Source organism: Neofelis nebulosa, chromosome 3, assembly GCF_028018385.1.
Source record: "Neofelis nebulosa isolate mNeoNeb1 chromosome 3, mNeoNeb1.pri, whole genome shotgun sequence".
Classification (NCBI taxonomy): domain Eukaryota; kingdom Metazoa; phylum Chordata; class Mammalia; order Carnivora; family Felidae; genus Neofelis; species Neofelis nebulosa.
The window spans coordinates 33,822,778-33,894,866 of record NC_080784.1 but is presented as its reverse complement, the minus strand read 5'-3'; positions in this window follow the sequence as shown (position 1 = coordinate 33,894,866).

Here is a 72,089-nt window from a genome sequence, read left to right as displayed (position 1 = left end):
TTGTGGAGGGAAGGCTACTCAGCTGTGTGTAGTTGTTTGCCTTATCTTTGTTTTTGAGAGACGAGGCGGCCTTATTCCATAATACATGAAGGTTTTATTTGTGACAGTGTCACTTGTCCTTGCCAGCCCCGGCAGATAAAATTAAATAGAGGCTCATACTTGTATCTTCAGGGCGCTTGCTTCTTACTGTAATCCTACAAGTAATGAACATTTGACCACCTGCTCAGTGCTCACGGGCTCTGAACCCTTATAGCTCTGGCAGAAGGGGACTTATCTTCCTCAGTTTTACAGAGGGTCCCAAGGTCTGGATTTGGCCCAAACCTATTTGAAAATCTTTCTGTGATCTAGGAAAAGCATACTCGGGCACGGAGGCTAAGCGATCAAGACCGTTAGGAATTATTTATAATTCCAGGATTTCTAGATTAGGGAATCAGAGTGTTTAGGATAGAGGCGGTTAGAAAGAGTTACAGGGTCGTGGTTTAGAAGCAGAGACTGAGGGGCGCCTGGGTGGCTCAGTCGGTTAGGCGTCCGACTTCTACTCAGGTCACGATCTCACGGTCCATGAGTTCGAGCCCCGCGTCGGGCTCTGGGCTGATGGCTCCGAGCCTGGAGCCTGCTTCCGATTCTGTGTCTCCCTCTCTCTGCCCCTCCCCCGTCCATGCTCTGTCTCTCTCTGTCTCAAAAATAAATAAACGTTAAAAAAAATTTTTTAAAGAAGCATAGACTGAAATCTTATCGTCTAGGTCAGCGTCTGATTCTGCTGATTTACCACCCACTACAAACTACTTAACTTCCTCAGACTCTATTGCTTTGATCTAAAGATGAAGCATAGAAAAAATACACACCTTACAGGTTCACTGAGAGGATTACATGAGAGGTGTTTGCAATGTTTAGTGCAAGGGCAGACAGAAGGTGCTTAATTGATGTTAGTTCTTATAAGTATTAAGGTTAGTGGCTCGGTCTGTTAAGAGTCTGACTCTTGGGGGCGCCTGGGTGGCTCAGTCGGTTAAGCATCTGACTTGTCTCAGGTCATGATCTCGCGGGTTCATGAGTTTGAGCCCTGCATTGGGTGAGCTCAAGTCCCACTTCTGGTGAGTCCTGCTTTCTCTCTCTCTCTCTCTCTCTCTTTCTCCCAGCCCCCCCTCAGCCTCTCACTCATTTGCACTCTCTCTCACTGAAAAAAAAAAAAAAAAGTCCAATTCTTGGTTTTAGCCCAGGTCATAGTCTCACGCTTTTATGAGTTCAAGCCCAGCATCAGTGCAGAGCCTGCTTGAGATTCTCTCTCTCTCTCTCTCTCTCTCTCTGTCTCGCCCTCCCCCCACTCACACTGTCTCTGTCTCTGTCAAAATACATAAACAAACTTAAAAAAAATTTACTATTGAGGTTAAAGAAGGGTGAATGAAAATGTGGCCTCCCAAACCAACAACACTTCTACTCTTTCCATCCCTGGCTTGCCCTCTTGGAGGCAGATAGGCTAACTTCAGTCTAGGGAAAATCATACAGTGCATTATTTCCCTTCCCTCAACGTTTGTATGCAAGGAGAAGCGGCTTAAACCGAGGACAGATTTACCATAGTAAGTCACAAAACACGGAGCCGTAGGAATTGTGTATTTAGAAAGGGAGGGGCAAGGTCTGTTCTTTGGTGAGATTGTCTGGTATCTGCGAAAGCATTCCAAAGTCACGGACACCTGGCTTCCTTCCGGACTTCACCACGGTCTGCTGTGAGCTGGCACCAATTACTTATCTCTCGAAGCCTCCCACTTTTCATTTATTCAAAGTGGGGATAATAATACCACCTCTTTAAGGTGCAGTTAAGATGTAAATGATATTATATACATGAAAGTGCTCAGCAGAGTGCCTGACTCCTCACCGGCTCTCAATAGATTAAGGCTTGCTTTCCCTCTTTCCTTTGTCCTGATGAGAATTCACTGGGGTATCTTATTGATTATTCTGTACAGGAGCCTGTGGTCACCCACTCTTCTCCCATGCTTGGAAATGTGCACTTGTATTAATGTTAACACAAATTGATGTCGTAAAGTAGAACTCTAAGACCCCACAACCATGAAGGGCGGCTGGGGAGGAGCGGCAGTTTGTTCCGAATCATCCTAAAGAACAAAAGGGAGTGGGTGGGGCTAGTTACCAGAGTCCCAAAGGCAGTAGCCCTCCTGTCGCACTGGGAAGCCTGAGTTGGTTCATTTTGCAAATGGGCTGTGAACTGCAGATGTCCCTGAGAGAGAAAACAGAAACTTAGCAGCGGATCCCGAGGAGAACCTGGCTCCTTTTGGAAGAGGGGAAGATTTATGAAGCCGGGGGTTAGGGGAGGAATGAGAAATTGAGCCCCAGACTATGAAACATACCATCTGCCAAGAGGAAGATGAGGCTTGAAGAACTGGAGAGGTTTATACTCCCAGCTAGAAGGGACTAGTCCCCCCGCTGCAAACAGCCGTAAAACTGGGGAAAAATGCTTCAGGCAACCGCCTGCAGGCGGTGGATAACACAACACGCAGCCCAAGACTGCTTCCCTGAGAGAGAAAAACGTGAAGGTCCACCCACAGTCATCCAGGTAGCTGTCGGCCGGGGACAGTTCTCTCACTAGAGCGCTGAAGTCCAAGCAGGGTGGAAGTTAAGGTAGAGAGACGGAGAACAGAGAGCAGCAGAGCTGAGATAGCTGGAGTCTGCAGCGTAGGGCATTGGCAAGGGGGGAACTGTGCAGAGAGGGTTCCCCTGTAATCCAGATGGGGGTCTACCATGACACCATGCCTGAGACCTGGGCTGCAAATGAACAGGAAGGGACCACAGCTCACAGCTACGAAGGAGTTGATAATGAACAGACAGATGGTAGCAATTCTGGAAGAAGACCAGTGTCCAAAGACTTTGGACGTCGAGGCCCCCGGGAGTCCAGAGGTCTCAGTGACATTTTAGAAACACCCCTGGGGCACTGGCTAAGGCACCAAGGCAGGATTTGAAGTCCAGAGGTCTCAGTGACATTTTAGAAACACCCCTGGGGCACTGGCTAAGGCACCAAGGCAGGATTTGAACACTGAACCGCATCAAGGTAGAAGGGCTTCAGAAATACCTTGGACTTTCCACAGATCCTACAACAAAGTACCAAACTAAGCTTACGCAAGTTCAAGGTGATCAGCTGGCAACTGAACCACCTGCTAAAACAGGAAATAGCACTCTTCAGAGGAAGATAACAGGACTCGGAATCTTTGCAACATATAATTCAAAATATCCAGGGTTGCGTAAAAAAAAAAAAAAAATCACACACAAAAAAAATCACAAATGTAATTTATAGCCAAGAAAAATCACAGTCACTAGTAACCAACTTGAGGGGTGCCAGGGTGGCTCAGTCGGTTGAGCATCCAACTTCGGCTCAGGTCATGATCTCGTGAGTTCGAGCCCCGCGTCGGGCTCTCTGCTGACAGCTCGGAGCCTGGAGCCTGCTTCATATTCTGGGTCTCCCTCTCTCTCTGCCCCTCCGCTGCTCATGTTCTGTCTCTCTCTGTCTCTCAAAAATAAATAAACATTTAAAAAAATTTAAAAAAAAAGACTGAGCAGTGTCAGCATGATCTAGAAAGCTTCTGGATGTCATCTAGATATTATCTAGCAAAAGACCTAGAATCAATGATGAATTACTTATTCGTTGAGGAGAAGTTGGTATCATTATTCCCACTTTATAGATGAAGAAACTGAGGTTTTGAGAAATTAAGTAATAGCCTCATGGTCATACTTCTGGTAATATTAAAATCCAAGTGAGTCTGATTCCAAAGTATAGAACCACGAAATTATAAAATCATCCTAGGAAAAAATAAGCGGTTTTTAGATTTCTAAAAGTTATTTGCATTACTTGTGTTATTTATTCCTAACACGTATTGTCTTTTAATACTAACAATAAAAGTTTACTGTTAATGTATGATAAGGAAGTAACGACAATATCTTCTTATTTTAGAAGGAGATGGCCCCCATGGGGCGCCTGGGTGGCTCAGTCGGTTGAGCGTCCGACTTCGGCTCAGGTCATGATCTCGCGGTCCGTGAGTTCGAGCCCCGCGTCGGGCTTGCTGACCGCTCAGAGCCTGGAGCCTGTTTCATATTCTGTGTCTCCCTCTCTCTCTGCCCCTCCCCTGTTCATGCTCTGTCTCTCTCTGTCTCAAAAGTAAACGTTAAAAAAATTTTTTTTTAAAAAAAAGGAGATGGCCCCATAAATGTATAGTAGCAGCTCTAACTTTGAAAGGACTTTAGGCTAAATCCACTGGGGCCTGCGTGAAGGGAAAGAATCTCACTGAAATTGCCCCAAGAGCCTACAGAGTTCAAGTTAGAAGAGTCTCCTTGTCGGAACCTCTGGTCGTTTATAACACCAGCTATCCGAACCATGAGTTATGGTACCAAAATTCCCAGTGCAGACTTTCCACAGACACTTCTCTTACTGATTAGTGGGAAAGGGTTGGCTTCCGTCTGCTGACGAGGGTATCACGTTCTCCTCGGTTTGGAATCTTCTGTCCAGAGCGGAGGTGGAGGTCGGGAAGTTGGAGGACCATGGGGGGTGGGGGGGACACGTATCAGTGCCGCTTTCTAATGTTAAGGGAAAATGTTACATGTGTCAGAAATATATCATGGGGGAGGGGCAGGTTGGGGAAGTCACGTGTTGGGAAAGAGGCCTCTTTCCTACTCGTGCTCTGGAGATGCAAAATTGAAGGACACAATGTGCCAGCTCCTAAGGAGCCTATAGCCATTCAGGCAGACAAGACATCCGTGAATGAAGATACACTTTCTAAGACAAAGCAAAGGAGCCGTGCAGGTGTTCAGATGAAAACCACGAAAGACTTCACGAAAGAGACAGTGTAAGAGATAGAACCCAAGTGGAGAATGAGTGCAGGAGAGGACATTCTGAGTTGAGAGGCAGAGAGATGGGTAGGCTTCATGGGTGGTCTTCTGGAGATTTGTGGACCATCTAAGTTTGCTTACAAACTTCCGTGCATTTATACATTTTTCTGGGGAAAAGAGGGGCAAAGTTTGCATAGGGCTTTCCGAAGGGGTTTGTAACAGCCTAAACACTCCGAACCCTTACTGTAGGGGGTTGAGCATCGTCAACAACTCTTCCCATTGGCCTCACAGTGAGACACCGTCTGCCTTGAGTTCTTTTTTCTTGTTTTTGATTACCTGCAAGGAATTCAGATGCAGACAATTTCAACACCACAGGGAGGGTGCCAAGGTCAGCAGTGGGGGGAGACAGGGGACAGAAAGGTCTTTGATGTTTCCGGCACACCCACGCCAGCTGCGCTCACAGATTCTGGAATCGTGGCACCGAAAGTCTCCAGCAGGGAACCATGTCTCCTGATTTGGGAAACATCAGCTATGGTAGTTTCCTGGTGCGTGTACATGAATAATATCTGCGTAGAAAATAAAATGTTCTCACCTTGCCTTCTTCCTTCCACTCTGGAGGACTGTGGTCCCTCGCTCCTGGAGCTTCTGAAAAGCTTATATATTTACTGCTGTCGCCCTTCCTTCCTCCCGCCCACGGCAGCCCCCATCTACCACTCCAATTCCAAACCTCTCCTGTTCCGGGGAGCGCTGTGTGTTCATCTACCTTACAGCTTTCAAGAATGTCTTCATCTAAAACCTGAAAGCCTTTCTCTTTAAATTAAGCAAATAGAAACAGACTTGCAAATATCTTCACCAAACCTCACAAGTTATTTTGAGCTGGGAACGGATTGATTGGGACTGACTTTTGTCCTGAAAACGAGGCTGGAGTATTTGATAATTGTTCAAACTTTCGGGTTACACACTCAGGAGTGAATCATAACGCCCAAATCTCAGTGACTCATCACTTCAGGGAGAAAGACTACATTTTGATTCCATGGAAGTTTTGCTTCATTAGAAGTCTTATAGAAGAGGGGCGCCTGAGTGGCTCCGACGGTTAAGCGTCCGACTTCGGCTCAGGTCATGATCTTGTGGTTCACGAGTTCGAGCCCCGCGTCGGGCTCTGTGCTGACAGCTCAGAGCCTGGAACCTGCTTCGGATTCTGTGTCTCCCTCTCTATCTGCCCCTCCTCCACTCACACTCTGTCTCTCAAAAATAAATAAACATTAAAAAAAAATTTAATAAAAAAAAAAAAAAGAAATTTCTTAGAAGAGTGCTCTTTGTTCTGATTCGGGCACCAACATAGGCAACTGAAGATTTTGCACAGATATCGAATTTTCTTAAGTATAATCACACAAAGCCAAGTGTATTTTGATTTTTCAGGGCTGGATTTTTCCCCCCTTTCTCCTTTGCCTCTTTCTGAAAGAAAGTGTCTTCAAACAGGAAGCCTTGAGCTACTCGTAAATTCTCCCTAACACTGCAGAAACGTATTTCACTAGGAAACAGAGGGGATAGTAATAAGAGCCTCTTGGTGGAGGGACAAAGCCGAGACATCTTGAATGGTTTAGGAGTTTAATCTTCCACCCTGATACAATCCCAAGAATATTGTGCTCCTGGGGTTTTCTTTATTGCCAGCTCTTGTTTAATGCCAGGATGAAAGGCATAATTTGATGACAAGGGAGGGCAGCACAGTCTGTTCCTGCCACTATTCCGTTTCTTTTCGTCTTTCTTTTGTTTTCAAATTAGAGAATGAGAGCTCGAAACAGTATCTGGTGCAAAATGCAAGGTCTTGACTGCCTCAGGCTGTACAGCAGGCCCTGCAATATTTAAGGTCGTTTGGATGAAAGGAGCTCTCTGTGTCTTCTGTAGTTAGCAGAATGATAAAGGGATTCTGCCTGGGATATTTGATCGTTTCTCCCTCGGGAAGGGAACATAAATCATTCTTAATTGCTGAGTTCCGGGTCTGTTGTAATTAGTTGGTTACAAGGGAAAAAATGATGCCAAAGAAATACAGTGTGGACAGCCTGCCTAACATCGGACATGTCTTGATCTGATCTTGAGCCCCGTTGAGAAAGCGGTAAAACGTCACCTTTCTTCCCCCCGTCCGATGTTCTCCTTGCCATCATGAAATCTTATTGTCTCCGCTCTCGCCAGAAGCCTGCTCCTATCTCTCAAACTTCCAACCTGTGTCCAGGCCATAGGGAGGAAGCCTGAGTCTCTTCCCTTTTGGGTGGAACCTGAAATCTGAGAAGGGCAGAAAATTCCCCAAATATACCAGGAGCAAACTGACTTGATTTTCAAGCCATCATGCTCTCAAAAGAAAAAAAAAAAAAAAAAAAAATGGGGGAAGAAATTATGTAGTCGTTTTAGGTTTGTGGATGGGCCAGTGAAGGAATGTGTTTGGGTGATCTGGAAAAAAAAGTTGGAGCCCCTTGGTGGCCAGTGACCCAGCTAGTTGACCAAGTCTGAAGATAAAGCTACCCCTTCAGGTGCTGATAACACTGTACAGATCTCAGAGTTTCCTATGCTTGGAAAAGACCTTGGGATATTGTAGAGACCGCTCTTATGCTTTCCAGACATTTATGTATTCTCAGGCATCTAAGAACCACTCGGCTTCATGAAGACCTCTTGACAGAGAGGTTCTCCAGAAATTCTGTCGCCCTAACCAGAGTATAAATGTTTCACGAGAAGAAACCATATATCGGACATTGATTTTTATACCAATAGTGCATAGTAAAGTTCTGTGCGTTGTCGACTTTAATGTGCATGCAATGGCTAACTGAACATAGTTCTTAGAACTTCCTTCCAGTACCCACCGTCCCTTTGGCCCCAAGCTTGAGGGACAATTGGAGATGGGAGATGATCCAGATCTCCCACCTGCCTCTCACTTTGCATCAGGCTATGGTAAAGTTGTGGCATCGGAAATATTTATCCTTGACCCTCCAGCCTCCCTTTCATCAGTGTCACCTCTTACCGCCAAATCAATGATGAATGTAGCAGTGAGTACTAAACAGAATGCATGGGCCTAGCAGCAGCCTGGCTTAGCTGGGCTCCAGCCGAGAAGAGCCTTCGTTCCCTCAGATCCCATAATCACGTTAGGATGCAGTCCCTGAGAGTAACATTTCCCCCAGGTAAATGTGCGTGCACGGATGAAAAAATAATGGCGACATTTCGACACTCAGGCGACGATTTGGAGCAAGACTCTTCTGTTCCTTCTTGTAGTGGAACAGACTAAAAGCTTTTTCCCAGGTCTCAAAAATAAACTGAAATTCATGGGGGTTTTTTGTTGTTGTTGTTCCAAGGCCAGTATTTTAGTGCATCTTGCCCTATTAACTATTTTATTTTATTTTATTTTATTTTATTTTATTTTATTTTATTCTTAGAGAGAGAAAGCAAGCAAGGGAAGGGCAGAGAGAGAGAGAGAGAGAGATTCTTAAGCAGACTCCACACCTACCAGAGAGTCCGACGTGGGGCTTGATCTCGTGACCGTACTGTAAGACAAGGCTCCCTGAGGATTGAGGGAACAGTGAGTTGTCTCAATTCTGGATTTGATTGATCTTCCTTCTAGGACCTCCCCTCACCGACTTCCACAGTCTGGTCCCCTGGACGCATTCAACAGACAGGGCACAGCAGGGATATTCATACCGCAGGATGGAGACAACCGAACCCTTAGTAGTTCTGCTCTGAGATTCTTCACAAGGTGAAGGGAGGCAAATCATCAGACGCTCGCAGGTTATGCTTGGACAAAGAAGTTCCATGTGCTGCCCCCAAGACTGCTACATTATGAGTAAAGCAGTGTGTACCTCATAGCATGTCGATCGAAAAGTCCTTCAGATCCCAAGGTCTAGGGCATAGAAATTACGAGACTTTTCTCCTAGAGCAATAAAGGAGGACAGTGTTTGGACATGTGATCAGTGATCTCCAAAGGCCTACTGTAGCTGGTGCTAGAATGAGGAGATCTGTGTTGTCTATTGATCTCAGGGAGTTCCAGCAAACTCTGGTGAAGAAAGGAGCAGGGGCTTGTCCCCACACAAGGTCAACACCTCCTGCCTCCTCGAGAGATAGGTGCACCACAGGTAGACCCTTCTCTAAACAGGCCAAAAGGGAGAAAAGTCAGGGTGGCCTGGAAGAGAATCCAAAGTCAAGTAACACCAGAAAACAAGCAAATGGAATTTCCTGTGTGACCTTGAGAAAGCCCTTTCATATCCTGGCCTCAACTCTGTATCTTCAAGAAGATTATTTCCAAGATCTCACTACATCTATAATCTCATAAATCTACAGCTATGGGATTTTGATTCATAAACCTATGATGATATATGGTAGAAACATATGTCCTGTGGAAGGTGGAAAAGGCCTTAAGCTATAAATCACGGAAATGAATAAATATAGATAACCATAGGCATCGATTGCATTCTTCCACTGGGGTTGCCATAACAAAGCCCCCCAAACTAAGTGGCTTAAGCAACAGAAATGTATCATCTCACAGTTTTGGAGGCCAGAAGTCCAAGGTCAAGGTGTCAGCGGGGTTGGTTTCTTGTGAGGGATGTGAGGGAGAATCTGTTCCATGCCTCTACCCTAGCTTCTCGTTGGGGATGTTTAGCTTTCCTTGACTTGTAGAAACATCACTCCAATCTCTGCATTCATCTTCCCATGGCATTCTCCCTGCATGTGTGTCTGTGTTCAGATTTGTCCAAATACCCTCTCTTTATAAGGACAACAGCCATATTGGATTGGGAGCCCGTCCAATACCAGCTCGATCACATCTTAAGTAATTCCATCTGCAATGACCCTATTTCTAAATAAAGCCATATTTTGAGGTTCTAGAGGGTTAAGACTTCAACATATGAATTTGGGAGGACACAATTCAACCCATAATACCCATTCAGCATGAAAGTTAAGCACATGGGCTTTGAAGTCAAACAGCCAAGAGGTCCAAACTGCCTCAGGTACCTGAGCATGTGACACAGGACAAATCACTGAATCGCTCTGAGCCTTCGTGTTCTCTTCTATAAAATAAGATGAAATGAGGAAAAATATGCCAACAAATTAAAATGAGCACATCATGGGGATAGTAACTTGCAGATGTTCAGCAATGGGTAGCTATTGGTATTTTATTCAACCCAAACTATCTGGACAAGTGGTCCAGAGAGTTGAGGACCAAGTGGCTTTTAGAGCCTTACTAAGCCATCAAAGGTCCACATGCTCTGGTTCCCCTACCTGCCTCTGACCCCATTCCTCCCATCCATCCTATCACTCTCCAATCCAACCACATCGGGCACCTTGCCCGCATCAGGCACTCAAACATGCCCACTCACTCCCACCCCAAGACTTTTGTATATGCCATTCCTTCGGCCTAGAATTTTCTTCTCTTCGATAGTCACATGACTGGTTCTTCCATTGCCTTTAAATCAGCTCAAATACCATCTTATCAGGGACCACCTGACCACTCCTTAGAAACAACATGCCCCCCAACTTCTGTGCTCCCCAAACCCCTTCCCCTGCTTTCCTCTTCTCCTTAGTACTTAGGATCTACTATACTGTTATGAGTTGACTTATGTTCCCTTTCAAATTCATATGTTGAAGTCCTAACCCCATCTATGTCAGAATATGACCTTATTTGGAATAGAGTCATTGTAAGTATAAATAGTTAAGATGAAGTCATATTGGGGGAGGGTGGGTCCCTAATCCAATGTGACTAGTGTCCTTATAAAAAGGGAAACTTGGACACAGACATGTGTACAAGGAAAATGCACATGGGAATGAAGGCAGAGATCAGGGTGATGCTCTTACTTACAGGCCAAGGAACTCCAAAGATTGGCAGTAAGCCACCCAAGGCTAGGAGAGAAGCGTGGAACAGATCCTTCTCTCGGAGCCCTCAGAAAGAACTAACCGCACCCACACCTTGTTCTCAGCCTTCTGGCCTCCATAATTGCTAGACATCATATGCCTGTTGTTCAAGCGACCCAGTGTGTGGCACTTTGTTAAGGCAGCTGAAGCAAGCTAATGAATGCTTGTTTGTTGTCTTTTTCCCTTGACTACCATGGGAGACCTCTGAGGTCAGATCTCCGAGGAAGGAACAATACAAGACAGATGAGTTTCTAGAGTTGGTATTACATACCTGTAAGATTCCCCCTGCCTGGGCTTAAGAAATAGCTAATAACAGGGAAGGCACACTGGTGCAGCCACTCCGGAAAACAGTATGGACTTTCCTCAAAAAATTAAAAATAGAACTACCCTACAACCCAGTGATTACACGACTGGGTATTTATCCAAAGGATACAAAAATGCTGATGCAAAGGGGGCACATATACCTCAATGTTCATAGCAGCCAAAGTATGGAAAGACCCCAATGTCCATCGACGGACAAATGGATAAAGAAGATGTGATATATATATATATATATGTGTGTGTGTGTGTGTGTGTGTGTGTATAATGGAATATTACTCGGCAATCAAAAAGAATGAAATCTTGCCATCTGCAACAATGTGGATGGAACTGGAGGGTATTATGCTAAGCGAAATAGTCAGACAGATATCATATGATTTCACTCATATGTGGAATTTGAGAAACAAAAGAGATGAACATAGGGGAAGGGAAGCAAAAATAAGACAGACAGAGGGAGGTAAACCAGAAGAGACTTTTAAATACAGAAAACAAACTGGTTGATGGAGGGACATGAGTGGGGAATGGGCTAGATGGGTGATGGGCATTAAGGAGGACACTTGTTGGGATGAGCACTGAGTGTTATATGTAAGTGATGAATTACTAAATTCTACTCCTGAAACCACTATTACACTGTATGTTAACTAACTTGGATTTAAATAAAATTTAAAAATTAAAAAAAAAGGGAAATATAACAAAAGAGAGCAAACAGAATTCCAGTAGAGGGTAGAGTCAAAATTAACAACTGGAAGACAAATATGCTTTAGGCTAATATAAGGGGTCAGAGAAATATGCTACACGGGCACGGATAGGAACATTTGGACCTTTCTAAGTCCTAAGTCTTGGACAGGCTGATCATCCAGGAAGGAACAAAGGAGTTGACTGCAGTTCCAATTCACAAAACCAAGTTGGGAGAAGAGAAGACCCACGTGGAGAGAGAAGACTGAGTAGAAGTTGGGGTACCTGGGTGGCTCAGTCGATTAGGCGTCTGACTCTTGATTCCGGCTCAGGTCGTGACCTCATGGTTCATGGGATCAAGTCTCACGTCGGGCTCTGCGCTGACAGTGAAGATCCTGCTTGGGATTGATTCTCTCTCGTTCCTCTCCCTCTGCCCTTCCCCTCTCCTCAAAATAAATCAATAGACGTTTCAAAAATAAACAAAGAGGGGCGCCTAGGTGGCTCAGTCGGTTGAGCGGCCGACTTCGGCTCAGGTCATGATCTCACGGTCCGCGAGTTCAAGCCCCGCGTCGGATTCTGTGCTGACAGCTCGGAGCCTGGAGCCTGTTTCGGATTCTGTGTCTCCCTCTCTCTGACCCTCCCCCGTTCATGCTCTGTCTCTATCTCAAAAATAAATAAACGTTAAAAAAAAAAAAATTTTTTTTAAATAAATAAATAAACAAAGAAAAGACTCAGTAGAAGTTTCCAGGTGGGACTGGGAATCTTGCCATACCTTTGGTAGTGCCCGGCAGGCACATATCCTCTCGGGGCAAGAGCGGCTCCTCACCCTTAGTGCCACCGGCATTTCAGGCAGGACAAATTGTTTAGCAGCCCTGCCTCCACCCTCTAAGTGCCTTCGGTCCTTGTGACAAACAAAAATGTCCCCTCCCACCAAAGCGTATTTCCAAATGCTGCCTCCTGTTGAGACCCACTGGGCTAAGGTGAGAGGTGTTCGGGGTAGCAGACACGGGCCATCAAGTTAGGAAGGTGGAACAGCAAAAGGCTGCTCAGAGGGTTACATCTGGGGAGGAGTGACGGCAGAAGTCTTGCAGCTCCAGAGGGCCCCGAGGTTAGGGCGTCCCAGATGCTGAGTCCAAGAACTCACAGCTGCCACGATGACACCAACCTGACCGAAAGGAAACGCTGGACCCAAGCCCGAAACCAAGGTCACTGCTTGAGAGGCCAGCGTTGTTCTCACCTCGTCCCATGAGCTGGAGGGCAAAGGTGGACAAAGCCTTCCTCGGCCAGGAAAAGAGGGTCAACGACTTCTTGGTCCCTTTGCAAGCTCTCACAGCTCTTTTCTCCTTAAAAGGCTCTTCAGGAGCCACACAAAAATGAAAAGGCACTTCATGAAGTTGAGGCAGGGAATCCACTTACCAGGTAACACGTGACTGTTCCTTGCCGTTGATTTCCATTTAATACTTTTCATAAGCACGGAGCTGTTGTGTAAAGACTCCTATGGGCTATTCCCCACCCCTCTCTTCCCGTTCAGAGCCATCGAGTGAGCAAGGAAAGCAGAACATTAAATTCTTCCACTGCTCCTTTGGGCAATGACTGTGACTTTCTATCAGGGCTTTATGAAGGGGACCAGGATCCTTTGACAATCCCTGGTTCTTCCTCGAAAGAATCTTAAAAGCAAACACGCATTTACCAGAACTTGGGTGAAAATTCCAGATGAAAAGCCTAATCGTGTTTCTGAGAAAAGCAGAATTAGACATTAATAGGCAGATAGCTCCCACTCCGACACGGCAATTCCATTAAAGGCAGACCTTCTACACACAACTACTGTTTGTAAAACAGGGGGGAATGTAATAGTCCTTAGAGCCAAGAATGCTCGGTGGTCCAGCCTCCTTTTCGGTTTGCAAACTGATTAAAAGGAAATTTGGAGAAGAGGCCAAAGGTTGTGGGGGTTTTTGTTTTGTTTTATTTATTTATTTATTTATTTATTTATTTTTAATGTTTCTATTTATTTTTGAGACAGAGAGAGACAGAGCATGAGCAGGGGAGGGGCAGAGAAAGAGAGGGAGACACAGAATCCAAAGTGGGCTCCAGGCTCTGAGCTGTCAGCACAGAGCCCGATGCGGGGCTCGAACCCACAAACCGTGAGATCATGACCTGAGCCGGAGTCGGACGCTGAACCGACTGAGCCACCCAAGCGCCCCTATTTTTTTAGCTTGTAGGGGGTGCGGCACCCTGTTCACGTTCAGTTTTCCTTTTCACTGATGGTAAAAATTCAATATTGTTTCACAAGAAAAAAAAAGAATTTTAAAAACTTTAGTTTCTAAGCAAAATAATAATAATCAATAATAATAAACGTCCAGAGTCTTGATTTTCCGATTTTTATTTTCCAAGCCCTGTCCTCACTACATGTATGTAAGCTTTCTTTGGTCGGTTGGGGGGTCGATGGCCCGTGGTGTGGTGCAGCTGGGGAGTGTGTCCAAGTGCGGTTTCCCATGCTTTGCAAAGGAGGCATCCGGCTGGCATCTAGTCTCTGCTGGGGGACTCTTCGTGCTGGGCCTTCCCCTCTGTACCTAAGGGAATTAGTGGAGAATCACTTTCCACCGCCGCCCAATGTGGTTCTACAAAGGTCAAACGTTCTCTCCCATTTATGCTGCTGGTGGGTTATGATTCTCTTTCCCACACCAAACAAGAAAAAAGCGCAAGGAAGGATAAAAGGCGCCCTGCCTGGCTTTCTATGAATAGGAGAAACAGGATCTGGTTTATTTTGGGATCAGAGCCACAGAGAGAGTGGGCGTCTCCGCGCAGCCGGGCTTGGAGGCGGCTTTGTCTCCCCGAGGCCAGAAGGCTCCAGCCCTGACCGCTGGGAGTCAGGTGTCTCCGCGGCGGGCGGGCGGTCCTCACTGCAGAGCGTCCGCCGCGGTTCCCGGAAGCGAGGAGCCCGCTCGCAGCTGGTCGTAAGGTCCACGGGCCATCGAACAAGCCATTAGCTCTGCAGGAGCCGGCCACCTCCCCGATTATGTAAATGTTTCATTGTTAAGGTAATTTACTCTCGGAGGACCGGCAACTAAACCGGGCATTTGCTAATCGCCGAGTGTTAGGGTTGATGCAAATCTCGAATCAATTTCCTCATTTTGCTGCTGAGAAGAAGGAGGCCCAGAAAGAGCGTGTGAATGTGAATATTTGTTCCAGATCCTACCCCTGGCGACTAGCAGAGGCTGGCGGAAGGGAGGTGGCCTGATTCTAACGTCTCCAATGGCCCTGCCGTTAGGTGGTCACGCCCGCGGAACGGATGCACCCAGGCTTAGGTGCGTGCACACCCACAGGGTGTCACGGCCAAGCTAAGCTCTGTTTGCGACTGGACAGGTCTCTTTCTGAGTCTCGATTTCCACGAGTCTAGAATCATCGAAAAGATCACACGAAATAATTTCTGTAAAAAATAGCCGACTCAGGTGGTCAATATTTGTTCCTTTCTTCATGTCTAACTTCCCTTCCTTTATTTTTTTTTTTTCTGTTTTGAAAAGAAAAGGGTGATATCATGCTAGTTGTGTATTTTTTTCCACTGTGGGAAAGTAGCGAAAATGGCCTGGACGTGTATCCTATATCCTATCTGTACCCGCAAACTAGTTCTCACATTTAGAGTAGATTTTCTATGCCAAAATATAACATGGCTATTACATAAATAGGATACTCGCTTAAAAATGACTTTACCATTATCATGAAGCATTGATCAAGACCCCATGTGGAGCCTTGTGCGGTCTCTCTTCCAGAGGATTGCCATCAACATCATCAATGTAGCCGTTACCATAAAGAACCTTTCCTTAAAACCCTTAGGGCAGGTGGACATAGACAGATTACCACGCGGATAAAGATTGACCCTCTTCCTCCAAATACCCCCGAGCAGATATGGTCCCTGGCCTCTGCGGTGGCCCCACACTGATACTGAGAAATCACAGCATAGGCCGCCTCCAGGACATTTGCTTAAGTGCAGCAATCATTTTTTTTTTTTAATGTTTATTTATTTTTGAGACAGAGACAGAGCATGAATGGGGGAGGGGCAGAGAGAGAGGGAGACACAGAATCGGAAACAGGCTCCAGGCTCCGAGCCATCAGCCCAGAGCCCAACGCGGGGCTCGAACTCACGAACCGTGAGATCGTGACCTGAGCTGAAGTCGGACGCTCAACCGACTGCGCCACCCAGGCGCCCCACAATCAGTCATTTTAAAGTGCGTTGTGTGAATACGAGTTCCCTTCCCGACCCCGCTGTTTTATTGACCAGGACTGTAATGACACCTATTATACGGTGGCACGCCCACAATTTTTTTTTTCCATAAAATAAAATGGTTCATTAGCCAAAAGGAAAGATGCTCAGGACTCACTGATGTTCTAGGGCCTTGCTGTGTGAAGGTAGATCCGAATGTTTTAGGAAGAAGGTCAAGCAGCTCGTATAGAGGCAGCCACCGCGAGCCAGCACTATTCTAAGGGCAGAATCCTACTCGTCCTTGAAAATTCTGGTAAATCTCTATCGTGCAAAATGAACAGCTCCTCTTTACAGAACGTCTGCCTCTTCAGCCTCAGGCAGAGGACCGCGTATAATATTTCATTTTGCTTTATTTTCTTCCTTCGTGCTCCATGACCCTTTGAACAAATCTCTACTGTGGACACGATCATATTGTATTGTTGTCATTGGTTGTCTGTCTTACTCATTAGAGGAAAGGAAGCTTGTCTAACTCATGTAGCAAAGGCCTCAATGTGAACCTATAATGGCAGCAAAGAGGCAGGGGCACCAGGGACAGTAAAGCGTGGAAAAATATGCTCAATGTCAAATATTAAATTCAAGTATAGGAAAAATGTAAATTTTTTGATTTTATTGGAACATAAGTTCTGAAGGGGGCAATAATGTGGTGGTAAGGATGAAGAAGAAAACAAGAATCAGATCAGAACAGGAAGGACTCTACCCGTGCTGCTAAGAAATTTGGATTCGATCTTGAAAATAATTGAGATCAAATGGCACATTTTAAGCAGGGGAGTGACATGGCCATGTTCATATTTTTATTTTGATTTACCTATTTACTTATCTTAAGTAGGCCTCACGCCCAAGGACAAACCCAGCACAGGGCTTGAACTCACCGCCTTGAGATCAAGCCCTGAGCTGGGATCAAGAATCAGACGCTTAACCAACATAGCCACCCAGGCACCGCCCCCATGTTCATATTTTTAGAAGAATGGGTCTGACATGAAGGGGAGGAATTAATTATGAGTTCGGTGCAAAGTAAAGACAAGGAGAGCACATGGAGATCATTAAGGCAAGAAATGATGAGTTTCTATAGTAAGTCAGCGGGACTGAGAATATTGAGGGGGAAAAGCATTCTACATACGTTAAAGAGGTGAAATGGGTAGGACTTTGACTTTTTTGATGGTGTGTTTGTCCGATGGGCCTGGCATAACAGAATACCACACACAGAGGGGCTTAAACAACAACAATGTATTGTCTCACAGTTCTGGAGGCCGGAAGTCTGAGATCAGGGTGCCGGCACAGCGGCATTCTGGTGAGAGCCCTCTTACCAGCTTATAGACAACTACCTTCTCCCTGTGTGTTCACACAGCCTCTCTCTCTCTCTCTCTCTCTCTCTCTCTCTCTGTCTCTCTCTTCCTATGAGGCCAAAAATGCTATCAGATTAGGACTCTACCTTCAACTCATTTAACCTTAATTACCTCCTCAAAGCCTTATCTCCAAATACAGTCACATTGGGGCTTGAGGCTCCAACATATGTATTAGGGGAGGCGGGGCGGGGGTGTGTTGGATCCATAGAATATGGCAAGGAGGAGCTGGCCTGGGCACGGAGGTGGACAGGGTGTTGTTCGCTGATACAGAGAACATAGGAAGAGGGGCAATGACTGATATTGATGGAAATAGCAATAAGTTCAGTCTGGAACACACTGAGCATCAGCCATCTGTGGAACATCCAAGTGCTGATGAATGTGTTTGGCCCTCGGCAGACAGATCTGGTCTGGAGACAAACCTGAGCACTGTCAGGGAGCACAGAAGGCGAATCCATGCGAACACATCAGAAAACCCAAGGGAAATGATTAAAAGAAACAAAGCAGTGAGTCTAGCACAGAAACCAGGAGGGCACCAGCCTTTAAGGGCTTGTGGGTGTCAGCACCCTGTGAGATTGAGGTGAGCAAAACTACAGGATGAGCACCAAGCACGCGTGATGACTTCAAAGTCAAGTTAGGAGGATTTCCAAAGAAATTATGCGTTCAGCGTGACAAATGCCCCAGAGAAGGCAAATGAAATAAAACGTTCATGAGTTTAGAAACTACTCAGTCACTGGGGGACTCAGTAAGCCTTGTTCCACTGAGAAATGTGGGCAGGATCTGGGTCACGGCGGGCGAAAGTGGCATTGAGGGTTGCAGATGTGGAATGGTATAGAGATTTTTGTATGCGGATTAACACGTGTCCATAGATCGGCCCATTTGGAGAATGCCTCTCTAACCAGCTATGAACCTATCTATTCATTCTTGCACACGTGCTATATTTCTCTACCTTTTCGACAGAAACCTCATGAAAAACTCTACCAAATGCTTCGTTAACTCCCAGATGCACTGCGTGCTCCAAGAAGGAATGTTAAGCTGGCATTGTATGTTTTTAGTTAAGCACTTCACTTCCGGGTGAGAACCAATTATTCATGAAGCGATACTACCTTTCAGAATCATGGAGGGTCCAAGTCAAGACTACTCGCCTAACATTTCAAGAACGCACCCTCTTTACCCTTTTGAAAATCAGAACCGATTTTGTCCATCTCTAATATCCTTTTTCCTATTCTCTTCTGATTCCAAGACTAATCAAAAAACACCGGAAGGGCACATGCATTCTTGCAAGACGACAATTTGGCAAGTCTGTTTGCAAGCTATCTCAGTGCTCTGGGAAATAACGCTTTTTGGCAAAAAAGATTTACACTCGTATAATGTCATGGGGTGCTCTCTCGCCTTTTGTGGGCTTCTGGTCTCTTAAAAACATACCCTTCCTCTTGGAAACTTCTCACAAGTGCCCATTCATAACTGCATTTGTGTGAGAGCGTTGCGTGTTCCCTCCTTTTCCGTACAATCATGCTTACCTTCAATTTGCAATGCTACCTTCTAAAAACGATAGACTCACACCAGATTTTCTCTTTCTCGTGGACTCCAAAATTGTATAAACATGTTTGCTCAAACTTTCCATCACATCTACATTACCAAAAAAAAAAAAAAGATTTTTGTTGGATTTAGGTCCAGAATAACAATTCTCCTGGTTGTTTTCCCCCCTGGCTATTTTAAGATACTGTCATTGATTTTCAGCCATTTAAAAACCTGGAATATAACTAGATATGATCTCTGCTAACCATGAGATGCCCTCTAGAGCTAAGCTGAGCTGGGCTAGATCGTAGTTTGAACATACCCAGGTGTGGGTATCTTTGTATTTATTTTGCTTAGGGTTTGCTGAGCTTCTTGAACTTGTGGGCTAATATTTTTCATCAAATTTGGAAAAATGTTGACCCTTATTTCTTCAAATGATTTTTCTGATGACATTTTTGTTTGTTTGTTTGTTTCTCCTTCCAGGATTCCAAGTTACACGTAGACTACATTATATTATTCCACAGGTCACTAACACACGTTCTTTTTTTTCACTCTTTTTTTTTCTTTTTCTACTTCAATTTGGGTAATTTACATTGACCTTTCTCCAAGTTCACCGAGTTGTTCTGCTGTAGCACACAGTCTATTCTTAAACCTATCCAATGATTTTTTTTTTATTTCAGATTTTGTTTTTCCATTCTACAATTTCCATTTGGTTCTTTTTTTTAAGTTTCAACTTTTCTCCTAAAATGCCCCCCCCCCATCTCTTTCCCTGTTATATCTATCTCTTCCTCGAAATTCTTTAACATATGATTTAATGTTTAACGTTGTTTAAAGTCATTGTCTGCTCATTCTAACTGGATTTGCTTCCAGTGACTACTCTTCTCTTCATGAAAGGTCACATTTTCCAGCTTCTTCAAGAAGTGTGAATCAACATTTTATTGTACTCCTGTTGTATGTAAACAAACAAGCAAAAAAAGAGTATATTATATTTTTGTTTTATTTCCCAAAGAGTGAAAATCCTTTTCCTCTTCTGGTAAGGATAGAGGAGACGTGAACTGATCATTCAGATTTCTCCTAGAACCTAATTGAGCTGGAGGGGACCAAATGTTTAAGAGATCCATTAGCCCAACCTCCAGTGCCACACCTAATGCCCATGGGATGATCTTTTGGGATCTTATCAGTATTTGAACTGGGAGTAGGTTGGACTTCAATGTTAGAAAATTTTGGTTGATCTTCCAATTCCAGCTCCCTAGGGCCCCAGAAAATAAACCAAATTTTGAAAACGTGCTGCTATCCGTTCATCATTATTGCTTTCTCTGCAAAATTCAGGGTGAAACCATGTTAGCATGTGCAGGGGACGGGGGGAGATTTTTGGACCAAGTGATTTGATTTTGTATTTGGGGGTCTTTCAAAGTCCAACTCGTCCAGGGAGCTCTCACTATCATTCAAGACTTTGGTGTTTTCTTCCCATCCACAGCTGACTGTTTTCGCCCCCACTGGACCAGGCATCCACCCCCAAGAATGGATGTCCCACAACTCTCTTCTCACTGATGAGGGAGTAGACTTTCTCTGCACATCAGTTCATCAAGATTTTCTTGCTTGTGTCCATTGCCCTCCCCTAGTTTCATAAAAAACTATCATTTTTTTTGTCTGTTTTTTTTTTTCTTATAGTTACCTTGGGAGCGAAGGTCTTTCACATTCTTCCTCATTCTAACTGGAAGCAGATGTCACTTAGGTCTTTAATACAACGAGACAAAATTAGGGGCACCTGGGTGGCTCAGTCGGTTCAGCGTCCGACTTCGGCTCAGGTCATGATATTGCGGTTTGTGAGTCTGAGCCCCGCGTCGGGCTCTGTGCTGACAGCTCGGAGCCTGGAGCACCTGCGTGGGATTCTGTGTCTCCCTCTCTCTCTGCCTCTACCCGGCTTGTGCTCTGTCTCACGTGTGCTGTCTCTCTCTGTCTCTCAAAAATAAAAATAAACATTAAAAAAAAGAGACAAAGTCATGTAGCAAATTGGAGACAGTCCACATGTATCAGAATGTGACTGCTAGCAGATATCCCGATATGAGGAGTCTTTTTCTCTCCCCCCCCCCCCCGCCCCCCCCCGCCGGCCGCCCATAATAATGCATCTTTTCCAGTCTCGTGATCTATATCTCGAGGCACTACCTATTACCTGACTTCATTTATGGCTGAAATGCAGAAGTGACGCAAAGAGTCCGGATGCGGGCACTGGGTCTCGGAAATCGTACACCCAGAAATTGGCGACTGGACACAGCTAGCCCGTCAACGTTGCTGACTTCCCAGGAACGGCTGGTGCGGTATGGACCGGGTCAGAATGCTGTGGACATTGCAGTTCACACAGGATTAACACAAGAAGATTTAAACCAGGTCCTGGAGGTGCATTGCCCTATGATTTTGAAAGTGCTTTCTGGGGCGCCTAGGTGGCGCAGTCGGTTAAGCGTCCGACTTCAGCCAGGTCACGATCTCGCGGTCCGTGAGTTCGAGCCCCGCGTCAGGCTCTGGGCTGATGGCTCGGAGCCTGGAGCCTGTTTCCGATTCTGTGTCTCCCTCTCTCTCTGCCCCTCCCCCGTTCATGCTGTGTCTCTCTCTGTCCAAAAATAAATAAAAAATGTTGAAAAAAAAAAATTAAAAAAAAAAAGAAAGTGCTTTCTTAATAATTCGGTACGGGAAGCTCTGGAAGGAACAGCAGAATCGGTATAATTGAACCCGGTTGCACATTGTGGGTGATTTTCTTTAAGTCTATCCGTATACGTTGCATAGGTAATTTTTATTTCATTCGATACGGTAGATTATCTTTTATTTATTTATTTTTTTTTAATTTTTTTTTCAACATTTTTTATTTATTTTTGGGACAGAGAGAGACAGAGCATGAACGGGGGAGGGGCAGAGAGAGAGGGAGACACAGAATCGGAAACAGGCTCCAGGCTCCGAGCCATCAGCCCAGAGCCTGACGCGGGGCTCGAACTCACGGACCGCGAGATCGTGACCTGGCTGAAGTCGGACGCTTAACCGACTGCGCCACCCAGGCGCCCCGATTATCTTTTAGATATACATCGTATTGCGTTAAAAAACAACTTCATACTATCTTTAAGAAAGATATCAGAACCAATCAGATAGACGCCGTGACACGGCGGTTATTATCCTGACGCCTGGTTGAAACGTGTAGCTCTAAATAGGAATTATTCTCAGTTGCAGCAGCCAGATAATAATGGAGACAGCATCTTTATCCACTTAACCACGCTCCAGGTACTATACTGATTGCTTTTACACAATATCTTGAATTTTCATGGAATGTCGCCAGATTGGTGGGTTTTATTGTCATTTTACATTTGGAAAAACTGGCTCAGAGAGGCTAAATAATTCATACATTTGATAAATATTTATGAAACATTCACTATTGGCGGGAACTGGACTGCGTGCGGGGGTTACACTTGATGAATAAGACAAGCGTAGGATCTAATGGGATTTTTAGCATCTTTTTCTTCCCCTTTTGAGTTTTGTACTATATGAGTTAAAGAGAGAGAAGTAAAGATCAAACAGAGAAATAAAGATCAAAATGTCAGCAATATTATTGATGAGTCACAATGGATCTCCCGCGGCCTGGTCACTGGCCCCACTGGGCAAATGCAGGCCTTCCCTTGTCCCTTCAGGGATGTGCCTCTTACCCTGGGCGCAAAGCCGTCCAGGATGCCCTTCCTGCAAACCAGGAAAACAAAGAACGAAGCCCCACATGCCCAGTTCCCCCTCCCGAACTCTCCAAGCTGACAAGTCACTATGTAAGAAGGGAAAGTTCAGAGAGGCGTGGAGATGACTCCAGTTCAAGCACTTCACGAAAACATGAGGCCGGAGGGAAGGATATTCCCCCCTGAGCAAAATCTAGTGTGGATGACACACATTAAACAAAAAAAAGAAATTATGTGTGCGCTGAATTTATTGTGATTTTCATTTGTGCCATGCAGTAGCAACACGAGGGCCTATTGGAGGGTGTAATAGGAAAAAATTCCAAGATTTCTCAAAGAAGCAAAATAAATGCATGTAAAGTACGTAGGCAAAAAAGGAGAGAGTGCTCCAAGCAGAAGGGAAATGCATGTGCTAAGGCCCTGAGGCAGAAAGTAACATGCAGTGTTTGGGGAACCAAAAACCCAGGGGGCTGGAGCACACAGAAAGAGGGAAATTGTTAGAAGAGACTTGCTATGGTCTGAACGTTTGTGTTGCCCCAGAATTTATATGTTGAAATCCTAACCTGTAAAGGTACTAGTATTAGTAGGTGGGGCCTTTGGGAGGTGCTTAAAAAAGTGGGGGCGGAGCTCTTATGAATGGAATTAGTGCTCTTCTATAAGAGGCTCCAGAGAGCTCCCAAGCCTTTCACCCGGTGTGGAGACAGCAAGAAGGTACCAGCTGGGAGGCAGAAAGAGGGTCCTCATCTGACCACACGAATGCCTTGATCTTGGACTTCCCAGCTTCCAGAACTGTGAGCAATAAATTTCTGTTGTTTATAAGCGACCTAGTCTGTGGGATTTTGTGTCAGCAGCCCAAACTGGCCAGGCTGAGACTGCAGAGATAGACAGAAGTCTTACTAACGTACGGGGCTATGCGGAGTGTGAAGGAGTTTGAATTTTATATGAAGGGCCCTGGAAAATTATTCAACTGTCATAAGCAGGGTATTGGCATCACCCGAGGGCCGAAAATTACGTGGCCTCCACCCACATAGGTAACGGTGAGCTGTTCACAGATTAAATTTTCCAAAGAGCTTCAACTTTTCTTTGCAGCTAGGTGCTAATTCTCTCCTCTTCTGCTGCCTAATTCGTGCTCAGCAGACTCGCAAGTGAGCTGAGAGCTTGAGGGATATTTTTAGTTCCGTGATTAAGTGGCATCCAGAGTGGCTTCTAGTGTGTTCTGGAGCTTTCATGGATTCATTTTCATTTAATAGGCTGGCCTTCAACTCGCTATTTTATTTATTCATGTCTTCCTTTTTAAACTTTAATTTAGCAAAGCATATTAGATGCCACAGTTTATTATGCTTCTCGGTCTGTGATTTAGCTGGTCTGCCTTTGCCGATAACATCTTCCAATCCATCAACATCATTGTAAATCTGAGATCTCTGGGTCTGAGACCATGGCTGCCACTGCTTCCCTGACTTCCCACGAGAACATTCCCTTCCAGGCAAACGTGCCCTCCTTTGGGGACTTACATCTGTGCATGTTTGATGCTTTTTTTCAAAGTCATAGGATCCCCAAATGTGGGTAGTATCTGAGGGATCTTTCTTAACCTGGATTAACCATCTAGTAGCTGTTGAACATCCATTAGAAGTAATGGGTGACTCAGTCGGTTAAGCGTCTGACTTCAGCTCGGATCGTGATCTCGCGGTCTGTGGGTTCGAGCCCCGCGTTGGGCTCTGTGCTGACAGCTCAGAGCCCGGAGCCTGTTTCGGATCCTGTGTCTCCCTCTCTCTGACCCTCCCCCGTTCATGCTCTGTCTCTCTCTGTCTCAAAAATAAATAAAGGTTAAAAAAAAATTAAAAAAAAAAAGAAATAATACATCTAGATGCCATGGGAAATTGGTGAGGGGAGATATACGTGGTAAGTTTTACCTTAATTCTGCTTACATTTAGCTGAGGTCGAAAACACACATGCGCTGGGGCACCTGGGTGGCTCAGTCGGTTGAGCGTCTGACTTCAGCTCAGGTTATGATCTCGCGGTTCATGGGTTCAAGCCCCACGTGAGGCTTGTTGCTGCCAGCAAAGAGCCTGCTTTGGATTCTCTGAACCCCACTCTCTCTCTGCTCCTCTCCAGCTTGTGCTCTCTTTCAAAAAAAGAAGAAAGAAAGAAAGAAAGAAAGAAAGAAAGAAAGAAAGAAAGAAAGAAAACACATATGCTTTAAAAGGTGAGTGATGACACAAGACAAAAGATGATGCTTGCTAAATAAATGATAATAATTCCCTAAACTGTAGGAGTACAGAGGAGTGGGCCAGCCTAGTAAAGAAACGTCTGTTGAGATTGCTACACGGAGCATTCCGGATAGAAACACATTCCTGACGGGAGGACATAGTACATAAGAGGGCTTGGAGGGACCGAGGTCTGAGTAAGGACATGGTTATTTGAGGACCCGGCAGGATTTCAATGGTAAAGCGTCTTGGAATCATATTACAAACGACCTTCTGTATCAGAATGTGATTAGATCGATTAGCAAATCATAACTTTAATTTACTGTTCTTGGAAGTACAAGAGGCCTAAGAGATGATGGCAAATCTCACTTTTTAAAATGAGAAAATTAACACTCGAGAGGAATGTTTCCTTTTCCCTTTTATCCATCTATATTTCATAGTTCATCTGCTTCCAAAAAGCTTTGGAGTTATTTCCAGTTTGCCCAACTCATAGAGAGAGAATTTCAAAATAAGCTCAGAACTTCACGAAATGTTGACTAGGGCTGTTGCAAGCGCCGAAGCCATTGGACTGGCCTGGAGTTTTTAGTGCACTCTATCCATCTTTCCATCTGTCAGTGAGTCGCCAAAAAAGAGAGCTTCTACTGAAGCACACGCTGGTGATTCTGACTCATCAAGAGCCACAGCGCTGGTGTGCGCACCGGGGATTTGGAATTACTAGCAGCTTTGTGCAGGGGTTGGTCTAGGTGAAACCACCCACCACAACCCTTAATTTGGTGCATTTTGACAACCGTGTTATCATGATTTTGATCAACAAGAACAGTGATATCACCTCAGTAAACTCCCTCCTGCCCCTTCCCTGTTGAATCCTTTCCCCACTGCAGGCAGCCACTTTTCTGATGCCAACCACGGTAGAATTATTTTGACTATTTTTTTTTTTAAAGATTTTTGTTTATTTACTTGTTTTCGAGAGGGAGAGCATGAGTGGGGGGAGGCACAGAAGGAAGGAGAGAGAGAATCTCAAGCAGGCTTCATGCTCAGTGAAGAGCCCAACGCAGGGGTCGATCCCACGACCCCAGGATCATGACCTGAGCCAAAATTGAGAGTTGGATGCTTAATGGACTGAGCCACCCAGGTGCCCCTAAAGATCTTTTTTCAGTCATCTCTATGCCCAACATGGAGCTCAAACTCACAACCCTAAGATCAGGAGTCGCACGCTCCACCAAATGAGCCAGCGGGGCGCCCCCATTTAGACTATTCTTAAGTCCATAGAACAGATGTATTGGCATGAAATCATACAGTGTATGTACTCTTTTGTGTTTGGCATCTCTCACTCAAAGTAATCTTTTTGAGATTCATCCATGTTGTTGTATGCATCAACAGCTTCCTCTTTTGGTGTAATATCCCGTGGTAGAAATAGGCCGCAATTTGTTTATTTCCCCACTAATTGTCGCCAATTTCCAAACTGAGTATTTTTGTGCAAGTCATTTTGTGGACACACACCTATACCCCCCTGCATAAATATTTTGGTGTAGAATTGCTGGGCCATAGGTATGTATGCATAGATGGGTAATGAATTTTATTAGACGCTATCAAAGAGCTTTCCAAACTGGCTGTACCGACTTGTGCTCGCACCAGGATAATTTAAGTATTGCATTCGCTCATCGTCCTCATCAACTTTTATATTTTCCTCCCCTTTAATTTCAGCTGTTCTGAAAGTGAGGTACATCACTGTGGTTTTCGTTTAGATTTACTTGATGTCAAATGCCAACACCTGTTCATATGCTTAGTACGCCTTCAGGTGACTTCACTTGTTGAGCATTTTTCTTCGAGTGTTTCGCTCATTTTTAGATTGAATAGTTTATCTTTGGACTTGTAGGAATTCTTTATATGCTCTCAATATCAGTCCTTTGTCGAATATATGCATTTCAGTATTTTCTACCAGTCTGTGGCTTGTCACTTGACTTTCCTGACATTGTTTTTTGATATTTGATAAGCAGGAGTTTTCGTAGTCTGGTAGAGTGTAGTTCATCATTTTTTTTTTTTTTTATGGTTAGTACTTTTTGTGTCCTAAGTAATCTTTGCCACCCGAAGATCATGAAGATACTCTTCTGAGTTCTTTTCTAAAAGCTTCATAAATTTGACTTTCACTTCTAGATCTAGGACACACGTGACACGCATTTTCATACCTCTAACTCTGTTCTTCAAGATTGTCCCAGATATTGGGGCACCCCCGTGGCTCAGTCGTTTAAGCATCCGACTTCAGCTTGGGTCATGATCTCACAGTTCATGAGTTTGAGCCCTGTGTCGGGCTCTGCGCTGATGGTGCGGAGCCTGCTTGGGATTCTCTGTCTTCTTCTCTCTCTGCCCCTCCCCCACTCGTGCTCTCTCTTTCTCTCGCTCTCTCTCAAAATAAATAAATAAACTTGAAAAAAAAAAAAAAGATTGTCCTGCATATTTTATGTCCTTTGCATTTCAATCTGCGTCTTGGAATCAGCTCAGCAACGTCTACGAAAACAAAAGACTGCTGGGATTTTAACTGGAATAGCATGTGTCTATAAATCAATTTGATAAGAATTAACATCTTAATAATCTGAGTTTTCTAGTCAGTGATTAAATCTCTCCATTTATGACGTCTTCCTTAATATCTCTCAACAATGTTTTATACTTTTCAGTAGAGAGGTCTTGCCTACCTTCTGTTAAGTTTATTCCCAGATATTGGGGGGGAGTTTTTGATGATTTTGTAAGTGATACTGTTTTTTAAATTTCATGTTTCAATTTTTTGTTACCAGTGTAGAGAAATAATGGATTTTTAGATGTGTCTCCCCCAGCGTTGCTGAATTTATGTATTAGTTCAAGTAGTTTGTAGATTCCTTGAGATTTCCTAACATACAGTCATGTTAGGTCTGAATTGAGATATGTTTCCATCTTCCTTTTCCACCATTGATTCTTAAATTTCTTTTTGTACTTTTCCACTGGCTAGGTCTTTCAATACAATGCTGAATAGAAATAGTGACAGTAGATATGATATCTTTTTTCTAGCTCTTAGAGGAAAAGCATTCAATAGTTTGCCATTAACATGTTAACTGTAGGTTTTTCATAGATATTCTTTATCAGATTGACGAAGCTTCCTTCTATTTTCTGTTTGGTAAGAATTTTAATGATCAACATCTGTTGAGTTTTATTAAGTTCTTTTTTTGCTCATATTAAGATGATCATATGGAGATGCCTGGGTGGGCGACTCCGACTTCAGCTCAGGTCATGATCTCAGGGTTCATGGGCTGGAGTCCCCACGTCGGGCTCTGTGCTGACAGCTCAGAGCCTGGAGCCTGTTTCGGATTCTGTGTCTCCCTCTCTCTCTCTCTGCTCCCTCCCAACTTGTGGCCTGTCTGTTTCTCTCTCTCTCTCAAAAGAAACATTAAAAAAATTTTTTTTAAAGATGATCATATATCTTTCATTCTGTTGATCTAGCAAATTACTTTGATTGATTTACAAATGGCAAGCAATTTATATTCCTGAGATAAACCTTATCTGACCAGTATATATTATCTTTGTATTATGGGTGGATTTGATTTGCTTATAATGGGTGATAACTTTTTTAAATCTATATCCACAAGCGCTATTGGTCTAGAATTTTCTTATGATGTCTTTCTCAGGTTCTGATATCAGGATCGTGCTGATCTCATAAAATGCATTGAGAAATATTCCATCTTCCTCTATCCTCTGAAATGATGTGGGTAAGATTGCTAGCATTTTATCATTTTTTTATAAGATGTCAGTAAAGACATTTTTTTATAAGATATCAGTAAAGACATCAGTAAAGACTCTCTAAAGATAGTACATTTATGTTTACAGTAAAAAACAGTAAAGCTTAGAGTTTATCTGTGAAGTTGTTGATTACATTCTTTATATATATATATATATGTGTATATATATATGTATATATATATATATATATATATATATATATATTTATTTATTTATTTATTTTTGAGAGAGAGAGAGATGGTGTCCTTGCATGCACAAGCGGGAGGGGCAGAGGGAGTGTGGGACAGCGGATCCTTGATGGGAGTGGGTTCTGTGCTGCCATCGGAGAGCCCTGGGGCTCGAATTCAAACGTGGAGATCATGACCCGAGCCTACGTCTGACGCTTAACCAACTGAACCGCCCAATCACATTATTGTCTTTATTTTATTTTATTTTTTTAATTTTTTTTTTTAATGTTTATTTATTTTTCAGACAGAGAGAGACACAGCATGAATGGGGGAGGGGCAGAGAGAGAGAGGGAGACACAGAATCGGAAGCAGGCTCCAGGCTCCGAGCCATCAGCCCAGAGCCCGACGCGGGGCACGAACCCGCGGACCGCGAGATCGTGACCTGAGCCGAAGTCGGACGCTTAACCGACTGAGCCACCCAGGCGCCCCTATTGTCTTTAACAGACATAGAACTAGTCAGATTTTGCATCTCTTCTTGATGTTCAGTTAAGGTTTGCACTCAAAGAAAAGGAGGTTGAAGCAGCTCAGTGTACGACATTCAAACCCATGATCCGGGTTGGTTCTCACTTCAGTGTCCTCCTTCCAAAGGACAGGCGTCCTACCCTGAGATCTGGATGCCAGGGTTTTGTTTGTTTGTTTGTTTGTTTTTTGCATTTCCCTGGGAGCACTGGAAGTTCGTGTCATTAACCTCAGTGCCTCAGTGATATTTTAGCCACACGGAACATCCACGGTGACTCGTAATCAGTGTAGATGCAATCACATTATAAATACCCTCACTCTCTAAGCCACACTCCTGGGGCTTTTTTTCTGCTTTCAGTAAGAGTACTGAGGACTTGGCATAGCCTTTCTAGTGGAGCTCCTGTTCTGCTTGCGTTAGAGAAGCGCTATCTCACACACCATGTGGGACTGTTGATTGCACCCCGGTCGTGGGCACTTTCTGGAGCTAGAGACTCACAGAGTCACTATCCTACATCATTGACTCAGATGCTATTTATATGAAATACATTATTTATTAATATCTTCATCCCTGAGTTTTAAATATTTGGAAAGGATCTAACATGCATGCAATATAGCCTAAACAAAAGCGTTTCTCTTACGCTGGGTAGGCTGCAAGAAATATTTGCTTTCGTTTATTTGGTCTGCAGAGTTCTGCTTCCTTTACGAGGTAACCTTGACCTTGCTGTTTCTGTTGGGAATAATTTACTGAAAAGGACAATGGAAGGGGAAATATACTCCCCAAAGAGTAGATTCATAGGTTTTTGCAATACAATTTTGAAGGAAAAAAAAGAAAAGAAAAGGAAAGAAAGGAAAGGAAAGGAAAGGAAAGGAAAGGAAAGGAAAGGAAAGGAGAGGCCAAGCTTCCTCCCCTGACCCCCACCCAGTGGGTCCCCAGAGGCCAAGAACTCTGGAACAATCTTTCAATTTGTAGGGAATGAAAATAGATCTGATCCATGTACAAAAAAGGATGGTGTGGTCAGGGAAGAATATTCTGATATGTTTCCCAGAAGCCATTTCCTGTTTTTCTGCTCTTTTCGGTGAATCACATCTGGGAGACTCAGTTTCCCTCCAAGTCTTACATACCAGCTCCCACATTAGCTTACACCTTCCTACCTACTGGCGTCAGCCTCGCAAGACCACTTCATCCTCCAAATCAGCTGTCTTATATACCACCCCACCTTCAATCAGCATCAACAGTAGTAGCCACTGATATCTGAGCCTTGGTCTAGCCCCAGACTTAGAGTCATAAGAAGGCCTCTTTCTGGGGTGGGAGTAGAAATGGAAAGCTTATAGTCTGGGATGGTGGCCAGAAAAGCCATGGAACATAGTCAATGAGTGCACCAACATGTCGGGTAGCGGAAGTCTATAGTCAACATTGTCAAGGGCATGGGCTTTTGATGGTCTAAATCAGAGAACAGCAAACTTCTGTTTGGGCAGTTATAAATATTTAAGCGTTCATGGACTGCGTGCTCTCTTTCATAGCTGTGCCATAGTAGAGTGAGAGCAGCCATGGACAATGCATAAACTAATGGCTGTGGCTGTATCCCAATAAAACTTTATCTTAAAATACAGGTGTCAGGGCGCCTGAGTGGCTCAGTTGGTTAAGCATCCAACTTCGGCTCAGGTCATGATCTCACGGTCGGTGAGTTCGAGCCCCGTGTCGGGCTCTGTGCTGACAGCTCGGAGCCTGGAGCCTGCTCTGGATTCTGTGTCTCCCTCTCTCTGACCCTCCCCCGTTCACGCTCTGTCTCTCTCTTTCTCAAAAATAAATAAACATTTAAAAAATTAAAATAAAATAAAATAAAATAAAATAAAATAAAATAAAATACAATACAGGTATCAGGTCAGATATGGCACAAATTTACTTATAATAAATCATAAGGTTAATTCTACCTCTTATTAGCTTCATGATTTTGACCAAGATAATCTCTCCATACCTTAATTTCTTCATCTGGAAAACAGGATAATAATACCTACTGCTCATATTTGTTTAAGGGATTAACATATATGTAACACACTTTGCACAATGCTTTGGCACAGAGTAATAGATAAGCAGTAGCTGTCACTATTATGATTATCATTATTATCATTATCAGATCAAAAGAGGCCGCTTCCACCGATTTCTCTAATCGCTTGATCATTTCTACTACTTTTTACTTCAGACACCTCGTATCCCACCCTTTCTGGCTAGCCTCAGTCTCTGATCGAGTAATATCTTGGTCAAAATTAGCCAGAGATGTATTATCCTTACACAGTACTAGAAAGCTTGGCTAGACCATGGAACACTACCAGGCAGCTATAAAGACTCTGACATCAGTGATGAGCCCTGGGTGTTATACACAGGGGATGGGTCACTAGAATCTCCTCCTGAAATCATTGTTGCACTGTATGCTAACTAACTTGGCTGTAAATTAAAAACCGAATTAATTACTTACTTACTTAATTAATTAATTTTTAAGAAAAGACTCTGACATTAGCATCAAACTTCGCTGCCTCTGCCCATTGGTGACACATTTGCTGATTTTCTACTTTCTGGGGTTTGGAAACTTCATCCTACGTTAGTTGCCCACTCTTTCCTGCCAGAGTTGTGCTTTCTATACACAAGTCTCCGACTTTTTAGACTTCTGATGCCATTATCTAAGCTTTTGGCGCTTGGGTCCCTAAACTGGGTTGTGCACACTTAGATCTTCTCGTTCCTGAGATGGACAAGACAGGTCAGGCATTTGCTAACAGTCTGGGTCCACCAGCTTGAAGGTGGTTCCCATTCTGCCTTCAGTGAGCTCACGTGCCCCCCAACCTATGCGCCTGTGTTCTTAACCCACCTGCTAAGTCTTGCCCACTTTCCCCTGAGTTTTGGCTTGTTTCTCCACATAGCCTCCAAATTCTAATGTAGACTGAAAGTCTTCTGCCTTGAACCCAAGGAGGTCCTTGGTCCTTCTCCAGCTGAAGGTTGGATTGTGCATCCCATATCCTAGTCACTAACTCAATTCTTGGCATGAAGACAGCAATCTTCTGACCCCATCCCACGGGAGCAGAGATGGGTTAGGGATTACTTATTCCACATATTTCTTTTTCAGTTCCTCTGGAACTGGAGGTTCCACCAGACTTTCCTAGATGATGAAGGTGCTCGAAGTCGAATCCAAAGCTTCACCTTCCGTTAGTGCCACCAGTTCAAACTAGTGGTTAGAGAAGGAAACTGCTGGATCATGAAAGGTTCTGGCTTCAGGGGCATCTCTTACAGGTCAGCGTGGAAAGTGGGCTCGATCTCCCCGAGGCGGATTTGATGGTTATCACTCCTAGAGGCTATGGAGCTCCGGAGCTCTGCCCGATGATAATCCAAATTACAAGAAATGTGTATATTAAAACTAGACTGCTCATGGATTCACTTGTGCTAAAACCCATAATTCTCAAACTCCAGGCAAATGACGGGGGGGTGGGGGGGAGTGATATTGAATGCCAAACGCATTTCCTATACTGAAGGGGCTCAGAGTATGTGGGAAAGACAGAGATACAATGACGACACTATGGCTAAGGGCAGAGACAGTGACGTATATTTCTAAGAATGGCGGAATTTGAAGAAACATCATGCAGTGAAATATGAAAAAAAAAGCAACAAAAATGTAATCCAACCCCTTTCCTACTTTTTCCTTCTCTCTCCAGAGGCGATCACTATTAATGAGAAGTACTCATCCTTTTAGTTCCCTTTCAGTATAAACACTTGTGTAAATGTACTTGTATTTCGTTGCTCTCTTAAGTATCTGTTTCGTGGGTTGCTTTTTCTTCTTTTCCCACTGACCGATATGCCTCGGGGAACTCTTACGTGAGTACACGTAGGTATAGTCAGGGCGAGACGCAAAGTATTTAACAACCATTGACGGCATGGTACAATCAGAACCCATCTGGGTCCAGTGTGCCGGAGCGGGTTTTTATAAACATGGGAGAAATTAACTTTCTTTTATATGATGCAATACAGTGTGTTAGTAAAATCGACAGCTTTGGAGCCAGAAAATTGTTTACATGTCTTTAAAGATTTTTTTCGATGTTTATTTATTTTAGGGGGGCGGGCAGAGAAAGAGAGGGAAAGAATCCCAAGCAGGCTCCATGCTGTCAGCACAGAGCCCATCGCGGGGCTCAATCCCACAAACCGTGAGATTACGATCTGAGCTGAAACAAAGAGGCGGATGCTTAACCGACTGAGCCACCCAGATGCCCCTGTTGACATTTTTTATTTTTTTATTTTTTTTATTTTTAAAAAAATTTTTTTTCAACGTTTTTTATTTATTTTTGGGACAGAGAGAGACAGAGCATGAACGGGGGAGGGGCAGAGAGAGAGGGAGACGCAGAATCGGAAACAGGCTCCAGGCTCCGAGCCATCCGCCCAGAGCCCGACGCGGGGCTCGAACTCACGGACCGCGAGATCGTGACCTGGCTGAAGTCGGACGCTCAACCGACTGCGCCACCCAGGCGCCCCTCCATTTTTAATTAAAGGATCAAAATATTCTTTTGTAACTTCCTGAGTTACAAAAGCTGAGTCGTATCATGGGTGCAGCATGTTTCCCATTCTATCTAAAAATATGAATTAAAAACTACACTGTCATACGCTTCTTCCTTTTCTATTTATTGTACTTTCTTAGGTATCAGGCCCTCTACTTGTTTACTCTAAGCTGAAAGTTCCCCCAAACTGCTCTTATCTCTGCAATGTTCTGTACTGTTATTTTCAACATTTTTATTTGTTGCAACTCTGGTTCCATCTCTTCCCATATTTCAAGAATTCTTCAGAATTTCTGGTCCATTGATTAGACTATTTCTGTTTTCCTGTGGAAGTAAGGGCAGACACACAGCGAGGCAGATAAACGCGTCTTTTCGGTAATTTCATGAGATTTGGGAGCAAGAGTGAGGGAGGCACGTATGCTTACTACATTGATTTAATCTTTGTCTCATTGGGTGAGTCTGTCTAAAAGTACTTTCTTCCCACATATAACCTAGAAATCCAATTATGTTAGAACTATTCTGTATACCTTGAGGACCAGCCTCCGATGAAATGTATCAATAACTGCTAACAGCCATTATTTAACGACACTAGCAAATTTTTAAAAGCTTATTCTATCTTAGTGCCTTTAAGTCTAATCATTGGTAAGAAAATTAAGAAAGCCTGGCCATTTTTTTATTGGCTTTAATAAAAATTCGTGTTTTTCGTTTCTTTCAGTAGCAGAGCCCAAGGTTTTCCGAAACGAAAATACTGGCTGATACCAGTTGTCAAAAATAACTCTCTTATTAGTTTCTTCGCTCATCGTACATTTACTGGTCACCTGTTCTGTGTCTCTGTAAAAAGATATGGGGATACAGCAGTGAGTAAGCCAGATACAACCTTTGGATGGAACGGTCTGAGTGGGGCACACCACTGATCATTTACCGATTTTGCAACGTTTGCACATCTCAGTGTATATAGTGATGACGGCATGTCTTTGGGTGATAGCAATCTTTTCATAATGGTCCATTGAAGCCAATGGTCCAGTGCTTTCATTGGAGACAGTCTGTGTTTCACTCATCTTAGGACCAACCTGAGTGTCCAGAATAGCACTAAGCACACGGTAGATATTCAGGCAATATGGATTCTAAGAAGGAACGTCTTAATTAGTCAAACAGGCTACAAATTCATTTCCATGACACGGAGCAAGCTCGTTTATTATCCATTTTGTGTAAAGCATCACAAACGTGAATGAAATACAATCCCTGCTTTCAAGGAATTCACAGTCTAGAGGAGATACAGTTGTTATATGTTCTTGTGAGTTTGTTTGGGCCCCTGTAACAAAAACCACACACTGGGCGGCTTAGACAACAGACATTCATTTCTCACAGCTCTGGAGGCTGGAAAGCCAAGATCAAGGTGCCGCCAGGGTTAGCCTCCTCTGAGGCCTGTCCTTGACCTCTTCTTTTGCCTTTTGGCTCCTTTGCTGCTTCTTCATATGCTTGTCCCTCTGTGCACATGTGCCCCTGCCCCTGGTGTCTCTCCAAGTGTCCAAAGTTCCTCTTCTTATGAGGACACCAGTCAGATTGGATTAGGATTCACCCTAACAGGCCCGTTCTAATTTAATCACCTCTTCAAAGGTGCTATCTCCAAATACAGTCACATTCTGAAATCCGCTGGTGGCCTAAGGCTTCAATACATGAATTTGGAAGGGTAGGGACACGATTCATCCTATTCTTTTTTTTTTTTAAGTTTATTCCTTTATTTTTGAGAGAGAGAGAGACACAGAGAGACAGAGAGAGAGAGCACACGTAGGGGAGGGGCAGAGAGACAGGGAGAGAGGATCCCAAGCAGGCTCTGCACTGTGACCACGGAGCCTGACTCGAGGCTCAATTCATGAACCAACCATGGGATCGTGACCTGAGTTGGATGCTTAACCAACTGAGCCACTCGGGCACCCAATGGGGGGCACACAATTCAGTCCATAGCGATGCTTGTATTACAGCATGACTGATTCAATAATAAGGTGAAAAATATTAGCAAAGTGTCGATTTAATTGAATGAGAGTGGGTTTTAGAAGAATTCTTCAAAGCAGAGTAAGAACAGCAGTGTTACTACGTTTCCCTTAATCCCAAAAACACTTTGCACTAAATAGGACCCAGATTGTAAGTATCTCTTGTTCTAAGTTTTGAGATATTATTTTTCTCTTCATTTAAAGAGAAAAAATGATCTGGTTTTTAATGTGTCACTTCTAAGAGCAGAACCAGAATTTAATTTACCTTTTCAATGAGATTTATATTGTTTCTTTGATGTTTCAACACAAAAATCATCTGGCGAGAGTTCCCTTTGTCATTAACATTCCGATACTAAAGTTCTGTTCACCATAATTGCACCTGAAAATGATTGGAGACGCGTCTTGATCCCAACAGTTTATTTATGGGAGTCTCTTCCAGGACATGTCTGGAGGTGGAAAGGAGTAAAATATTAGGTGTCCCTCACCGCTTGAATTAGAGCACGGAGAACCGAGCAGAGTACTAAGCAAAATCAATAAACACAATCAATCAGTCAGTCCAGCTTTAATTTATTTACCTACCCATTTATTCAAATAAGTCTTTGTTAAGTTAAGGAAGAGAAAATCAATGGAGCATTTATTGAATAGCTGTTATTTGCCAAAATGATGCCACGTTCCAAGGAGAATGCAAAAACTCGGTAAAAGGATCCCTCTGATGAGAAATCTGCAATTCGTGTGAGAGATACGACTACCTAACGGGAGGCAGAGAACAGTTACCTGATTCTCACAGTGGCAGCAGTGTGAAGTTGGGTGGGAGTAATCAGATTTTCTAGATGATAAGGAGTAAAGGTTTTGTGGAAGAGGCTGTACGCAAATAGAATCTTAGGTGACAGCTACAGTTTGGCTAGGTGGACAGCAGAGGAAGGACCTTCTAGGTGAGGACAATGTTATCACACAGGATTGAAGTGGAACTGAGTATGGAGAGTCGGTGGGACAGCAAGACCCCTTGACTAAATAGGAAGACGCAGGTTGAGGAAGAATGGAAAACATCGTTGCAAATGTTGGCAGTGACTTTAAACATCAGACTGAAAAGCTCTGCTGTGAAGCAATGAAGCCGTAATATATAGCGACCTCCGGAAAATTCCTTTCCGGGGAAGTGACGTCGTGAAACACGTGTGTGTGTCCAGATAAGACACGTCCAGCACAGGAAATTACAGCCATCTGAGCAAATGGTAAGGAAGCCTGAAGGACGAGGCGGGAGTGGAGGGGAGATGAGATATTTGGAAGGAAAAAAAGGATTACGTCATTGGCAGCTTTAAATCATTAAATCTGAGTAACTGGAAAATGGGCGTTACCACTGACAGGGCGTACCACTGACAGGGCGTTACCACTGACAGAGATTGGGTCTGTTTGGGAGAAGAAGGCAGTGAGTGCAGTCTGATGTGACTGGGGTACAACTGAATATTCCAAATGGAATAATTCATAGACTCTTGGAGTCAAGCACTGGGATTTGGGTAAGAAAACTGACCTGGAGATACAAGCCTTTCAAATAGGACCTTCTGCAGGCAGGTATTCAATGCATTACTTTTTTTTTTTTTTTTTTAATTTTTTTTTTTTTCCCAACGTTTTTTATTTATTTTTGGGACAGAGAGAGACAGACAGAGCATGAACGGGGGAGGGGCAGAGAGAGGGAGACACAGAATCGGAAACAGGCTCCAGGCTCCGAGCCATCAGCCCAGAGCCCGACGCGGGGCTCAAACTCACGGACCGCGAGATCGTGACCTGGCTGAAGTCGGACGCTTAACCGACTGCGCCACCCAGGCGCCCCAATGCATTACTTTTTGATGGAATAGAATGTAGATGTAGATTTCACACACAATTCATGTATTTTAGGATCAATGGAGTAGCAACGTCAACTAAAGTCGTGAGAAGGGAATGAGCTCCCTCGGCCAAAGAAAGAAGAGAGAAGAATCATTTCAGGAGACTGAGAGGCAGTCTGGATAGTGGTAGGAGATCCAGGAGAGTGAATTGTAAGGGCAGCCGAAGAAGGCTTGAGTTTCACAGAGGGAGGGCGTGGCCAGAGGTGTGGGTGGGATGTGGGAAAGGAGAAGGAATCCATACTATCAAATTCGCTGGTGAGTCCAAGATAACGAAGAGCTAAGAATAGATCGTTTGACTTCTAAAGCACCACTGATGTCCTCCAAAAGAGCTGCTTTCCTAGAGTAACAGAAATGGAACCCAGAGGCCGAGGCCAAGAATGAGACAGGGAAAGAGCCTTGGCATTCAGGTAGGTTGAGGATGGGAACTTAGAGGGCCCCCCTCCTTTGGGACTTTGGGGAGATCGGAACACATCACTGGCCATCGCCCCTGCCAGGAGTCCTTTCCATCTGGGACTGGTAGATGTGGTAATAACCTAAACTGCTAGGAACCAAGAGTCTAAACACGAGGGATTCCTCCAGAGAGGAGGAAGACAAGCAAAGCCAGTAACCAGAACTATAAAAACCGAACACGCCCTGCTCAGCCATTTAGAAGATAATTTGAGAACTCCAGGAAGTAAACATAACCGTCTCCATGAAACAAGTTCAATAGAAGATCCAGCAGTCAGGACAATTAGCAAATCACAGTATGAGTCCCGGCTTAACTGGTGCAATTGATTGTTTGTTTTATGTGCCGCCACTACCTTGATTAAAGCACGCGGTGATGCCTCTGTGTGGCTCGAAGGCTGACTCTCGAAATCAACCCGTGCGGTTTCAGCGAATTTCTCAAATTAAGGTTAACAGATTGGCTTCAACTCATGCGTCAACTCTGATGAGCTGGTTGTGGCCGCTGAGCTGCACTGGGTTAAGAAAATGGAGGCTTGTCAGGAAAGGGTGCCTTTGGGTTAGCGACTCTTGACCTGGTGTTACAGGGGGATGTGGTAGCATTGATGTTTCCCCATCTTCCGTCTCCTGCTAAGTAACTATCGCTCACAGTAGCTTTGTGAGAATGATGACCCTGTAGAGTTCGCTCTTTATCTTTTCTACACGTTTGGTCGAGGCAAAAACTTGGGTTGCAAACGCAACATAGACTCATGATCGAGACCCACAAATGAATAAGTAGAAGTCCGGAAGGGAAACTGGGGAATGCACCAAGAGTAAATGAGGCCGGGGCAGAGAGAGGGAAGCAGGACCGTGAGCAAGGGCACAAGCAGATCAACAGAAAGAAGCAGAAACAGAAAGGGAAACAGGGGCACCTGGGTGGCTCAGTTGGTTGAGCGTCCGACTTCGGCTCAGATCCTGACCTCACAGTTGGTGAGTTTGAGCTATGGATCCTCTGCCTCCCTCTCTCTGCCCCCCACCCCCCATGCTGTCTCTCAAAAATAAACATTAAGTGAAAGAAAGAGAGAAAGAAAAGAAAGGGAAGCAGTGGGAGTTGCTTTTCTTCCCACCTTTCTCTTCCCCAACTCTTCTCTTATTTCCTCTTTGTTCTCCATCTCGATTTGGCAGCCTGGGGTCCAATCTGCCAAATGCGCCATCCATCCTTCAGTGATTGGTAAGAAGTCCCCAAGTCTCAGAGGATATAAGAGTCACAGGACAGCTGCCCAAAGAATTCCTCTGGCCAGTGACTAAAATCTGCTTGAATCATCAATGTCTAAAACGTGTACCTTTCATGGGTAACAGAGAAGCCGGCAATTTAACCATATGTGTGGTCCCCGTATGCAGACCTGGGTTCTTTATTCAAAACCGGTCCAGAATCTCCACTTCAATTCCAGTCTTGGTCCTTGAAAATGTCTGTGCTCCCCACCCCCAACTACAGGCACTATGAAATATTTATTTAACCTTCAAGACTAGGACTCTGCAGCACATGGACTAGTTTTGACCAAGCTATAAGCTCACAATAGCCATCAGTGGCCTTTTTGGTTTAAATCAGCCTCACAAACGCAACAAACTCAAAACCACTGCTTTTCTCGGTATCTTAATGTAAATTATTTATACCCTCTCATCCTGGAGACAGAAGAATAGGATGAATCAGCAGTTTTCTTTGTAAAGCTGTGCGGAGATTCAAAAGCATCGGCATAGACGGGGTGAGACAGAAAGGTAGATATTCTTTACTCTAGTACTTAATTTGAAACCACAAATTGGCCTACCCACCTCGGTATTTCCTTTGAAAATGACCAGACCACAATCCAGGAATAGCCGTCCGAATTATCTGGCAGCTTAACTCTTCCCTTGCTGCAAGAAACGAAATGATGCCCTGAGTGGCATCAGAACAAGGTAATGATCCCAGGGTGAGGCTCCTTCCCAAATGGAGCCTCTCACATTTCATGGGCAGCTTTGCCTCGCACGCAAATCCTCACATCCGTAGGATTCAGCCCTCTTATCCCCCTGTTATCCACCAGGCCAAATGAGAGGAAAAGAACACAATGGGACTAAAAACGTCCAGCAGATTTCAGGAGAAAGGGAGTCTTTATCATGGATGACTGGGTCTGGTTTATTTGCATATGAGAACCTCATTCTGGGCTACAATAAAAAACGTTTTCTGAGATCCCGAAACTGGATTCATTTAGGGTCCTCTTAGGGATGACCAGGGTGCCTTAGGAATGTCCCCAGCTAAAGGTAGGGCAAGACAAAGGGTCCACCTTAGCCTAATAGGAGTCCAAGGACATATATCCCTTCCAGGAAGGAGAGAGTGGGTGAAAACAGCTTCCGAAGAGAGGCTTTTCTTTTTTTTCTTTTTTTTTTTTTTTTAAACTTTTATTTATTTTTGAGACAGACAGAGCATGAACGGGGGGAGGGTCACAGAGAGAGGGAGACACAGAATCTGAAACAGGCTCCAGGCTCTGAGCTGTCAGCGCAGAGCCTGACGCGGGGCTCGAACTCACAGACCGCGAGATCGTGACCTGAGCCGAAGTCGGAGGCTTAACCGACTGAGCCACCCAGGCGCCCCGAGAGGCTTTTCTTATGCTATTTAGAACCATCTTCTTCACTTCAAGGAGCCTGGTCTTTATTCTCTCCGGAAGTGCCAAGCAATGACATTCATTTATTTGTCCGATGAGACATATGGGAGAGTCCTTCCCCTGACTCATCCAGCAACCTCCTGTATTGGCTTCTTATGCATTAGATACTCCCGGGAGGATGCAAAAAAGCTTGAGATATGGCCCCTGCCTTCTATGAACCTATGGGGCTGACCCAGCTGAGAGACCATGGAGGACCCCCCAGTGGAAAGTTTCCAGGGATACCTTTTAAAAAAAAAAATGTTTATTAATCTTCGAGAGAGAGAGAGAGAGAGCGCACAAGCAGGGGAGGGACAAAGAGGGAGACACAGAATCCGAAGCCGACTCCAGGCTCTGAGTTGTCAGCACAGAGCCCAATGCGGGGCTGGAACCCACGAACTGTGAGATCATGACCTGAGCTGAAGTTGGACGCTTAATCGACTCAGCCACCCAGGCGTCCCCGGGATGGTTTTTTTAATTAAAGTGTGATTGACATACACCATTGTATTAGTTGCAGGTGTACAGCATAATTGTTTGATATTTGCATATATTATCAGATAATCACCACAATAGTTAACATCTGTCACCACACATAGTTATAAAATTTTTCTCCCATGTGATGAGAACTTGTAAGAGGTGTTCTCTTAGCAACTTTCAAATAGACATTACAGTATTACTAACTATACGATGCGGTACATTCCATTCCCTTGATTTACTTTTTTTATCACTGGAAGTTTGTACTTTTTGATCTCCTTCACTCATTTTGCCCACCACCCACCCCCAGCCCCTGACAACCTTCAGTTTGTTCTCTGTATCTGTGAGCTTGGGTTTTGTCTTCTGGTTTTTGTAAGATACCACAGTTAAGTGAGATCATAATGTATCTGTCTTTCTCGGACTTACCGCACTTCGCACAATACCCTCGAGATCCAGCCACGTTGTCACAAATGGCAATATTATCCTTCTTTGATGGCTTAATGATACTCTGGACTGAATCTTGACAGTAACGTGATTTATTCTTTTCTTTTCCGTTCCCAAAATACCTTCCTTATCAAAAGCTTGGATACACAATAGCGCAATAAAAGGTTAAAAAATCGCTTCCACCTGGAGACAATACCTCGTTTGGCGTAACTCGTTTTATTTGTGCGTGTGTCTGCACGTGTCACGCTCAACCAGCTGGCTCCAGACAGATGCGACAGTGCTTTCCTTCCTGGTGAAGAAGATGAAACCCTGCACTGCTTGCTGGTTGGCTGGAACGTTGGGGACAGTCTGCTGTGTAACTCGAAGTCCATCATTTACCCACGCTGACCTCAGTTCCCTCCTCTCTACAATTCCAGTGGGTGAACTCTCTCTAAGGTTTCCGCTAGCTCTCGGGGTTGTAGACCCCCACACACTCAAGACTAGTCTGTTTAAAAGTCCCACTGACCAGGGGCGCCTGGGGGGGCTCACGCGGTTGGACGTCTAACTTCGGCTCAGGTCATGCTCTCGCAGGCTGTGGGTTCAAGCTCCGCTCCGTGCTGACAGCTCAGAGCCTGGAGCCTGCTTCAGATTCTGTGTCTCCCTCCCTCTCTCTCTGTTCCTCTCTGCCCCTCCTCTGCTCATGCTCTTTCTCTCTCAAAAATAAGCAAACGTTAAAAAAATATATATACAGCATTAAAAAAAAAAAAGTCCCATCGACCAGGTAGAACGGGACTCATAACTCAGTATCTATACACGACATACTTAAAACACACAGGTGCCATGTATAAAAAAAAGGACTGGGGGGCGCCTGGGTGGCTCAGTCAGTTGAGTGTCCGGCTTCGGCTCAGGTCATGCACGATCTCACGGTCCGTGAGTTAGAGCCCCGCGTCGGGCTCTGTGCTGACAGCTCAGAGCCTGGAGCCTGTTTCGGATTCCGTGTCTCCCTCTCTCTCTGCTCCTCCCCCACTCATGCTCTCTCTCTCTCTTAAAAATAAATAAAACATTAAAAAAAAAAAAAAAGAGGACGGGGACTCGGCTCTGTTAAACCATTTCGCTCAGACCTAAGAAACCTCTGCAAATAGCAATTCAGAGAAAGCGCCATTTAATACAGAAACGAACTACTTTAACGTACAGACGAGTTCTCTTCCAGGGCGGGGCTCCTCTGAACTGCATTCCGAACAAAAGCCTCTGTCTCAGAGCAGCCTGTCTCTGCTGCTCCCTGACCACGCCCTGCTGCAATCTGCCTGCAGTCTGGGTCCCACATGCAGCCGTGGCCACTTTGAAATTCCAATTCGTTAAGAGGAACTGACTTCGGCTGGAAGAAGGTGATGGATCACGGGAGCTATTAGCTAATAGCATGTATCACCCAATGTCTTGTTCTTGGCAGATATAATAAGGAATGAAAACTAGGGTGAAGGTTCACGGACATATTCCTGGTTGCCCTCTGAATCAAACTCTGTGGGTACGAGGACGGATGAAAGGATATAAGTTCATAAGACACGAGAGTGTAATCTAGGTCTTTTGCTTTGGGTTCTTACAAGCTTAAGCTTTAAGAGAAATAAACTCCCTTTTGTTGTCAGTACTTCGAAAACAGAATTGATGAAAGAGCCTTTGATGTTGATAAGCCTGGGTCTAAGCGGCTTAGAAGTTAAGTGAAAATGGGTAACTTTATTAGTATCACTGAATCAGTCTAAAAAGCGCAGTCTCCTGAATTTCTTGGGAAACTGAACATTTAGAGATGGCAGCCTATGGTTTATTCATGGGCTCCAGTGATACTGCAGAAAAGCCCTTCAAAATGTTTCTCTCTGCACCCAGCTGAATCTGGAAACCCCAGCAGGGGACTCTAATCTCCAGCAAATATGCCATTGTTGACACTTAATTCCACCAAAGGATGTTGGGGTTTTTTCTTAGGTCTAACGGGATTTACTGTCTTACAAGCATCGTGCATGTTTTTTAAGGAGTATGGCCCTTTCTTAAAATAAGCAGATGTAGATCCAATTGATTATACTAGTATTCATTTGATCATCTCACTAACAATTTTTAAGAAGATACCCAGATGCTTCTTAGAGCCTTTTGAATATGTATGATTTAAAGATTAATTATGTTACTCTGGGTCTGCTGGTCACCTCCTCACATTTGATTAACTGTGGGCCTAATGGGAAGATTGGTTATTAGATTATTTCTTTGTAAAGGACAAAAGGAAGAAGACAGAACCTGATGGATTTGTAGGGCTCTCTGGAGAAGACGTACTGTGGCCTGAAAGCATTTGAGGCCATGGAGGTAGGGAGGCTTCTGTAAAAGCCTGTCAAGTTGTCCTCTCACCCAGACAGTCAAAAGCCTTTTTGTTTGGAACATGGTAAATGGCAGCCCCGAATGGGATGAGCCAATGCCTGCCTTGCTCTGGCCAGCTTGATTTTCTTTTCTTTTCTTTTTTTTTTTTTTTAACGTTTATTTATTTTTGAGACAGAGAGAGACACAGCATGAATGGGGGAGGGGCAGAGAGAGAGAGGGAGACACAGAATCGGAAGCAGGCTCCAGGCGCTGAGCCATCAGCCCAGAGCCCGATGTGGGGCTCGAAATCACCGACCGTGAGAGTGCGACCTGAGCCGAAGTCTGACACTCAACCGACTGAGCCAAAGAACTCATTGTCTCCTCCTTTCCTTCCTCTCTGATCGCCCTTCGCACTTGATTACCCTCTCATGGATGGGCTCTCTCCACCTCAATCACGTAGCAGCCTAGAATCACAGTTGGCTGGGCTTCAGATGAACCAGTGAATCAAAGACTAATGGCAGAACCAAGAACTAGAACCTGGAATTTTTTTTTTTTTTTTTTTTTTTTAACAGACTACGTTTTAGAGGAGTTGTAGGCTCACAGCACAATTGAGACGGTAAAAAGATTTCCCATATACCCCCTGTCCCCACGGGTGCATAACATCCCTCATCAGAGTGGTATGTTTGTTGCAATTGATGAACCTACACTGACACATCCTAATCACCCAAAGTCCATCGTTTACATTAGGGTTCATTCTTGGTGTTTACATTCTGTAGCTTTGGACAGATGTATAATGACACGTATCTGCCATTGCACAAAATATTCTTGCTGCGCTCAACATCCTCCGTGCTCCACCTATTCAGTCCTCCCTCCCTCTAACCCCTAGCAACCACTGGTCTTTTTACTGTTTCCATAGCGCTGCCTTTCCCAGAATGCCATGTAGTTGGACTCGTTACAGTATGTAACCTTTCCAGATGGGCTTCCTGCACTTAGTAATATGCATTGAGCTTCCTCTATATCTTTTCATGGCTCGATACCCCATTTCTTTTCAGCACTGAATAATATTCCATTGTCTGATCTGAATATACCAGCTTAGTTATCCATTCACCTCCTGAAGGACATCTTGGTTTCTTCCGAGTTTCGGCAATTATGAATAATGCCAATTGTGAATAATGCTGGTGTAGTGCAGGTTCTTGTGTGGCCATAAGCTTTCGACTCCTTCGAGAACTCATGTTTTTTGACTTCTGAGTTCTTTTTTCATCCTGACTTGGATTTCTTTTTATATCACTTCCCTACGGAATCCTGTGACTTACAATTTCTCTCCCTCTGGGTCCATGACATCCTTAGAATCAATAGATGGCAAGGGTTAGAAGAAAACTTTTTTTTTTTTTTGCAATTTTATACCTTTACTTGACAATTTTTTTTTAGAAGAGAACTTTTGATCATCCACTCTCGATCCTTTATTTCACAGAAATGAAAACCAGCCCAGAGAGATTAAAAAGTTTGCTCAAGGGAACAGAGCTGGAAGCTGGGTCTCTGACTTCAGGGCCGGTGCTGGTCCCCACACGGTGCTGCCTCCCACCTTTGTGAGAGGAGTTACAGTCTTCTTGCCCAGGCAGTTCAAAATAATCTAAGCTTACCTGCCTGACATCGTGTGAATTGATCCTGTATGAAGCCAAGAAGAAAAACCAAGTCTAGAGGATCTCACCTGATGGAGGCAAATTTTGTTGTTACCTTTTTCCTGAATGCTGTGGTAGGAACTCATTTTATTCTTATGAAGGTAGAACAAAGATTATTGTCCTGGGTTCTGAGTGAGGAAAGTGACCCAGCAGAGCTAAGGCCAGCGTCCTCTGCCCCCCGTGTAGTGAATGGGCAATACCAGCTCCCTCCCGAAGGGTGGAAGCAAGAACCTTGCTTCCGGTACTCTGTAAGCTAAACAGTGCTGGAAGGGGACATTTTCCATGGAGGAATCACAGCTCTGTAAATCCCCTACCGGCTGCCTAGATAAACATGTGTATATTGGTATCCAAGATGCTATCCCATGATATTGAAAGTATCTGTTTATGGGCCTTCTCTTAATTAGACCGTAAGGTCCATGAAGACAAAAGCACAAAACAGCCTATAGATAAATATATGCTGAATGACATGTTTGCATAATCTAGGAAACTACTCTTTTTGAAAAGTGCTGACTGCCAGAGAATTAGAACAAAAACGTGATTCGTTCGTAACCCTGCGCCTCCCAGCTTTGGCTCCTCTGCATGGCTTATTACAGCTCTCTCGTCTGAAATGTCCAACCTATTTTAATAAATGGCCCGACTGTACTTGGTCCTGAGGCTTTTCATCACAGGAAGCAATTTTAGAGATCATATGATACACAGGGGGGACGTCACTAAAAGCACCAGCAGTTTCCTTGAAGAAAAGATTTAGTGCGGGTCCTTAGCGAAAGTAATATTCTGCTGTCTCAGTGCTGTCAGCTGGCGGAAGTAAAAAAAGTACTGGAGGTTGTGAGGTCAATGAAATGCTACGCCTAGCACCTCCCATAAAGGAATCTTAATCAGGGTGGATGGGAAGTGATTGAGGTGGAGAGAGCCCATCCCCGTGAGGGTAATCAAGCAGGAGGGGCAATCAGAGAGGAAGGAAAGAGGAGACAATGAGTTCTAATGATTCCTTGAATGAGTCAGCTGTTTGAGCATTCTCATTGATGCTGTTGCAATATAATCCTGTATCTCTCATATCCCTGACCTTCGGTACAGCTGAACTCGCTACAGATGCACCGTTAGGTAGTCTGTGTGAGTGTGTGTGTGTGTGTGTGTGTGTGTGCACGCGTATGCACATGTGAATATGGAGGTATCAGGAGAATCCTAATAGCAAATCAATGGGCTCTATGTATTGGAAGTTCAATCCTCAGAAGCGACTCACTTCTTCCAAAAGAACCTTCTCTTTGTGACTGATAGGTAGTCAATTTTTGTCAGCTAATGCATACATTTCCCCACGATCTGGGAAGATAAAGAGGTTCTCTCTGAAGAAGGACGTAACAATAGCTCTCTCATGATTATATGCAGAGAGACGACAGAAGTAGGATTCCAGCCTTGTGAAAGGTGGTAAAGGGAAAAACACAATCATAGAGCCTTGAATTAGGCAGCAGACTTTTTCAGTCCATGTTCTGCTGTTAGCGGACTGTGTGACCTTGGCATTATATGATCTCTAATATCCCTTCTAGATACATTGGCTTAGAGCTTCAGTGCATTTCCTCTCCTAAACCCCAGCCTTCAATTTTCGAATAGAATTTCTTCTGCCATCGTCTGCTATAACATCCACTCATCATCTGTTTTTTGATCCAACAAATATTTATTGACACCAATGATATGTCAGGCCCCATAATATCACCGTATTGTGACCTCCCTGAAGGCAGGTTGATCTTCATATTTTCTAATGTCCAATCCACTGTCATTGGGTCTCAGTGATTATTTGTCGGGTTGAGTTGAATGGTGTCCTTCAGTCAAAACCAACGGTCAGATATGTGGTTTTAGTGTGATGATGCGTCGCTATGTTAGAAGTTGCCCAATACTCACATGCACCCCCATGTTTCTAGCAGCACCATCAACAATAGCCAAAGTATGGAAAGAGCCCAGATACCCATCGATGGGTGAACGGATAAAGAAGATGTGGTATATATATTCAGTGGAGTATTACTCGGCAATCAAAAAGAATGAAGTCTTGCCATTCGCAACTACGTGGATGGAACCAGAGGGTATTATGCTAAGCGAAATTAGTCAGAGAAAGACAAATATCATATGACTTCGCTCATATGAGGACTTTAAGACACAGAACAGATGAACACAAGAGAAGGGAAGCAAAAATCATATAAAAACAGGGAGGGGAACAAAACAGAAGAGACTCTTAAATATGGAAAACAAACAGAGGGTTGCTGGAGGGGGTTGGGGGGATGGGCTAAATGGGTAAGGAATCTACTCTTGAAATCATTGTTGCACTAGATGCTAACTTGGATGTAAATTAAAAAATAAATAAATTAAAAAAAAAAAAAAAAGAAGTCACCCAATCCTTGGAGCCAGATAGCCCAGAGTTCTAACCCCAATTCAGTCACTGACTAGAGACCTTGAGCAAGTTACTTAACTCCAATGTGCCTCAGTTTCCTCCGCTGTAAAATGGGAATGATCATTCTTATCTTATAGGATAGTTGTTAGGGTTAAATAAGAATGCCCATGTAAAAGAGCCCCCAAAGTGTCTGAAGCATGACAGGCTCTTAGTGAATGGTGGTGATGATTCTTCTCTAAATTCATTTAGGATGCTGGGCTCTGTGTTATAACTGCCGCACTTATCCTGCAACTTTCTCTGAACCAATAATGCTCTGGTTCCCTGAAGGGTGAGCCTAATTCTTAGACGCAAAATCAATGGGGAAATGTGCCTCAGAAGTTTCACTAACATGAAAATGCATCATGGTGCAGTGGAAGGGTGTTACTGGGGACCAGATGGCTGCACCAAACCCCAGATCTGTCTCTGCGAGCTGGGCCTCGATTCTCCCCTGCCAGCCTGGGCCAGTGGAACCAGTGCCTTTCAGTCAAAAAAAAGAAAAGAGGAAAACACACCTCGAGAGAGCCTGGGAACACCAGAACACTAACCTGGTTGGGGATGGGGGTGAGGGGTGTAGTGTTGGTTTTGTTAAACGTCGCGATCGTATTAGTTAATAGTAGGTAGACACCCTTGGTAATTTCCATCTTCCTTACTGAAAGTCAAATCTTGGTCCCCCCAGATGACAAATAAAGAGGAACCTATGTGGCGTGTGGGTGGGGCCTAGGCCTCAGGGCCTCTCTCTCCCTGTCACGGGAGATTCCCTCGTCCTTTGGGGCTTTCACACTAATTGCCAATCTTGGAAGAGTGGCGCAAGCCTAACAACATGCTTTTTGAGAGATTGAATAAGTATTTATTGGTCCAATGAATTAAATTTCAGGGATAAAGAGGTTCTTTACGTGAGTTCACAAATCTCCGGCAATTCTGTTTTTCGTTGACGTTAGGGAACACCGAAAGTCAGTACCTCAGCTTTCAGATTTGACTGAGTGTATTCATTACCTTCCTTTGACACAAGATCCTCTGTGTCTGAAGAGAAAGGACATTTCAGTTGCTCATCACCGATCTTTCTTGTATGAGGGCTTTGAGCCCGAAATAGGAATTAGCGGTAGCCCATTTAAATTCCGAAGAAGCCACGTTGGAAAGTTGTTTGTATTTCATACCACAGAAGTGAATTCGAGCGCGATCGTGGTCCACAACTGGAGGCTTTAAATGGCAAGTAAGTATTTGTGTTTACATTTCTTTTTTCCTGAGAAAGAAACTAGTCAAGATATTGTCATGATGGGGCGTCTGGGTGGTTCAGTCAGTTGAGCGTCCGACTCTTGATTTTGGCTCAGGTCGTGATCCCAGGGTTGGAGAATAGAGCCCCTTGTCGGGCTCTGCACTGGACGTGGGGCCTGCTTCAGATTCTCTCTCCATGGGGCGCCTGGGTGGCTCAGTCGGTTGAGCGTTTGACTTCGGCTCAGGTCATGATCTCGCGGTTCGTGAGTTCGAGCCCCGCGTCGGGCTCTGTGCTGACAGCTCGGAGCCGGGAGCCTGCTTCGGATTCTGTGTCTCCCTCTCTCTCTGCCCCTCCCCCGTTCATGCTCTGTCTCTCTCTGTCTCAAAAATAAATAAACATTAAAAAAAAATTTTTTTTTTAAATACATGCTAAAAAAAAGATACGGTCATAATATCCTTAAGTTTTATATCACTTTTCTTCCCCACGGCTTCACAGCCTCTCATTTCCTCTCATGGAATCTTTTTATTAGAAACATCTTTCGAGAGTGGCATATCAGTGCACTTTAAATTTCTTTAAAATGTTTAAACTTCGTTTCTCATGATACTATTATTCAAACACGTTTCAGATTTAGCTCTTCTCTCGTTCTCTTTCAATACCCAATTTCAATGGGTTACCTCAGTAGAGTCCCCAATTCTTTCTCAAGTATTTCTCTTTCTTTTCATGGATGCTCCAAAGCAAAAGGTCCTTTTCCCATCCATCTTCTAGGTCATTTGTATTTGGTTCAAAATATCTTTTGAACCCACTTTCTGGCCTAGAGGCTACCGGGGACAAGTTTGCCTCTCCCAGCTTGGTATGGACATTGAGTTCCTGATGCCCTCTCCTTATCCCCAAAATGATTATATACTTTTTTTTTTTTATAAGTCCCGGCCTCACTTGCAACAGACCTTCTAGAATAGAAAAGTCAACACCTGTATAACAGGAAACACCGAGTCAGAGTTAGAAACCCAGCATTCCAGGGGGGCCTGGGTGGCTCAGTCGGTTGAGTGTCCAACTTTGGCTCAGGTCATGGTCTCACAATTTATGGGTTCAAGTCCGTGTTGGGCTCTGTGCTGACAGCTCGGAGCCTGGAGCCTGCTTCGGATTCTGTGTCTCCCTCTCTCTGCCCCTTCCCCGCTCGTGCTCTGTCTCTCTCTGTCTCTCAAAAATGAATAAATGTTAAAAATATTTTTTAAAAGAAGGAAACCCAGCATTCCATCTCCCATCTGCCATTTGGAAGCCACAAGAACTTTCACAAGTAACGTAACCTCTCTGAGCCTGAATTTCTTCACCTGTAAAAGAGGGGCAAAGAGTCACCCTTGCAGGCTGTTAAGTTTAAAAAGATTATTCTGTAAGCAGCACCTGTGCGGCTCAGTTGGTTAAGCCTCTGACTCCTGATTTCAGCTCAGGTTATAATGTCGTGATTCACGGGATAGAGCCCTGCATTGGGTTCTGCGCTGACAGCACGGAGCCTACTTGGGATTTTCTCTCTCTCTCCCTCTTTCTCTGCCTCTCCACCACCTACCCTCCCCCCAAAATAAATAAATAAACAACAACAAATAAAAAGATTATTCTGTAAAATCACCTAATGCCGTTCTGGGACACAGTAGGCTCTCAGAAAGTGGCTTGACATTGAACGTAGCACAGTCGTATTTTAGGACTCACGTATCTCATGTCTAGACGGCCGCATTAATTTCCTAACTGATTGGGGTTCTTTCCCTCCTTAATCATGCCTGAGCTTCAGTGCCAGATTAATCGTCTAAAAGCATCATTTTTATTATGTCACCCTTTTGGCTTAAGGACGTATATCAGTAAAGAATCGAAACGCTCCCTCTGACCTTCAGTCCTCTGTGACCTAGTGACAACAGAGTCTTGCCTCCAAACCAGCCTTTTCTCCACCCCACCGCACCCCCTCACGTCCGTCCCCCCACCCTCATTGATGGATCCAACCCTTAGCTTTCCTCTTCCACGTCCCTCGCAAACTTTCGCAGCCAGTTCTAGCCAAGCTTTATCTCTCGACTCACTTCCCTCCAGGAGCCTCACGCACACATAGAATGTGCACATACTCTGTAGTGTATACTTGATACACTTATATGTATTCGATTCATTAATAAAGATGAAGGACCATGGCGGGTCTAGCCCCTTCCTTGACTCATGCGTGGAAAGGTAATTCATATGCGGTCATCTCACCGCCAACAAGGTGACGAGCTACCTGAAGGCAAGAGCCACGCCGCTGGCTGGCACAGGTGTGGTAGGAAGTTCTAAAATGTATATTCTGCCTATAATTTACCATGCTTTTTGTGAATCAAAGGTCTTCTTTCATTCAACACTTAGGACACCTACTTTGTGCCTCTGTAACACATCCTTCCTGCCTTGTGAGATTCCGCAGGCTGAGAGAGGCAGAGAGGGGTAGAAGAGAGAGGTATTCTAACTAGCACTGCATGTGTCATCCAGCACAGATAACCGCATCTCATGGCCCTCGCGTTGGCGTTTCCGGGGTGCCCCCGAGGCGCCACGTGCCCTAGCTTCTGTCGGAGAAGCTTGAGCATCGGCGATCGACTTCATCCTCTCAAAAGCCTGAGACTCGGGGCACTGGGTGTGAGCGTTTCCTGCATACCCGGAGCAGTAAAGGGCATTGTCGAGGTCACGGAGCTGGGAACCTGAATCTCAAAGGATTTTTATCACAGTGTAGATGTTGTCTGCTTCCTCAGGCCTCTTGCACCCTCTTCAGAGGGCGTCCCTCTGCCAGCTGCACGCGGGCTGGCTCTTTCCCTTATCCTCCTAAGGAAGGCCTTCCGATGCTACCAGTGGGGGCCTGGGGCCCCCTCTCTGGCCCCAGTCACCGGCCAGGTTTCACCCTTGGCGAGCCAGCCCTGCCTCTGCTCTCTGCTGAGGCCTCCTCTTGCAGGAAACTACAGTGACGACAGCCGCCCTCGGTCCCCACACTCATCCCAGTGCTTTTCTGGGTTCCCCCGCTGCCCCCCTCCCCTCCCCCAAACCGTTCTCCCACAGGGAGAGTGTCTGAAATTGCTGTCACCCATCCTGACCGCCCCAGGGCTGAGCGTGCCTTCCGGGATCTCCCTTGACTGCTGCGGCAACCCCGCCCCGCTCCCGGGAAGAAGATTCCATGCCGACCGATTTCTTCCAGCCTCTGTATGGCCCAGACCGGGGTAGGGAAAGACGAGGACTGGTGTGCACTGGGTTCTTCCGGGGTGCCTGGTACAGAGCTAGAACCTCGGCACGTGTTATCTCATTTACTCCCTACAGTGAATCTGCGGGGGATATCGTTATTCCTGTTTTTGAAAGCGAGGGGGCTGGGGTGCAGAGACGTTAGGGGACCGGCTCAAGTTCCACAGCAGGGTGGGGGTTCAGAAGCCCAGGGCGCGTGCCGCACCTCACAGCCTCTTACGGGTGCGCACCGCGGTTATCCGTACAGCCAGACCCGATCCCGCAACAGGAAGTCCTGGGTGAGGAGGAAGGTGTGCCTCAGCATCCTCCACTTCTTGCTTCGAGAAAGCCCCCCTCGGACCTCTCTGCAGCACGAGCCAGGCACCAGGCAGGGCACTCCGTGTGTATTTTCTCATGTGGCTCCCCGAACAGTGCTCTAAGCTCGTGTGCTCTTAGCAGCCCCATTTTACAGATGAGGCAACTGAGGCACACAGGGGCTTCTGGCTTGTCAGTGAATAAAGGCAGAGCCACACACTCACTCCAGATGACTGCAGTAGAAAACAAAATCAACATCGCTGTCCCGGCCCCTCAGCGTTCAGAGAGCCCCCCCCCCCCCCGCCGGGGGTGATGTCACCCTGTCTTCCCTTGGGACAATTAAGACCTCACTCACCCACACCAGGGATGCTTTTTTGGCCTTCCCTTTGCTCATCTAAATTCAACTTTCTTCTTTTTCCTTCTCAACCTTGAAGGCCTCCTTACTAAGTCTGGGCAGTTAGCACTCAGATGAATGCTTATCACGTCGGAAGGGAGCATTTAAAGTATTTACCTTTGGTCACAGAGAAGGATGAAGGGAAGCGCTATGCTTGCATTGCTAACGTCCAGTTCAGCAGCATCCTTGGCATATAATAAAAGCCTCAAAAATATTACATGAATGAATGAATGCACAGGAAGCATCGCCCCCTCTAAGGAAAACTGGGTTTTTATCAGATCCGTCAGGCCAGCTCTAAGACACCTAAGAAGAAATGTAACCTAAAAATACCACCTTTCGGCCCTCCACAGACGGCGGCCCTGGAGACGAGCGGCTCCCGGAGCCTCTGCTGAAAACCTGCTCCCTGCCTGATGGTGCCAGACTCTTCTAGGTGAGGCCAAAGATGGAGCCTGGCTGGAGGGAATACAGTGCTGTGCCTTTAACGGGGCGTGCCTGTAGTTTGCCGCAGTCTACCGCAGTGAGCTGCGGACAGGGAGGGTCCGGGCTGAGCCCAGTGCCCGGAGGGGACACCCCTGACAGCCAGCCCCAGCAGGGCCACCCTGAGCCGCGTAGGCACTGGCTGTCCCACAGGCTCCTCGGGACTACAGATGAACGCATGGGCGGGGTATAGGGCAATCCCTGCTTTCCCTAAACAAGGCTCCAGCCATTAAACCATTAATTACAGGCCAAGTGCCAACGGGGAACAAGTGATTTCTAAAGCTTAGGTCACAGCTACTTTCAGATCTGCAGAACATCGTGCCTTGACAGTATTTTGCAAGCCTGAGCCCTGAATTCAAATGGGATGCTTCATTGATTTTTTTTTTTTTTCACACTTTGGGAAGATTTTCTTCTCTGCTTGTGGCTGCTTTGTGAGGGTTGACTGAGCCTTTTTATAGCAAAAACTTCACTCGTTTAAAGAATCTGACTCTTTTCAAGATTGGAAGATGCAGGAACCTTCTAGAAACAGGTTCTTAATCACGCTGTCACTGCCATGCTAGCTGTGGTTCCAGCACAACCTGTGTGCCCTTGGAGGCTTTGCCTGGATCCTCACTTGATTGGTCTTGCTCATGTTCTTTATACAAGATATCCCCCCTCTCAAGAGCCTGCTGTTACGTAAAGATATATGGAACACAACACCAATTAAGTGTCTTTCCTCCCTTCTGTAAACTTCCCACACCTCCCAGCTCTAAGATGACAAGCCCAATTAAGCAATTTAAAATAGGTCTCTACGATAGCCCCATGTAGGCTGTTATATATCACTTTACTGCATATTACACCCTGAGAGAAATGGCCAAAAAAGGAAACAACGATATTAATATGTCCCTGTTCCCACTGGCTCATAAGTTAGCTAGTAGAGCAATCATCACAGAAGAGCTAAGTGTTCCAGTCCATTTTGGGATGCTCTGACATATATTTCCCTCCTACTTGCCCCTCTGTGACAGAAACAGAACATTAGGCAGAGAGGGGAAAGGGGAGGGTCCCACAGACACGAGCTTTACTGGAGGATTTATCTTCAAACGATTCATCCCACAAGAGGCTAGGTAGAGCGCCCTTAAAATAGAGGCAAAAGAACAAGGGGCTTAAGATGTTTGCACATATGTACGTATCGAACATATGCAATATTTGCACAAACCGTTGTCAGTGCTTTTTTCACTTAGATTTACTATTTGGAGGCTCCTGCCACCTTATGGTCAAATCACACCATGACAACGCACAAAGCAGGGAGCGGGCTGTCCTAAAGCCTGGTGGACTTCTCTCTCGGACCAAAACTATTGCGATTTTGACACTGTGTTCACATGCCAAATGCTTTGAGAAAGTACGTTTGAGGATGTTTTCCCAAGTCTGTTGAGAAGAGACTACTGATTCCTCAGTACTTTATAATAAAAAAAAAAAAAAAGTAGAAAGAGTGTGCAGATCATCAGGAAAATTAGATTCAGGTTTTATCTTTGCCATTAACCAGATGTTGAGAAGTTTAAACACTCTCAGTTCACATACTTAAGAGAAAGAGAGCGCCAATCAAGATAACGTCTACTCTTTCTTTAAATGGGGTTGGAAAGAGTGTATCGGGAGGCTCGTATATTCAAGTGCTGCATATTACACACAGAGGAATGTGCAAGGAAAAGAACAAAGACATTAAGATCATGCAAGGTACGAAGATATCGTAGACATAGCTTACCCAGGTTATGCTCTATTTTTTTAAGTTTATTTATTTATTTTGAGAGTGGGAGAGAGAGAATCCCAACCAGGCTCTGAACTGTCAGCTCAGAGCGCGACGTGGGGCTCAAACCCATGAACCGTGAGATCATGACCTGAGCCAAAATCAAGAGTCGGACACGTAACCGACTGAGCCACCGAGGTGCCCCAAGGTCATGCTCTATTTTAACTTGGAGACGATCATACCATCATACATGTGATTGCCTACAATTTCACGGGATCAATAATGATCATTACAACGTATCATAAAAACTATATCCATACTGAATATAATCAAATTTTGGCAGTAAAAGTAACAAGTACCAAAAGTAAACGTTGTCCTATGTATTGTTTATCATCTTTGGAACTAAGATTGTTTTGATTCTTTGTTGTTGTTTTTTTATATGTCTCCTGAATCAGAAATACAGTGTGGTGCAAATAACCTTCTTTTCTACACCTTCTCTCGCAAATTACCATGGATTTATGATGTGGTTATAAACTGGCAGGTAGGAAAAGAACTCATAGCTGAGCGCCTTCTATATGCTGGACCCCTGGTGGATGTTTTCAGGTACATCTTCTCTTTTCGCATCCCAAAACCCTGATAAGAGAGAGACCGTGTCCTTGTTGTTACAGAGGGGAAATGCAAGGTGGGGGTATATAGCTCAGGGGTAGAGCATTTGATGACAGAGGGGAAATGGAGACTCAAAGTGGTTGTGTGATTCAATTGGTTAAATATCTAGCAAGTGTATGTCCGGGATTTGAACTTCAGACTTGAAGGTGGGGAACTATGTAATTATGGGATTTTAGCTGTTGTATAATGATCAGACTCAATATGTATTACTCATTCAATATGAGGAGTTAAAAAGCACCTGGCTCATAAATGCTCAAAAGTACAACACACACACACACACACACACGCACGCAATAAAAGCAACTCACCTCTCCAAGGTATATATATGAATAAGAATTTCACAGGCTGATCAGATGTGCCTAGGAAAGGGCACAGGGGATACCACGGGTTGGCTAATACCTCCTCTGAACCTGGTGAGAGCGGACCCCAGCCCTGGCTTTGGGATGAAGAACCCTTTAGATGGAAGTTAGAAAGGGACTTGGACTTCACCAGCCCTTGAGACACGGCGGCGACACCCAGGACTGTCACAGCAGGTGGGAACGCTTTGCTCTGAATATTCCTTGACATCTCAGGAGTTAAGTCTGGTTGATGGTCAGTAGCCAGAGTAGCCCAGCTAAGGCCTCTTCCCCCACCCTCCCCGCACCCCCCACCGCTCCCGAGCCTTCAGAGGTCATATTCCCCCACACCACTTACTTTATCTGATCAAAATAGACCCCCACAGCCCACGGAAGGAGCACAAACGTGAACTTAGAAATGCAAAACTACCCAGAAGGGGAGGCATACGTGCGGTGCCCTTGGCATTCACTGCGGCCTGTTCGGGGAGACGGGCAAGACATCCGCCTCCACCGCCCTTTGAATTTCATTTTAAAAGGCAGCTCGGGCAAGTGACAATTGAAATCTGTTTGTCGCCAGACAGGACGACACTGTTGTAGGGCATAAACCGGGTTATCTGAAGGTTGTGATGGATAAGGAAATGCATTCTCCTGCTGACAGGAGGGAAAGCTGCTTCCAAGTCTGCAGTGATTACAGACAGCTAGAGCTTTTTTTTTCTTTCTTTCTTTCCTGAGCATGACGGAGGAGATGGGCAGACGTGGGAGACCACCCTTCAAACTCAGGAATCCTTGGCCATTGCCAAGGTCAGGCTCCCGTCCCTTCCTCTCCTTACTTACTCCTGCAAGGAGAGTGGCCCCCAGCCTCAGCTGCTACCTCTAACTGAGGCAGGGGAGACCTGTCCATCTCGCTCACCCAGGGAGGCCACTGCTCACGCTGTGCCACAGCATGAGAGCTCACACCGTGCTCCTTCACTGCAGCTTTGCCTGCAGGGCTGAAAGGGGCTAAGATTGAATCAAGCTTCTCAGGTTCGAGAGAGGAAGGGGAGGCAGGGTTCCCCCCACCCCCATTAGATGTTGCTGTTTCTGGTAGCGACCCCCACGGTGTTTGGGTCTCAGCCTGGTAGATGGAAGGAACTGACTCTAATACAATGAGGTCCTAGATTTTAAAGGAGGGGAAAGTGGGATTTCCCCCTGCCCCACGCACATACCTAGGAATGGAAAGAAAGCACTCCCCAAGAGACCAGCCCTCCCTGAACCCATACTAAAGTGCACACATAAGTCACAGCCCAGTTCTAACCTCTCTCTCTCTCTCTGTCTCTCTCTCTCTCTCTCTCTCTCTCTCTCTCAGCATTCTGGTGAAGCCCATCTCATAATAATGTTCTCAATCCCATAAAATAATAGGAAGCCAATGATATCGAAAATCAGTTCTAAGATTCTTTGGTTTAGAATATAATTGTGGTCTAATGACTTCAGAAATAACTTCTGCCTTCCTACTAAGACTATAAGTCATTTTAGATCAGCAACTGCCTTTTTGATTTTCCTAAAACTCCTCTTCCCAGGACTCCTCCAAAACTCTCTCCCCAAGCATAGTATAGTGCTTATATATGTGCTCAATAAAGGCATGTTTCTCCTTCATGGGATGTAAACTCATACATTAAAAAAATGTAACTTAGGGGCGCCTGGGTGGCTCAGTCTGTTGAGCGTCCGGCTTCGGCTCAGGTCATGATCTCACAGTCTGTGAGTTCGAGCCCCGCGTCGGGCTCTAGGCTGACAGCTCAGAGCCTGGAGCCTGCTTCTGATTCTGTGTCTCCCTCTCTCTCTGCCCCTCCCCTGCTCATGCTCTGCCTCTCTCTGTCTCAAAAATAAATAAAAACATTAAAAAAATTTTTTTTTAAATGTAACTTAAAATACTTAATATTCTCATTAGCCATGTCTTATCCTCTCCTGGTGGGGGAAAATAAAACTTCATCCCTTAATTAAATAAGTGAATATGAATAAAAACATCATGAGGGTTTTATCATTGAGAAATCTGTGCTAAGTTACGAGGTTGCCTCTGGTTACGTGTTAGGATTTTTCGGCTAGTGCTCTCTGAGTTTGTCGACTTTGTCTAGAGCTTTTCTGCCAAAGGAGCTGAGGTTATTCTGTGCTCAAAGTTGGAAGAGGTCACATGCTGAAACGGTTGAGGGCTCATTCATGGAATCACTGTTTACCCCACACCCTGGCAGATGACACAGTACAGTTTGCCGAGAAGCTCGTACACGTTCAGGATTTGCTGACTTGGGCAGGCCAGTTGTGAGAGACATATCTGCTGCTGAGAGGTTCACCAGATAAGTAACCTTAGCAATTATTCATTAGCTCAGAAGGCATTCAAATTATATATTGATCTTGGAAAGAGCTAGCTCCTGGGTGACAAGCTTTGTTCTGGGCATTTTGTGTTGTCCTCCGTAACCTTCATCTCAAGCCTGTGAATAGTTACTATTATTTCTATCTCTAGGAGAAATGGGGAGACTCAGAAGTCAGATTGGTAGAATAGAGATTGATGTTTCCATAGAGGAAAAAATAATAATTATTTTCTCTACCCTTCTGAGCTATTTGCTGAGACCCCTATAATAAAAGGCAGAGTAACAAAAGAAAAACGAACAGAAGTTTATTAATATGTATACCTCAGGTATAGATAGGAGATACCCAAAGAAATATGAATAACTCAAATAATTGGCTTAGATCTCTGCCTTAAATACCATCTTCAACTGCAAATAAAGAAGAAAGGGTTTTTATTGGAAAAAACATGGTACACAAAGGTAAGGGTTGTTATGCAGATTTCAGTCCAGAGCCTTTTCCATTGACAAGATTCTTTTGTGATTTAGTCACCCTTCTCTTCCTGATACAGAGAAGGAGGTACCCTTGCCAATAGAGATCTCCTTATAAATATAAATTTCCCTTACAAAAGGGTGACTTCTATTCTACTTTCGGAGCTTCTCCTATGACTACTGTTTCCCAGAATAATCAACTCAAGTCTAATGCCAAAGAGTCATATTTTGGGGTGACATACTCTGCTATTCATCATTTAAAACCCAGGTCTGCCTACGAGAAAGAATTTGACAAAATACAGCATCCTTTCTTGATAAAAACCCTCAAGAAAGTAGGGATAGAAGGAGCATACCTCGAGATCATAAAAGCCATATAAGAATGACCCAAAGCTAATATCATCCTCAATGGGGAAAAACTGAGAGCTTTCCCCCTAAGGTCAGGAACAAGACAGGGATGTCCACTCTTGCCACTGTTATCCAACATAGTATTGGAAGTCTTAGCCTCTGCAATCAGACAACACAAAGAAATAAAAGGCATCCAAATCGGCCAGGAGGAGGTCAAACTTTCACTCTTCGCAGATGAAATCCACTTTCGCAGATGGAAAACCCAAAAGATTCCACCAAAAAACTGCTAGGCACCAAAGTTGCAGGATATAAAATCAATGCACAGAAATCGGTTGCATTCTTAGGGGGTCCCCGGGTGGCTCGAGTCGGTTAAGCGTCCAACTTTGGCTCAGGTCACGATTTCATGGCTTGTGAGTTCGAGCCCCGTGTCAGGCTCTGGGCTGATAGCCCAGAGCCTGGAGTTTGTTTCGGATTCTGTGTCTCCCTCTCTCTGCCCCTCCCCTGTTCACACTCTGTCTCTGTCTCTCTCAAAAATAAATAAACATTAAAAACAAAATTTTTTTAAAAAGAAATCGGTTGCATTCCTATACACCAACAATGAAGCAACAGAAAGAGAAATCAAGGAATCAATCCCATCTACAGTTGCACAAAAAAACCATAAAATACCTAGGAATAAATCTAACCAAAGAGGTGAAAAATTTATACACTGAAAACTATAGAAAGTTTATGAAAGAAATTGAAGAAGACACAAAAAAAAAAATGGAAAAAGATTCCATGCTCCTGGATAGGAAGAACAAATATCGTTAAAATGTCGATACTACCCAAAGCAATCTGCATATTCAATGCAATCCCTATCAAAGTAACACCAGCATTCTTCAAGAGCTAGAACAAATAATCCTAAAATTTGTCTGGAACCAGAAAAGACCCCAAATAGCCAAAGCGATCTCGAAAAAGAAAACCAAAGCAGGAGGCATCACAATCCCAGACTTCAAGCTATACTACAAAGCTGTAATCATTAAGACAGTATGGTACTGGCACAAGAACAGACACTCAGATCAATGGAACAGAATAGAGAACCCAGAAATGGACCCACAAACATACGGCCAACTAATCTTTGACAAAGCAGGAAAGAATATCCAATGGAATAAAGACAGTCTCTTCAGCAAGTGGTGCTGGGAAAACTGGACAGTGACATGCAGAAAAATGAACCTGGGCCACTTTCTTGCACCATACACAAAAATAAATTCAAAATGGATGAAAGACCTAAACGTAAGACAGGAAGCCATCAAAATCTTCGAAGAGAAAGCAGACAAAAACCTCTTTGATCTTGGCTGCAACAACTTCTTACTCAACATGTCTCCGGAGGCAAGGGAAACAAATGCAAAAATGAACTACCGGGACCTCACCAAAATAAAAAGCTTCTGCACAGCAAAGGAAACAATCAGCAAAACTAAAAGGCAACCGACAGAATGGGAGAAGATATTTGCAAATGACATATCACATAAAGGGTTAGTATCCAAAATCTATAAAGAACTTATCAAACTCAACACCCAAAAAACAAATAATCCAGTGAAGAAATGGGCAAAAGACATGAGACCCTTCTCCATGGAAGACATCCAGATGGCCAACCAACACATGAAAAAATGCTCAACGTTACTCATCATCAGGGAAACACAAATCAAAACCACAATGAGGTACCACCTCACACCAGTCAGAATGGTTAACATTAACAACTCAGGCAACAACAGATGTTGGCGACGATGCGGAGAAAGAGGATCTCTGTTGCACTGTTGGTGGGAATGCAAGCTGGTGCAGCCACTCTGGAAAACAGTATGGAGGTTCCTCAAAAAACTAAACATAGAACTACCCTACGACCCAGCAATTGCACTACTAGGCATTTATCCAAGGGATACAGGTGTGCTGTTTCAAAGGGACACATGCACCCCCATGTTTATAGCAGCACCATCAACAATAGCCAAAGTATGGAAAGAGCCCAAATGTCCATCAGTGGATGAATGGATAAAGAAGATGTGGTCTATATATCCAATGGAGTATTACTCGGCAATCAAAAAGAATGAAATCTTGCCATTTGCTACTACGTGGATGGAACTAGAGACACGTAGTAGTGTCTTTAAGAGACAAAACAGATGAACATAAGGGAAGGGAAACAAAAAGAATATAAAAACAGGGAGGGGGACAAAACAGAAGAGACTCATAAATATGGAGAACAAACAGAGGGTTGCTGGAGGGGTTGTGGGAGGGGGGATGGGCCAAATGGGCAAGGGGCATTAAGGAATCTACTCCTGAAATCATTGTGGCACTATATGTAACTAATTTGGATGTAAATTTTGAAAAATAAAAAATAAAATTAAAAAAAGAGATTAAGACACAGATTGAAATTTAAAAACAAAAACCCCAGGTCTGCCTGAACTCCAAAGCCCACACAGTTCTCTTGTGTCTGACACAGAGGAGAAAATGTGCCAGAGCAAGGGTGGAGGGAAGAGGACAGGGGCTTAGGGTGAGGGGGTTGCTGGTACCTCTGTAGCCAGTACAGAGGTCCCTTGTATGTGATGAGTGTTCAATATGTGCCCATTTAATGGGGAGGGTGGTGTATTTTATTTCTATATTTTAGGGTACAAAATGGAAAGGGTAGTCTGAGTCCCATTCACAGGATTGAGAAAGGCTTTTGAAATGCCCAAATGAGCCTCAGATTTTGTTCTCAAGTTTATAAGAAGCCATTATCGGTCATTTATAAAGGGTGATATTATCAAGATTAATGTGAGTGCCACAGGGATGGAATGAGAAAGATATTAGAGACAGAGAGTACTGCTAGGACAAGAATTTTTGACTTCAGGGGTTCTGTGAACCTTCTGATATTATACTCAAAATCTTGCATGCATGCATGCGCACAATTACATTTTGGGGGGGCGGGTGGGGAATGATTCACAAATTCCAATGAAATCTCCAAGGAGTCTATGCGCACAATAAAGTTTATGGACCACAAGATAAAAGCCTGGACTGATAGGACAGTGGCAGAAATACAAAGAAGATGATCAATACAAATGTTTTTGGGAGTAAATTAACAGGACTTACAGACCTGTTGTTTATAGGCAATAAAGGAAAGAAATGAATCAGAGATCATTCAAATTCACCTGTCTTGTAGTGCTATTTATCAGAAACGGGAAAAGGAGGAGAGGGCGTCAGGAACCTGCTGAATTTGCGATGACAAAGAAATATTCAAGAGGAACCTTTCATTTTGGGGAGAAAGCAGAAATGATTCTTGCTGAAGGTATATTTTACAGTCATCTGTATAAAGGAGTCCATGGGGAATCTTGAAAACGAGATGCCTTCTGGGTAGGGAGGGACCAGGAGAGTATAGGATCCAAGGGCTGCTAGCGTTTGGGGATGGAAAAAACAACCAATAAGCAGATGCATTTGAGAGATCGACGGCGTTGCTGGCTACAAGAAAACACCCCCCAAACAACCTGGTGATGACACAAAGCTGAGTTAATTGGTAAGAAAGAACCCTACTTAATCTTAGAGGGGTAGGGTCAAGTTAGAATATATATGAGATTTGGGGTTGGTGAAAGCTCTTTCAGTGCTGGGTCTCATTAGGATAGGTAAGAATCATGATATGAGATTTTCGAATTGGTGGACACCGAAAGGTGAGGGTTTCGAAGAAGCCTGTGCAGAAAATGCTTATCTGATGCTGTCAGTCGAAAAACGCAATAGTCTGATGTCCATTAAGTTGGGTTTTTCGGGAAGTTCCCGGAATGAATAATAGAGTTACTTGCGACTTCCCTCTACTGGGCGAGAGTTTGCAGACTAGTGAAGCTCATTCACGAAGACAGTGGAAGAGTAAAGTCATGTTAACGATGACAGCCCAATGGTACAGTCAGGTTCATGCAGACAACTTGTGTGGTGTAGACGGTTTTGAGTTTCAAAAATAATGACTCACCAGCCAATCTAGTCAGGAGGAGATTGGTGGTGGTCTTTGGAGCCATAGAGTTGGCGTTGCTCAAGCATTTGTTTAAATTCCTTGTCTCCCTTCACAACGCCCTCTTTCCCCGAGTTCCCGGCCGACATGGTCCAGCTTAGACCGATTGCCAATAATGTGCTCTATAAGCTAAATCCCGGGCTGATTGTTTTCAGCTATTCAATCATTGAGGTTTCAATTTGCATACTGTTTGAACACATTTGCAGTGCTAACTTCAAAACACCCCATTTGTGAATCAAAAGAACAACATTTTTTTGCAGTCTGTGGCAATTCTTCTCAAACCAAACATTCAGTGCAAAAAAAAAAAAAAAAAAAAAGTGGCAAGAGAGAATTTTAAATCACCACGGAGAGTAAGGAAGAGGAACCCTTTGCCTCCCGAATTCCAAACACTCATATGGCTCTGAAAAACAGGATGAGGAAGGGAACAGACCGGTTCCTTTTCCCTGGTACCGGTGCCCACACACTTGCGTGCAAACAGACCCTGAGTGGCAGAGAACTCGTGCCCTGAAACCAGAAATCTCAGGAATCGTCACTCGTCTCCATCGCTATCCTGTGTTTGCATTTCGTCCTGGATAAAAGCAGAATGTGCCCGTCATTAGGTTGAGCAAATAGATCCCACCATCTGTGGTAATTACAAGAACTGAAACCGAAAACTGCACCATGAGTCAGCTAAGAGGAATTCAGGGAAGTCAGGGCCTCTGCAGTCGATTTGGATGCACCTAACTCACGATCTTAGAGTGACATCTAGAGTTGACAAGGCAAAGACCAGATGTTCCCTGATCGTGGCACCAACATCAGGTTAATACTCGTAATAACTAGGGTGGGGTCACGTTACCTGTTTGCTACGTGAATTCTAGTCCACAACATCAGTGCGCAACAAATGGCACATTTTCTCCCCTAAATCCCGAATAATTTGATGTGAATTTCTGCTTTTCTCTCCTATTGTCCAGCTAGGGTTGTTTGTCCCTCTAGCAAAGCATTAACATTAATTAAGGAGTTCCTGGAGATTGGGCTATTGAGAAGATTGCGGTTTTTCTTTGTAATATTACTGTGACATTTGCATGGAGATGATCAGTTGAACCTTTTGTGTTCTGTCCTTTCCTTTGTTCTTGGGCAGCGAGGAGCGCCTGAAGATTATCACACATATCCCACCTCAGTGGGGGGTCGGGGGGTGCTGGCTTGTACTTGGCCCTCAGCTTGCCTCATCAGGAAGAATCCTGTTAGGTCACTGCAGCAAAGAAGTACCCGACCCTCTTAGTAATAATTCTCTACCACCTACCACCCCTATTCCTTGTCCATAAATGTCCATTTTTTCTTGTTGTGTTCAGAATTGAGTCCGATCTCTCTCCTCTGCTGCAAAACCCCGCTTGCGGTGGTTCCTACACCTATCGTGATAGCCCTAAATGAAATCTGCCTTCTTGTTTTAACAAGCAGCAGAGTAATTTTCTCCTCAAGAGCACCCGGGAGAGAAAAGTCACGGTGCGTACTTTTGGGGCACCTGTAACATTTCTGTACAGAAAACGCAGTTTTTGAGGCTCAAGTTCATCCTCCAAAAATTCTGCTGCATCACCTCCGTTCTTGTGCCGTCGGAATACTGGCACTGTATTGATCCTGTGAATAACGAGGGTCAAAGAAAAATTGCCGTGAGTCCCTGAGATGCCTCGGGGCTAGAAAACACTGAGATGTGTAAATGACTATGGAGCAAGAATCTGTGAGTATTTCTGCCTCCAGATAATGCAGTCAGTATCAAAATGAGCTTTCCTCATCTAGAAAATGCGGGTTTGGCCCTGGGGGCACACATTTCAGTCAATCATGAAGGCACCTGCAGGCACAGGCGTTACTTGGAAAAAGGGTTTATTTGTCTCCATCAAAGTTACCTGCCTCGTTTTCTTTCCTGACAATCGGAACACGTTCTCTGACACTGCAAGTCATTTTGCAAACCTGGAAAACAATGCAAATGGCAAATGGGCCGTATCAGAACAGGGGCTTTGGAGGGCAGAAACCGGGAGGAAACGCTTTCGGTGTCACTTCACCACCGCATAACCTAATCTTCTCTCACACCCAATGCCTCCTGACTTTTCCCTGTGTAACGAAATTACTTCTCTGGCAGAACTACAGAAATTTTGGCCAGCAAGATTACTAGAAATCAGTCATGCATTGGGCTAAAACTGATCTCGCGGATGCCTAGAGCTACAAAATCAGTATCAGTTCTTGATATACTGGATTCTATTGTTTGCTAATCGCTACATGTGATCCGTTCATTCATCTTAAAGGATCATTTTTTTTTCTGTTATCGTATAGCATCCGCAATACCTACAGCAACACTAGATACATAAAAGGTGTTCAGTACTTGGGTGCCTGGGTGCCTTAGTAGATTGAGCATCAGACTCTTGATCTCAGCTCAGGTCTTGATCTCAGGGTCATGAGTTCAAGCCCCAGGTGGGCTTCACACTGGGCTTGGAGCCTACTTAAAAAAAAAAAAAAAAAAAAAAAAAAAAAAAAAAAAAAAAGATAAGGGATGCCTGGGTAGCTCAGTCAGTTGGGTGTCTGACTTCGGCTCAGATCATGATCTCACAGTCCATGGGTTCGAGCCCCTCATCGGGCTCTGTGCTGACAGCTCAGAGCCTGGAGCCTGCTTCAGAGTCTGTGTCTCCCTTTCTCTCTGCCCTCTCCTGCTTGTGCTTTGTCCCTGTCTCTCTCTCTCTCTCTCTCAAAAATAAATAAACATTAAAAATTTTTGAAAGAAAGAAAGAAAAAAGGTGTTCAGTACTTGTTGATTGGTAAGTCCCAAATTGGAAACATTGTACCTGCAAAGGAGAACCCCATAGAGCATATCTGTGCAAAAAAAAACCCAAAAAACAAAAAAACCAAACCCCTACTTTGTCTTCTGTTTTAACCAGAGCATTTGGCACAAAACTGGGTTTATAGATGCCTGGTTAATTGAATTTCTATCAAGAGCCTACATGGAAACGAGAATGATAGTTCAGGTTTGTCAACACTTCCTGAGTGTTCTCTATTTCTTCGGAAAATTGGCTTGAGAAAAGGAAGAATTCATTTGTTGCTGTGTGTGTGTGTGTGTGTGTGTGTGTGTGTCAGGTTTTCCACCTTGAATTCCGAAGAAACAGGCTGCAAAAGAAAATGATGGAAATGAATTATGTCAATAGGCTTACCAACAGCCTCAGGAGGAAGATAAGTCACCGCTGATGTGTGTGCTGTTCACAGAGAGTATGGCAGTAAGAAAGAATCATAAATAATCAGAAAAGAAAAAAACCATCCCCTTCACCTCCTTCATCAACAAACGAGAGTTGTCCCAAGTGTGTTCAGCACCCAGGATTGGCATGTTCTCTAATGTCCCTTATTCCTCCTTATCCATATATTCAGTAATTAGTTAGGATATAAATTCAGACGCTATAACAAAGACTCCACAATAAAATATGGCTTGAAAGAGATTATTTATTTCTCCCTGCGGTAGAACACCAGGGAGGCGCTCCACGGCAGGTAAAGTAGCCCATGAGAGTCCCATGAGAGTCCCATGAGAATATTCCTATCCTATTTCTCTGCCAGCCTCCACTCAGAAGAGGAGATTGAAAATATGCCCCTTTCCTTTGAGGACATGACGCAGAGATTTTTCACAGCCGTGCCTCGGGAATGCAGTTAACATTCTCACCTCATACAAAGGAGGTTTGAAAAGCAGACTATTCTGGGCGGCTCTGTGCCCAGTTAAAATTCGGGAGTACTATCAAAGGAAACAGTGAGAATCGTTACCGAGGAATTGGCACTCTTGTTCATAGTACGTCTACTCTTAGATAATCTAGCTTTTTCTGCATGCATAGAACAGCGATTCTCAAATTGCTTTAGGAGGTGAAGCAGCTGGGAATCATGGCCCAAACATGCAGATAAGTTGCTCAATACCAGTGTCTCCAGAATTGTCCTTCATGGGATATTAGTCCCACCAAATAAGTTGACAACGAGTATGGAGCTGGGGTCAATACCGTAACTCTATCCTTTCCCAGGGATGTGTGGCTACATTCTTACTTGATCGACTTTGAGAAAACAGCCTAACTGTATTTAATCTAGTATTGCCCAAATTTAATTTGGCTGACAATGTTTTTGCGTGAGCCAAAAATCCCACAGAATTAGCGTGCTGCAAAATACACATTGGAAGACAGATTTTTTTTTTTTTTAACGTTTATTTATTTTTGAGACAGAGAGAGACAGAGCATGAACGGGGGAGGGGCAGAGAGAGAGAGGGAGACACAGAATCTGAAACAGGCTCCAGGCTCCGAGCTGTCAGCACAGAGCCCGACGCGGGGCTCGAACTCACGGACTGTGAGATCATGACCTGAGCCGAAGTCGGACGCTCAACCGACCGAGCCACCCAGGCGCCCCTAGAAGACAGATTTAATGTCACCCTCCGAACTAGAAGCAACTTTAGTAGCAGGCAATATGACTGCTAAATTATAATACTTTAAAAGTCACAACTAGAAGATCTTGTGTTCCACAATAAAATAAGCCGTTAGCCCAAGAATGATTGGGTGGTTTTGAGTCTCTTGCTGAGTGTGTGTGTGTGTGTGCGCGCGCGCGCACGCGTTGCTTTTCCACTCATTTCATCCCACAAGGGTTGTATGTACAAAAGTTTTCAGTAAAAATTTAAGAGGAAAAACTTGCAAAAACTCTATTGATTGGTTAAAGTCTTCCAGGAATTGGGGAATGTCCCCATTAATGCGTGAATGAAATATCTAAGCCTATGTTAAAAAATAGTCTCTCTATATAGCTTGAAAATCAATAGATTGTTAAAGACACAACTTCTGCTTTCAAACTCATGTGACCTGGTTGGAGAGCAACGACTAGCACACAACATATAACAAGTTTGCAAAAATTTTTCTCCTAGGTGCTGATATTTCACATTGGTACCTATTTCCAACTGGTACTCTTGCCTCTCAAAAAAAAGTTTTAAATAAATAGCCACCCAGGTTGCAAACTCATTAGATAAAGACAGTAATTTAAATACTGATGACCCACATGACACCTACTAAGGACTCAGAATGTTTGCATGATCCTTGCACTAAGACATGGGCTCTCTCTCACAGTCTCTCTCTCTCTCTCTCTCTCTCTCTCTCGATGTGCCAAAAGCAGTATTTTCAAAAGTCAGATCACATGGGCCCTGACTCATTTCTGGTTTTGGAGATGTGTTGAGTCATTAAATGACCTAGTCACTACAAAATGGTTAATCCGAGTGAATATTTACTGTATCTATAAAACAATTTGAGAGGTAACCAAGGTAAAATGGATAACCCGAGTTCTGACCCCATTTGTTTCCTCATTTTACCTTTTGCTTTTGAGTGATGTCATACATTTCAACTCAGTCATCAAACAAGAATGATCCCCCCAATTCCCTTAGCCATGAACTTGAATGTCATCCAACACCATACCCCAGCCTTTAACAAGTACTGTTGATTCTTCCCACTAACCCTCTCAAACACACCCCCTTATCTGGAAACCCAAGTTCAAGTACCCATCATCTTTTCCTTCAACTCTGACAGTAGCTTCCTTTCAATCTCTTTGGCCTTAATCTCCACCTTGTCCAATTTATTCTCCAATGTAGATTACCCTTTGTAACACTTAAATCTTAAATTCCTTCTCAACATAAACTTTTGATTAACTATGGATCTCCTTCAATACGCAGAGGTTCTCAAATTTAGTAATGTTATGTCTTCTTTGAAGTGAAAAAAAAATCCATATGTATTAATTTCCAATTGCTGATGTAAAAATTTACCACCAATTTGACAGCTTAAAACAACACGAATGCACTATCTTCCAGCTCTGGAGACCAGAAGTCTGAAATTGGGGTTCACTGGGCTAAAATCAAGGTGTCTGTAGGGTTGTGTTCCTTCTAGAGTATCTAAGGAAGAATCCACATCCTTGCCTTTTCCAGCTTCCTAGAGGTGGCTGCAATCCTCGGCATAGGGCTCCTGTCTTCAAGACGAGGAACAGTCAGTTGAGTCTGTTTCATGCTGGGTCACATTCCCTTCTCTGACTCTGGCCCTCCTGCCCCCCTCTTTTACTTATAAGGATCTTGTGATTACACCGTGCCTACCCATATAATGCAGGATAATGTCCCCATAGCAAGATCTCTAATGTAATCGCTTCTGCAAAGTCCCTTTTGTCATCTGTATTAGTTTGCTGAGGGCACCATAACAAAAAACCACTGACTGGGTGGCTTAAACCATAGCACCTTGACTGATCATTTTATTTTACTTTTTTTAATGTTTATTTATTTTTCAGAGAGAGAGAGAGAGAGCACAAACAGGGGAAGGGCAGAGAGAGAGGGAGACATAGAATCCGAAGCAGGCTCCAAGCTCCGAGCTGTCAGCACAGAGCCCAATTCAGGGCTCGAACTCAAGAACTGTGAGATCATGACCTGAGCCGAAGTCGGATGCTCAACCGACTGAGCCACCCAGGCACCCCTCAAGTGTTCATTTTAGAGATTAAGTAAGATTATTCATGACTTAACACAGTGCCAAACACTTAGTCTGCACTCAATAAGTGATAGCAGATTAAAATATAAAAATGAACCTGAAAAGCTTACCTGCTCAGATTGCCCAGCTTTATCTTTGATTTAAGCTGTACCTTAAATCAAAGTGTTCTTCCATAGCATTAGTGCAAGCATAGGATTCGCATGCAAGAGAAAGGGAAAAGGAAATCTAAACCTTAAAAAATGGGGTGCCTGGGTGGCCAGTCGGGTCTGACTTCGGCTCAGGTCACGGTCTCACGGTTCATGAGTTCGAGCCCTGCATTGGACTCTGTGCTGACAGCTCAGAGCCTGGTGCCTCCTTTAGATTCTCTCTCTCTCTCTCTCTCTCTCTCTTTTAGATTATCTCTCTCTCTCTCTTTTTCTCTCTCAAACTAAAAAGGTACAATCTCTTTTGGTCTCAGAAAATTGAAAAACAATGTAAATAATATGCAAAAAATAAGAATGGCTTCTGGGGGTGATGTATCTTGATTGTGCCCCGTGGATGTGTATACATATCAAAACTCAAATTAGGCACTTTAACCGGGTCTAAGTTACTGTTTCTAAATTATTCCTCAATAAAGTGCTAACATATATGTTTATACCAATAACTTCAATTATTCAGGTATTTCAAAGCAATTGTTTTTATCCTAGCAAAACTTAATAAAAATAACTCCAGGGGAACAAAAAGAATGCTACTGTGTCCATCAGCACTCCTTGGTGGGGAGTGACTGTAGCCCCAGGACGAGCTGGCTTGAGCAGAGGACTTTTATCGGCTCAGGGAAATAAAGAGTCACCTGCGGCACAGCTCGGTACAGGCTCAAAATCTGGTTTCTCTCCACCTTTGCTGCTTCAGTCTTAACTGAAAATGGACCAATTTACCAAAAGCCAATTTCCTCTTACTTGCTTCGGGCAGCCAGGAAGCAGACAGTTGAACTTTCTTGAAGGTGCTCTTTTGAATACGAAATGAAAACAAGTAAGCTACAATTAAACAGTTGGAAGAAGTAAGTCAATCTGGGAAAATGATTATTTAATGCCATGGCTAATTTGTGTCCCCTGAAACTTTATGTGTGGAAAACAAAACACTTAGGACCTCAGAATGTGACTCTATTTGAAGATGGGGCCGTTACAGAGGTGGTTAAGATTAAAATGAAGTCACTAGGATGGGCCCTAATCCAATAGGGCTGGTGTCCTTATAAGAAGAGGTCCTGGATGGCTCAGGCTCTTGATTTCCACTCAGGTCATGGTCTCAAGTTCGTGAGTTTGAACTCCACGTCTGCAATGGCAGCATAGAAACTGCTTGGGATTCTCTCTTGCCCTCTCTCTCTCTTTCTCTCTCTCTCTCTGTCCCTCCTCTACTCATGCTCTTTCTCTCGAAAAATAAATAAACAGGGGCACCTGGGTGGCTCAGTCAGTTAAGCATCTGACTCCTGGTTTCAGCTCAGGTCATGATCTCATGGTTTCATGAGTTCGAGCCCCGCCTCAGGCTCTGCACTGACAGTGTGGAGCCTGCTTGGGATTCTCTCTCTCCCTCTCTCTCTCTCTCTCTCTCTCTGTCTCTCCCCCACTCACACTCTCTCTGTCTCTCTCAAAAACTAATTTAAAAAAATTTTTAATAAATAACCTTAAAGAAAAAAAGGAAGAGGACATTAGGAGACAGACACACTCAGACAGAAGACCACATGAAGACACAGAGAAAAGACAACCTTCTCCAAGCCAAGGAGAGAGGCCTCGGAAGAAACCAACCCTGTGGATGCCTTGACCTCAGACTTCCAGCCTCCAAAAAGTAAATTTCTGTTGTTTAATCCACCCGGTCTGTGGTACTTAATTATGGCAGCCCTAGCACCCTAGCAAACGAATGCGTTTAGCAAATTGGCCATTTGGCCAATGCGTTGTCAGCATTCACCTTATTCCCAGATAGGGGTTTCCCCTCTGGCATCAAGATGGCTGCCAAAGATCCTGGGCTACATACCTCCTGGTTCACAGCCTCATTCTAGCTCGTCCTGAGATTCACTCTGATGAAAGGGCCGAGACCATAGGCATCATGAAATAATACTTTACTTTTTTTTTTTTTTTTTTTTAATTTATTTATTTTTGGGACAGAGAGAGACAGAGCATGAACA